This window comes from Gossypium arboreum, chromosome 5 (assembly GCF_025698485.1).
Source record: "Gossypium arboreum isolate Shixiya-1 chromosome 5, ASM2569848v2, whole genome shotgun sequence".
In the NCBI taxonomy this organism is placed as follows: domain Eukaryota; kingdom Viridiplantae; phylum Streptophyta; class Magnoliopsida; order Malvales; family Malvaceae; genus Gossypium; species Gossypium arboreum.
The window spans coordinates 29,466,693-29,538,781 of NC_069074.1; the positions used below are offsets into that span (position 1 = coordinate 29,466,693).

At 32.9% G+C, this 72,089-nt stretch overlaps 5 protein-coding genes and 1 long non-coding RNA gene across 12 annotated transcripts; 2 read left to right on the plus strand and 4 right to left on the minus strand.

Moving 5' to 3' along the window:
* Nucleotides 1-14,112: 14,112 nt before the first annotated feature.
* On the plus strand, nucleotides 14,113-17,368 carry LOC108453465 (pentatricopeptide repeat-containing protein At2g40720). Its single transcript, XM_017751580.2, has one exon. It carries the CDS (start codon nucleotides 14,220-14,222, stop codon nucleotides 16,779-16,781), a length of 2,562 nt encoding a protein of 853 aa, XP_017607069.2. The 5' UTR covers nucleotides 14,113-14,219; the 3' UTR covers nucleotides 16,782-17,368.
* A 346-nt stretch (nucleotides 17,369-17,714) lies between these two features.
* LOC108453466 (phosphoglucan phosphatase LSF2, chloroplastic) lies at nucleotides 17,715-21,374 on the minus strand. 4 transcript variants are annotated; one of them, XM_053028442.1, is made up of 4 exons: nucleotides 21,032-21,374; nucleotides 19,063-19,268; nucleotides 18,659-18,829; nucleotides 17,715-18,583 (listed from the first exon to the last, which is right to left on the minus strand). In XM_053028442.1, exons 1-4 carry the CDS (start codon nucleotides 21,318-21,320, stop codon nucleotides 18,548-18,550), a joined length of 702 nt encoding a protein of 233 aa, XP_052884402.1. In that variant the 5' UTR covers nucleotides 21,321-21,374; the 3' UTR covers nucleotides 17,715-18,547. The 4 variants fall into 4 exon arrangements, with proteins under 4 accessions (XP_052884402.1, XP_017607070.1, XP_052884404.1 ...); XM_017751581.2 differs by having other exon boundaries at nucleotides 17,715-18,374; nucleotides 21,032-21,372; XM_053028444.1 differs by having other exon boundaries at nucleotides 18,205-18,364.
* LOC128293091 (uncharacterized) lies at nucleotides 19,225-19,675 on the plus strand. Its single transcript, XR_008283139.1, has 2 exons — nucleotides 19,225-19,310; nucleotides 19,439-19,675. It is a non-coding gene; the product is annotated as an uncharacterized LOC128293091 (long non-coding RNA).
* Nucleotides 21,375-38,448: 17,074 nt separating the features above from the next.
* On the minus strand, nucleotides 38,449-41,384 carry LOC108453097 (CBL-interacting protein kinase 18-like). Of its 3 annotated transcripts, none has more exons than XM_017751010.2 (2): nucleotides 40,833-41,384; nucleotides 38,449-40,291 (listed from the first exon to the last, which is right to left on the minus strand). In XM_017751010.2, exon 2 carries the CDS (start codon nucleotides 39,964-39,966, stop codon nucleotides 38,641-38,643), a length of 1,326 nt encoding a protein of 441 aa, XP_017606499.1. In that variant the 5' UTR covers nucleotides 39,967-40,291; nucleotides 40,833-41,384; the 3' UTR covers nucleotides 38,449-38,640. The 3 variants fall into 3 exon arrangements, with proteins under 3 accessions (XP_017606499.1, XP_017606498.1, XP_017606500.1); XM_017751009.2 differs by having other exon boundaries at nucleotides 38,449-40,295; XM_017751011.2 differs by having other exon boundaries at nucleotides 38,449-40,295; nucleotides 40,754-40,834.
* Nucleotides 41,385-42,647: 1,263 nt separating this feature from the next.
* On the minus strand, nucleotides 42,648-46,768 carry LOC108453099 (uroporphyrinogen decarboxylase). Of its 2 annotated transcripts, none has more exons than XM_017751014.2 (6): nucleotides 46,499-46,768; nucleotides 45,399-45,514; nucleotides 44,580-44,690; nucleotides 44,262-44,450; nucleotides 43,674-43,799; nucleotides 42,648-43,540 (listed from the first exon to the last, which is right to left on the minus strand). In XM_017751014.2, the coding sequence occupies exons 1-6, from the start codon at nucleotides 46,599-46,601 to the stop codon at nucleotides 43,025-43,027; spliced, it is 1,161 nt and encodes a 386-aa protein (XP_017606503.1). In that variant the 5' UTR covers nucleotides 46,602-46,768; the 3' UTR covers nucleotides 42,648-43,024. The 2 variants fall into 2 exon arrangements, with proteins under 2 accessions (XP_017606503.1, XP_017606502.1); XM_017751013.2 differs by having other exon boundaries at nucleotides 46,496-46,766.
* A 3,650-nt stretch (nucleotides 46,769-50,418) lies between these two features.
* On the minus strand, nucleotides 50,419-55,522 carry LOC108449960 (5-amino-6-(5-phospho-D-ribitylamino)uracil phosphatase, chloroplastic). The gene is made up of 11 exons (XM_017747359.2): nucleotides 55,347-55,522; nucleotides 55,141-55,260; nucleotides 54,782-54,850; nucleotides 54,575-54,679; nucleotides 54,211-54,265; nucleotides 53,761-53,834; nucleotides 53,275-53,358; nucleotides 53,049-53,189; nucleotides 52,662-52,727; nucleotides 51,802-51,911; nucleotides 50,419-50,973 (listed from the first exon to the last, which is right to left on the minus strand). The coding sequence occupies exons 1-11, from the start codon at nucleotides 55,440-55,442 to the stop codon at nucleotides 50,805-50,807; spliced, it is 1,089 nt and encodes a 362-aa protein (XP_017602848.1). The 5' UTR covers nucleotides 55,443-55,522; the 3' UTR covers nucleotides 50,419-50,804.
* Between the last annotated feature and the right edge of the window lie 16,567 nt (nucleotides 55,523-72,089).

A 72,089-nucleotide genomic window follows, 5' to 3' on the forward strand; every position in this document is an offset into this window, starting at 1 on the left:
TGGCAAACTAGGTAATTCTTCTAGGAATAGATCAGGAAATCCACATACTACTGGCACTGATTGAATCTTTGACTCCGTTACTTTTGTATCCATCGCATACGCAAAATAAGCATCATACCCCTTTCTGACATATTTCTATGCTGATATTGCTGAAATCACATTAGGTAACCCATCCAGTTTATTAGATTTAACATGAAGCGATTCACCATTCTAACATTTCAATATAAAATATTTCTGCTTGCAATTAACCACGGCATCATAGTAGGTTAACCAATCCATTCCCAAGATCACATCAAATTCATCAAATGGCAATAACATCAAGTTAGCCGAAAAGAAATAACTTTTTACCATCAACGGATAGTTCTGACAAACTTTATCCACCATAACGTACTGGCCCAAGGGGTTTGAAACTTTAACCACAAATTCAGTGAACTCAACAGGTACATTTTTAACAGATACTAGGTTCGTGCATATATATGAATGTGTGGAACCAGAATCAATCAATGCAGTAATATCAGTATCAAGTAGAGAAAATGTACTAGTAATGACGTCTGGCGCAGAGGCATCTTCTCTAGCACAAATAGCATATGTCCTTGCAAGTGCTCGTGCCTCAGATCTAGTTGTCGTGTCCTTGGTACCTCGACTACCACTAATATTACCGGGGTGATGGGGTGGTCTACCTCTCGCAACAGGATTGCTCGGCTTTGGAGCTGGTTCTATCTCCTCTTCAACTCTTTCGGGACAATTCCTGAGAAAATGGTCAAGTGAACCGCATCTGAAAAAGCTCTATTTCTAGACCGACATTCCTCATGATGAAACTTGTTACAATGTTTACATTTTGATTTGGGATTACCGACACTACCCACAATAGTCACAGATAGAATTGAAAATCTCGAGTTAGATCGTTGAGAGCTTATTGCCTTTAGAATATCCCGTGGAAGTGGTCACACGATCATAATACTTTTTTAATTTCTTAGAACCAAATGATTTTGACTTACTCATAGCTCTTTTTCCAGAAATTTGAACCTCTCTTTCAACTTGTTTCTTTTCTTTACTCAATTCCTCAGCTTTGTGTGCTCGGTCGGCTAACGCCGCAAATTCTCTTATCTTAAAAATCCCAATAATAACTTGATATCTTCATTCAGGCCCCCTTCAAAACGTTTACACATTTCAGCCTCGATTAAAACTCATTCCCTGGCATACTCACTCAGTCAAACAAATTCTCGTTCATATTCAGATACAGTCATGCTTCCCTGCTTGAGTTCTAGAAATTCTTTCTTTTGTTGATCCATAAACCTCTGACTAACATATTTCTTTTTGAATTCAGTCTGGAAGAATTCTCATGTAATATTATCTCTCAGTACAACTGAAGTTATGGTATTCCACTAATGATAAGCCGTATCTTTCAGTAGGGATACTGCACATTTCAAGCACTTGGCAGGTGTGCAAGACAGTTCATCAAAAACCCGGATAATGTTTTCTAGCCAAAACTCGACCCTTTCCGGATCATCATCTGCAGTAGCCCTAAATTTTTTTGCCCTATGTTTGTAGATTTTATCTATCGGAGGCTTACCAATTCTAACAGATTTAGCACCCTGTGGTACCTCAGGAACCGGTTGAGGAGCAAATGGGGGAGGTCGTTGTACAATAGGGTTTGTTCTCAAGTATTGTGTAAACCATTCATTCATCATTTAAAAGAAGGGTTGTTTTGCCTCCTCGCTTCGGCACTTAGACATAGGCCTTTCACTACCAAACGCAGAGGCGACTTTTTATACTGAAGCTAAAGCAATGCTCTCAGCTTCCTCGGATTCAGCTCTAGCTCGATTGGATGACATTACTATATAAAAAACACATTTAAAATGATCAGGAGTCATCACACTATCACAATTTATATAATAGCATGTATAGCTAAACTCGTGTCTACTACGTCAAATTCGAAAATTGACTAAACTGTAGTTCTGATACCACTAAATATAATACCCCTATCCCACATTCGTCGTCAGAATAGGGTTTTGGGGCATTACTAGACTTACATCACAAGCAATCATGCAATTTCGGGTTATAAATTTGCTTTCAAATTAAAACCATTTGCATTTAATCATAAAGTCCCAGATATGAGCCTACGAGGCCCAAAATGTGCATTGGAAGTGGTTCGGGACTAAACCAAGAACTTTAGAAAATTTTACAAAACTTAGAAAATTTTTCCACTAAATAGGGGTCACACGCTCTTGTGGACATGGGACACACCAGTGTAGGCAGGCTGTGTGGTCACATACGCCTGTGTCCCAACCCCGTGTAACTCTCTGACTTGTAGTTCATGAACAAATTGAGATCACACGGCCAAGTCACATGTCCGTGTGCTAGGCCTTGTGGTTAATTAATTTAATTCGAATTAGGTGTAGGTTTCACACGGTCAAAACACACACCCGTGTTCTAGGCCATGTGCCATACACGGCTGAGACACAAGCCTGTGTCTCTGCCCGTGTGCTCAATTCTGAGTATTCTGTTTCTCAAAATTAGGGTGCAGAGGACATACGGCCAATCCACATACCCATGTTACCAGGCCATGTGTCACACACAGTCTAGACACACACCAATATGTCTGCCCATATGGACAAAATAAAGCCATTTCCTAGCTTCATTTCTCACCCAAATTCAACCAAAAACCTGCACATAAAACACTCAACCAATTCTAGCCATTTCAAGCATTCCAATTGAACAAATTCATCATTCATCAAGGCATACCATTTCATGCATACATGGTTACAAACTCACCTTAGCTTAACTTAGGCATTAGCAACATTTGATCACATGACCTTAGCATAGCACATGTGGATATATATATATCATAATAGCTTACTAAATCATACCCAAAATGAACCATCACTAGCCCTTCCAATGGCTATGTAATGTCCTAAATTCAAGGTTATCGGAACAGTGGTTTCGTAACCACAAATCCGATTTAAAGAGAAATTTATTTCAATATTTTTGCATGAAAATTGATATGATAGGAAAATCGTATGAAAATATTGATAGAAAAATTTTACCGATTTAGTGGTTAGTTAGAAAAAGAAATTATTGAAGAAATTGGGTAAAAACAAGGTATCGAGACCTCCATCTCGTAAAACCAAGTCGAAAATAATTTTATAAATATTTATGAAATGTTAGTACTATGGTATTAAAATTTCGTTAGGAAATTTTAATGCTTGGATAGTTAATTAAATGAAAAGGACTAAATTGTAAAAGGTGTATAAGTGGATGGGGTTATTAAATAGCTTAAGTGTCTAATGAGAGAGGATTTAAAAGGAAATTAGACCCAAAATTTATTTGGGCTGGACGGCGAGGGTGAAATCAGCAGGAAAATTGATGAATTAAGGGCAAAATTGGAATATTGCAAAATTAACTAAATAAAGCTAGGACTAAATAGGAAATATCTAGATTTCTCTTCATTTTTCTTCATTCTTATCAGCTAAAACGCCATAGGTGGGGTTCTCTAAGCTGTAATTCCATACTTTTTGCACCAAGTGAGTTAATCCTTGCCTTTTTCTTGTAATTTTTGTGTTTCTAAGACTTTTACAACTAGGTCCTACTATTAAATTCATTAGTTTTTGATTTCATGGATGAAATTGAAAGTCACCATGGTTGAGTGCTGTAGGTTTATGATGAAATAGAATGAAATTAAAGCTTTAATTTGTTTATGAGAAATGATTTTTTTAGGTAATTTCAATGGAAATTGATTTTTAGGACCTAATTGTGAAAATGTTTGGAACTAAAGTCTAGTGCTGAAATTATGATTTCCAAAGGTTGTAAACTAGTTTAAGGTGATATAATAAAGTGTTAATTGAGAAAAATCAGCTCCATTGAGAGGCTAATTGAGTAGGGACGAAATTATTATTTATTAAAAGCTTAGGGGAAAAATGGTAATAAACAGCTTGCTCTAAAACAATTTGGACATCAGCAGTAGGCTAAATTTGAAAAATCACCATAAATTTTATGAATCGAATTACAAGATGAAAAAAATATGAAATTAAAGCTTATTGAGTCTAGTTTCTCATAAAAGAAACGGTGTAAGTAATGGATCTGTAAATCATGAGATGTAATGAATTTTGTGAGATAAGGTCAGAATGAATTCGAGTTCCCCTCTTCTAACTTTGAAAATTCATGAAAAATTGAATAAAAATAATTAGGGGCTTAAATTTATATGTATAGAATTATGAATGAGTCTATTTTTAATATAAATAAACTATAACATCATTTGAATCCTTTATGAAGAGATAATTAATTTTTAGTGAAGAAGGGTCAGAACTATCAGACAGCAGAACATGGGTGACTTTAAAGAATAAAATGTACTTATTGGCTAAACCAAAAATTTTTAAAATTTTATGGTAAGAATATATTTGAGTCTAGTTTCAAGTAAAATTAGTGGATCCTAATTTTGAGTTCTGTAGCTTAAGATAAAAATAATTTAGTGACTATGACTCAAGTAGACAGCTTTGAATGAACTATAAATAATAATGAAATTATAGAGAATGTTGCATATGAACATGAAATGTATTAAATTGATAATTAAATTTATTTATTTAGATCCAAAAGATTCAAATACGAAGCTAGATCGAGGAAAGGAAAAAGTTCGGGATTAATAGATTTTTGTACACGAACAAGTATCAAGGTAAGTTAATGTAACTTGAATTATATTCTTAAATGCTTGAAATAGATGCTTTTGATATGAATATGATTTGAATGTTCATTATATGAAATTTTATGAAACATGGACATATTTGATAAAAGAGGAAGAAATCCCGGTTGAATGAAAAGAAAATTCGATGGATCTCTGAAAAGGAATTGACGGTAAAAAGGATCTAGCCCGGACGGGTGATCCTATCCTGATATAGCCCTCCGAAGAATATGTGTAAAATGGATTTAGCCGGACGGGTAATCCAAATTAAGGCTGAATTTAGCTTTGGGTCGTAATTCAGATCCAAGCTCATTAGAGTAATTGTCGTTGCAGAGATTTAGCCTCGATGGTAATCCCGACAATACTCTATGAGTTTATATTACTGATTTAGCTTGACCGGTAATCCCACCGTAAGGATGAGGTTCGCAGTGTGCTCTCTGAAATGGAAATGTCTTTATGAATATGATTTGACGGACCTGAATTGTACACTAAAAGTGTACCTCTGAAAAATCCATCCAAATTCGATAAATTCAACGGGATAAATGTGGAAAAATAACAAGGAAATGGAAATCATGGTATTGATGAACACATCAATCATCATATATATATATATATATATATTATTGATACATGGAAATTATTGTACTAACTTGAATGTTGAGTTTGTGCATGTTAGGGTAATAATGCATTGAATAGATATAAAAAATGTTTATTGTATTGTACTGAAAATATTAGGTAAGTATAATTCTTGTTACATAAGCTTACTAAGCACAAAGTGCTTACCCTGTTTCCTTTTCCCCTATTTTGTAGTGTTAAGAGCTCGGAGGTCGGATTTCCAACCTTCACGAGCTTTCGAGCACTATAAAACAGGGGAGAAATAAAAAGAGTAAGCATTATATGCTTAGTAAGTTCGTGTAACAGAAACTAAACTTACCAATCTTGTTTATTTAATCCTAGACATACAACATTATGTTTCCATCCATTTGGCTAAATGGCATAATCACACACATTCCATCAAACAATGTTAGTCACCAAAATATTCATATAAATTAAGTAACATAGACGAGCTCATCAAGAAATATTCATCTAGTCATTACTACTACTTCATCTCAAAGTTTTCATGCCAAGTCAAGAGTTATATGTCCTTTGAATCATTGAATTCTAATGAATGCTCAAGTGGTACACTCGAAGTGTATGATTCAACAATTCATTAACTTCTTATTCAAGGGTACCCATTATCCAAGAAACACTCTCTCAAGCCACATATCGTTTAACAGGATTACCAGTCCAGGCTAAATCCTTTTTATGACATATGCTCAGGGGAGCTCGATTAGGATTATCAGTCCAGGCTAAACCCTAATCATAACGTATACTCGAGAGGTATTATGTCGGGATTACCCGTCCGGGCTAAATACTTTTTATAACAAGGTCAAAGGGGACTACTCGTCCAAGAAAAATCCTGTCCATAACAAATGCAGGACCTTATCCGTTTTGGGAAAGTGCATTTAATCATCAGAATTCAACATTCAATCAGGATTAACCATTTATCATCATTTCAAGCACGTATAAAATTTCCATCATAACATACATATAAGGCACATTATATAAATCACATTACATACAATATAACATTCAATTAACATAATTGCATATCCAATTAAGTTACACGAACTTACCTCGACACTTATTCACGAAAAAGTCTACTAATCCGAAATCTTTTCTTTTTCTTGATCAAGCCTCGAGTTTGTGTTTTCCAGGTCTATATAAATAAATTTAATCATCAATTTCATACATTTCATACTTAAACGGACTCAATTTACGCCCTAGGAAAAATTACCATTTTGCCCCTAACTTTTCCAAAAATTTTGATTTTGTCCTTAGGCCTGGAAAATGAAACTTATACAAATTACTCTCTATTCCAAGCCTAACCAAAGCCCCTTTACAAATTTTCCAGCACATGTATTCATAAAATTTTAGAATTTTTCATCAAATTTTACAACTTTTCATTTTAGTCCCTAAATCTTGTTTTCATAAAAAGTTACTTTGTAAAAGTTGTTTATCTATCAATAATATTTCATTTTCTACCATAAATTTCTAATTTCCAGCATAATACACCCATGACCTATTTTCATACCTTGATAACTTTTCAAATTAATCCCTCAAATAGAGAGATTAAGCTATCTCGGTTTCAAAAATACCAAAATTACTAAAAACGAGACAAAGAAACTTACCCAATTAGGCCTTGAAAGCTTCTTTTCTCTCTCCTAAGGTTTCCATGTATTTTTAAGGTTGAAGATGACAAAATAAGATGATATAATTCTTTTCATCTTTTAATTAATTAATATTTTGCTATTTCCAATTTAGTCATTACCCTTTTTCTATAATTCCATAGATGAGTCACTATAAAAATCAACATACTTTTATTAATGGTCTAATTACCATATAAAAACCTTAATTTTTGAATTCCATAGCTATTTGATCCTTATAGCTACTAGAATTCAACTTTCGCATTTTATGCGATTTAATATCTTATCGTAATGAAACACTTAATAGATAAAATTTTCATATCAAAATTTTCACACATCATTCCTAACATATTACGGGCCATATAATAAAGAAAATAAAATATAGTTTGGGTCAGATTTCTGGTCCCGAAACCATTGTTCCGATTTCACAAAAAAATGGGTGGTTACAGAAGCTCTTTATGCGACTAAGTCTCTAGCTAACCGTTTAATATTGAAACAACATCTATTTACGTTTCGCATGAATGAAGGTGAGCTTCTTAGAGATCACATTAGTCAATTTATTACTATTTTTAATGATTTAAATAATGTTGAGGTTAAGATTGACGATGGAGATCATGCTATACTATTTTGTGCACTTTACCCTCTTTATACAAGTCTTTTAGAAAGACCCTAATTTATGGCAGAGACAATCTCTCGTTCAGGGATGTGAAGGGTCATTTGTTGAGTAAAGATAAACTCAATAATGAGTTTAGTTCGGATAGCAAAACAAATAGGCAAGCTTTTGTTTTGATAGCATCAAAGAAGCGAAAAAAAAGGTGTCGCTTTTGTAAGAAGTTAGGTCACGTCAAAGCAGATTGTTATAAACTGCGAAATAAAATGGCTGCTGAGAGTAACAAAGAAAATGTAGCTGGTGCTAATTTGGCCAGTGAAAATGGTGATTATTTTTTGTTAGTGTCAACGATCGATAGCTCCGACCTTACATCCGAGTGAATCCTAGATTTAGGATGTTCTCTCCACATGTGTCCCAACAGAGAATGGTTCTCCACATACAGTTCGGTTGAAAGTGGAGTTGTGCGCATGAGAAATGATTCATCCAGTAAGGTAATTGGTATTGGTACTATTAAAATTAGGATGCACGATGAGATGATTAGGACACTCTCAAATGTCAGGTATGTACCTGATTTACAAAAGAATCTCATCTCATTGAGTATTTTAGGCTCAAAAGGTTATAGAATCAACATTGAATCGAACGGCATTAAGGTGTCTTGTGGGGATCTCATTTTGTTAAAAGGTAAAAGGACCAAGAACCTTTATATTCTAGAAGGTTTTACCGTGATCAGTGAAACAGGGCGTCCCTCATCCATTACGGAGTCGAAGTCAACTCGTTTGGAGCGGAGGCAACTTACTCATAGGAAGGAAAAATGTATGACCATTTGATTGAAGAGAGATTCTCTTTTAAATGCGAGTTTTGAAAGTTAGGGCACTGTATTCGTGAAAGTCAGACCTGAGTTAGTTTTGATTTGGCAATGCACAAGTTGAAGGCTAGAGTCTTCTAGCTTCTAAGCATAGATTCAACTCAATTAATTTCCTACATAGTTCAAGATAGGCTTATGATGGGTTTTGCAAAGATGGTGTTGTGAAAATACAAGTCAATGTAGAGCTTTGTTAAGTATGCCTTATATTTTAGTCAAATTTGAGAAATAATCTCCCAATTAAACTCTGTTTATTTATTTCAATCGAACTCTGATTAGTCTAGATTATTTTATTATTTTTGACCTACAAATTTAGCTTATAAATAGACTCTTTTACAACATTAGAAAATACACTCATTAAAGATTAGAACTCATAACACTTTTCGAGAATTTTGTGTTCACATTTTGAAGGTTTTTTGTGTAACACCCCAAACTCGGCCTGGAAGTTTGGCTCGATTCTGGCGTGTCACATTGAAGTGTTTTTTGAAAACCATGTTTCCATTAAAAACCCTTCTCAATAATTAAAAACTTATACCCTTTTTAAACCTTGTTAGAAAACCTTAGCTGAATAACATTCTTAACAACTTTGTAGAAATCTTGGCAGTTGCGGAAGCTTGATTTAAAAACAATTGCGGATACGTAATGTTTTGAACAACAGTAGTTGCTTTGGAAAACCATGTTCTAATACTAGCAATTATAAGAACAATAAGTAAAATTCAAAATTTGAAATCCAGAAAATTAAAACGGCTTTACTACAACCCACATAAAAACATTAAAAATTAATAATCAAAATCGTAACATTAATAGTGTGTGTGGCTTCCTCCGAGCCCCTCGCATTCCGATCCGTCTAAAATGAAAATTACGAAAGGTTAATAAACGGGTGAGTTTACGAAAACTCAATGTGAAATCCCTACTATAAAAAGGAACAATCGGTCATATAAAAGAATTAAAAGTCGCCCCACCTTACTTACGATTTGGTACCAATTGGGCCTTAGCCCATTATAACAGACAAGATCGGATGGGCTTTAACCCATTACGAATAAGAAACATTATCGAACTAGATTCGAATCGAATCAAAATCGAATTAGGTGACGAATCGAACCAAGATGTCGTAATGTAATCAAAATCGAATCGATGTCGTAATGTAATCAACATCGAATCGAAATCGAATGTGAATGCAATCCCAACCCAAATTTATAACCAACCATTACACTCCACCGTGCATTCCCTACACTCCATGTGGGAATAGCTCAACCCACCCAAATTTCACACTTCACATTAAAAGATTGTCGCTCGGATATCGATAAGTTAAGGTAAAGCCTCCAAGACGTGGATAAGCCACTTTCAAGATTTCCTCCATCAAGATAACCCATAACCCATGCAATGATATAAATGTCATGGCATACAACATACGAATCGAATATCATGCCCATATTTGAATCAAACAGTCACACTCAAGTCATTCATATCACCAACATATATTCACAATCAAATTCGTCAACCACATAGTCCAAGTCAGTCACTTGCCCACAAGGGCAAACAATCATTTAACACCCTAGGGGTAAAATGGTAATTTTACCCCACGAGGGTTTCTCGATAATTCTACCCTACAGGGGTATTTCAGTATTCCTACCCTACAAGGGTATTTCGGTAATTCTACCCTACAGGGGTATTTCGGTAATTCTACCCTACAGGGGTATTTCGATAATTCTACCCCACAGGGGTATTTCGATAATTCTACCCTACAGGGGTATTTCAATAATTCTACCCTACAGGGGTATTTCGGTAATTCTACCTTATAGGGGTATTTCGGTAATTTTATCCTACAGGGGTATTTCAGTAATTCTACCATATAGGGGTATTTCAGTAATTCTACCTTGGGGTATTTCAATAATTTTACCCTACAGGGGTATTTCAATAATTCTACCTTACAGGGGTATTTCAGTAATTCTACACTACAGGGGTATTTGGTAATTCTACCTTGCAAGGGTATTTTAGTAATTCTACCCTACAAGGGTATTTTGGTAATTTTACCTTACAGGGGTATTTTAGTAATTGTACCTTATAGGGGTATTTCGGTAATTCTACCTTACAGGAGTTTTCAGTAATTCTACTCTACAGGGGTATTTCGGTAATTTTACCTTACAGGGGTATTTCAGTAATTCTACCTTACAGGGGTATTTCGATAATTTTACAAATCGAAGATATTTGGGTAATTTTATAAACCGGGGGTACTTTGGTAATTTTACAACTGGGGGTATTTCAATAATTTGGTAAACTAAAGTATTCTAAACAGGGATAACAATACGAATGAGCCTAAAGCCTATTCTCGGCCCAAATGGGCCCACACGCTCGTGTGGCCCTTTTAGCCCAAATCTAGCCACAGATATGAGATTCACGTAGCCTAGTCTAATATTTACTACACAATCAAACAACTTATCCAATTGGGCCCGTAAGCCCATTGGGCCCACATGGCTCCTTTCGGCCCATCGCGGCCCGAAGTAGTTATCCTACAGCTAGAGTAGTGAGAAATACACATCTGATTGGAGACTGGAGTTAATCCACGCTCCGAGCACTCTTAGCCGACGCCCAACTCAAACGAGCACGTCATAAAGCGAAAGGGATCAGCCAAGAAAGGTATCTTTACTCTCCTCATGGTTCTCTCTATTTAAAGCCGACAGATCCACTCTTATGTTAGCTTCCGATGTGGGATCCTCCAACATCGAGTTTAAATTCAACACCAACTCTAGCCACTCATTTAGCAAAATAAATGCTCTTTGCTTGCCATGGGATTCGAACCCATGCCTCCCCTTAAATGCTCCACACGCTACTTACCACTAAGCACAAGGCTTTTTGTGTCACAATTTCTCCAACAATATTCTTAAGGTCTACCTACTACACCCAGGGTTTGATTCATCTTAAACTAGAATTTTTGCTAGAGTCCAGATTTGAACCCAGGACTTCTCCAACACTTCTCAGCACACTTAACCACTAAAACAAGCCTTTATTAACGAAATTTACACGCACAACAAAATATTATAAGCTGCCTTCAACTGCTCCCATGCTCAAGGCCCAAAACTTCTAGGCCCAAATTCAGGGTGTTACATTTTGTTTTTGGGTTTGAGGTTTAGTTTTTATTTCTATCTTTTGTAGTATTTGCTCTTTTGCTATTATAGTAAAATTATCTTTACCCATGGTTTTTTATCCTTTTTGGAGGGGTTTTTTCACGTTAAATTTGTGTTTAATTTCTCAATTTCTTCTGTTATTTTTTTACTTGTTCGCTGCTTAATTGTGTCGATCAACAACAATTTAAAATTTTTATATTTTGAATATTTCTATAAATTTTAAATTGTTTTTTAATGTGTCATATAAGCCAAATAGTGTCATGTTAACATGAAATACACGTAGATTACAGGCAGGCTATCACGCCAACATTGTTAAAAAGTGTTGTAGTTAGCATTTTTGTTGAAATGGGCATAATGACTTATTTGACCTTCTAACTTAAAAAAAAGAGAGAGGTTATTTTAGCTTTCCATTTAATTTTTTACTTTTTTTCAACTTTTCAACTTGTGTTATTTGTCAAATCATCCTAAAATGGATAGAAAAGTTAACGTTTGTTAACTTTCTGAACGTGACATACACGTGGATTTCCATGGTGAGACCATGTAAACAATTAATTAATTTTTAAAGTTTAAAAAATAAAAAATATTTTAAAATTTATAAAGTATTAAAAAGTATATATTTTTAATTTTTTAATTTTAAAAAAATTAATTAATTACTAACATGGCATACACGTGGCAATGCCAACAAAATTAAGAAACACTAACTTTTGTCAATTTTAGGTTGATTTGACAAATAATACAAGTTTAAAAAAATTAAACGCAGAGCTAAAATAACTTTTTTATAACTTTATACAAAAAAGTTATTATGCAAAAAATAAATAAATAATTTGAATCTTTTAAAAACTATTTGCTAGAATAAGTTGAAAAAAATAAAAGTCAAATTAAAAGAAAATAAAATACTAAATACTAAATTTATCATTATGCCAAAATAATTAAACCTAATGCACACAATACATCACAACTTCATAAGAGCACATGACGAAAAGCACAAACACAAAATATACTGTCAAATAAACAACATAATTAAGTAAATATTAATGATTAAATTTAACATGATCCTTAAATTATTTTATAAAAAATCATAATTAATCATTTTCTTTTTTTTTTTCACTTTTGACCAAACAAATATTGTAAAATTATTTTGAAATTTTTTATGGTATTATTTGATAAAATTTCAAATTCTTTTTTCATAAATATTTATAAATAGTAATTTTTCAAATAAATAAAAATAATCAATAACTTTTATATATATTTTTAAAAATATTTTCATATAGAATTGTTAATTTATTTACTATTTCATAATTTATTTATTTTTACCTCATAAAAATAAAATTAATACAAATAAAATTAAATTAAAATTTGGTTCTATTTACCATAATTTTTTAACCTGAATTCTAAAACCATCAAAATACTATTCAATTAGATTTTGATATCTTGATTTTTTTCTTAACCCTAGTTATTTTTTAAAAATAAATTCTAACTTGATTTGACATAATAAAGTATTAATTTGAACTTGAAATAATTAAAATTTGAAATTATTCAGACTTAAAATATTTAAATAAAATAACTTGAAATGATATAAACTTAAATTATATACAATGTTTTTAAAATAAAATTTGTAAAATCAATACATATAAAATTGCTTTAATTTGTAAATTGCAAATTATATTAATGATTTTTTTAATTCATTTCATATAAATGTAGCATCATAATTTTAGTCTTTGTTTTTTTTTATTATAATACCTAAAACTACTCATAACCCGTTCTCAACTTTTAACAAGAGAATAATGAGTTTCAGCGCACTCAAATCTACATCCTCTTGTACTGGTACCAATGCCAATGCCAACTAAGTTAAGACCCAATCGACAATTATATTAATGATTTTGAATTGCAATGGAGTATGCAAATACAACTTGACATGTATATTGACTTAAATCATAAAATGGTATTTAAATTATATATATATATATTTTATGTTGGTATGTATTTTCCTTTTACCTAAATTACCCCAAAAGTTAAATATCTTAAAAAAATTCCACCAATCACAACTTGTTAATTACCTATTTGATTTGTTTTACAAAATACTTTTTAATTTTAGGAAAAACTATTATATAATTTGTAAAAATGGGAAAATAATAAATGGGTAAAATAAAAAATTGTTATTTTCACTTCATCTTCATCTCTCCTACATTCGATAAAAATGAGAAATAAAATACACCTCATTTTATAATAACACCCAATAAATAATAAAACAAATAAAATATATAAAATGTTATTGTGAATGCTTATTTTTCTATTCTTTTAAGATAGAATGAGAAAACATTCTTAAAAATATAATTTACTTTGTAATTTGTAAAGTTAGAGTATTTTTATATATTTTCAATTGAATTCGTATTTAATTAACTTGTAATATCAGGTTAAAGAATAAATTTTATAATAAGTATAGATATATAAACATAAGCGGAGCTAAAGAGGTTGGTAGGACTATCTTTTAATTTTTTATAATTTCTAAAATTTTAAATTAATATATAATAAAATTACATTTTTAACCTTTAAGAAAAGATAAAAATTTAATTTAACTATCTAAAAATGATAAAATAAAGGTTATTAATGTTAGATAGAATAGATTCGCAAATCGAAGTGGTTGCTATCTAACCGCCGTTGTTCATCCCTCGCTGTGGCAGCTGCTTGAAACAATGCAGAAATGCTTCAAACCGTACGCCTTTCACGCCAGCTTTCACACTATGAAACCTTCCATCTTAACCCAGCGTTATTCAATTCCAACATCAATGCCTTTATTCAACATGGCCAATTCACTAAAGCCTTACAGCTATTCTCTGTTTCTCCACTTTCAATCACCAATTTCACTTTTCCCTCTCTTCTTAAAGCTTCCACTTTCCTCTCTAACCTCAACTATGGAAAAACCCTCCATTCCACAATCATCCAAGTGGGTCTCCACTCCGACCCTTATATCACAACTTCGCTCATAAACATGTACACCAAATGTGGGTCATTTTCTTCTGCAGTTAATGTGTTCGAAGAAATGGTTACAAGAGAAGGCTTTGTTGAAGATGTCACTTTATGGAACTCTTTGCTTGATGGGTATCTCAAATTTGGTCAAATAAACGAGGGTTTGGCTCATTTTAACAAAATGCAGGCGCTTGGGGTACTTCCTGATGCTTACTCACTTTCTATTCTTCTTGGTGCTTTGGGGTTGAAGGAAGGAAAGCAAATTCATGGCTACATTGTTAGGCATATCTTTAAGAGTGATCCCTTTTTGGAAACTGCATTGATTGGTATGTATTCGAGTTGTAGTCGAATAATGGAGGCCTGGTTTGTATTTGACCATTTGGAAGATAAGAGCAATGTGGTTGTTTGGAATGTAATGATTGGTGGTTTTCTCGAGAATGGAGGATGGGAATGGAGCTTAAAGTTGTATTCTTTAATGAAAGCTGAGAATGTTAAGTTTGTATCAGAATCGATTAGTAGTTCCTTGAGTGCCTGTGTGTATGGCGATGTTATGGATTTTGGGAGGCAAGTTCATTGTGATTTGATCAAAATGGGATTTGAAAATAACCCTTTCGTTTATACTTCTTTATTGAGCATGTATGGAAAATGCCAATTTGTTGAAGATGCTGAAAATGTTTTCCGTCAGGTATTGGATAAAGGAATTGAGTTATGGAATGCTATGATATCAACTTTTGTTTGGAATAAATATTCTTTTGCCTCTTTTGAGGTTTACAACAAGATGAGATATAATGCAATAACCCCTGATTCTTTCACAATATCTAATGTTTTATCATGTAGCAGTATGATTGGAATATATAATGTTGGGCGGTCAGTTCATGCAGAATTAGTGAAGAGACCTATAGAGAATAGTACTGCAGTTCAGAGTGCATTGTTGACCATGTACTGTAAATGTGGCAGTGTTGGTGATGCTAATTTCATTCTTAGCACAATGAGGGAAAAGGACGTGGTTGCTTGGGGTTCGATGATATCAGGTTTTTGTCAAAATAGGAAGTTCAGAGAAGCTTTAGATTATTTTAGAAAAATGAAGGCAGATGGAGGAGTAAGACCAGATTCTGATATTATGTCAAGTGTCATCAACGCATGTACAGGATTGGAGAATGTAGATTCAGGGTGCATGATCCATGGATATGTTATCAAAAGTGGTTTGCACCATGATGTTTATGTTGCTACTTCCCTTGTTGATATGTATTCGAAATGTGGTTTCCTGGGTATGGCTGAACGTTTATTCTCAGATATGCATGAGAAAAATCTTGTTGCTTGGAATTCCATGATATCAAGCTATTGTCGAAATGGTCTGCCTGACCAGTCTATACAGCTTTTCTCTAAGATAATTCAGCATGGTTTTTATCCAGACTCTGTATCCATTACAAGCGTTCTCACTGCAGTTTCATCCACAGCAGCTTTACTAAATGGAAAGATTATCCATGGATATGTTGTTAGGCTAGAGATTGAATCTGATATTCATCTGGAGAATGCATTGATGGATATGTATATTAAGTGTGGATTCTTAAAATATGCTGAGTATATATTTCAGAACATGTCTCAGAAAGATTTAGTTACATGGAATTGCATGATTTCTGGCTATGGATCTCATGGCGATTGCATTGAAGCATTGTCATTATTTAATGAGATGAAGAACAGTGGAATCAAACCTGATGATGTTACTTTTCTTTCCCTGATTTCATCTTGCAATCATGCTGGTTTAGTTGATGAAGGCCACAAGATATTTCAATCCATGAGAGCGGAGCATGGGGTTGAACCTAAAATGGAGCACTATGTGAACATTGTTGATCTGTTTGGCCGTGCTGGACGTTTAGATGATGCTTATAATTTTGTAAAATCCATGACCATTGAACCTGATAGGAGTGTTTGGTTGAGTCTGTTGTGTGCCTCCCGAACCCATTTAAATGTGGAGCTTGGTGAACTGGCAGCTCACTACTTACTGAAACTGGAACCAGACAGGGGCAGCAATTATGTTCAATTGTTACATTTGTATGGAGACGCTGAATTATGGGAGAAAGCTGCAAACATCCGAGCAACAATGAAAGAAAAGGGATTGAAGAAAACCCCTGGATGTAGTTGGATTGAACTGAGGGATAGAGTTGATGTTTTCTTCCCAGGAGATTCATCTTCCATGAGAACAGTGGAGATTTATGAGATATTACATAGCATTGGGAAGCATATGGAGAAGGAAGGAGGTGATTCTGAAATTATGGAGACAATTTCAGACCTGTAAGTATGAAAAATTAATTTTGAAATTTGGAAGTGTATAAACAAAATTAAAAAGTCTGAAAGATGTGAATTTGTCTTTATGATCAAAATGAGTAAAAATGGAATGACTCCTTTGTTCTCTCTATTTATTGCATTTTATAGAATTTGAGAAATATGCAACTGTGAGGTGGGTTTTCTTACCTAAACAGTATAAAAGCTACCGCACAGTTTGACATCTTCATTTGCTGTAAGAGGTTTCCATTTTTGTGCACTATATGCTGCTAATCTATGACTGCTTGCATGTTATTTACTTTTCCTTGGATGCATGCAGTAGCTTTCTTCTTCATTCATCAATAACCTTCTTTCCTAGTTTTAGCAAAATCTTATGGCCCAAAAGGTTACCTCGTTCATCTTAGGATGAGATTCCAGCAACGTTAGTTACCCTTTTTTATTTTTCCCCTTTTCTTTAAGAAAAAGAGAGATACTTGTACTTCCAGTTGGTGTTGAAAGTTGCCAAGAATTTGTCTACAATATGCTTGTATATATCGTTCAGTGTACCATATTTTTGTGTAATAAAATATTTGTACAACTTGGTGTTGAAGTTGGCAAGAATGTCTACAATATGCTTACATATATTGTTCAGTGTACCATATTTTTGTGCATTCGAAATGCAATTGTTGAGATCCAGTTTTAAGGATTTGTTTTACAAGATGTTTACATATAAATTACTCAAACAAGACTCGAGAGAAAAAAAACTCAAATTTAATTAGGTCATTGTCAACAAGCCAAACTTGTGTTCAAGTTTTTTTTATATCTAGCTTCTAAGATCTAGCTTGAGTAGCTTACGAGTCAAACTAAGTTTTTCTATTTTTATTTAGCATTCAACAAAAAAATCTCTATTCAAACTTGAACTTACGTTCAAGATTAAGCATAAAACCAAGTATAAAGTCGAACATGATAATCAAACTCTTGTTTTATTAAGTAGATGAACCTAATCAAATAGAGTTTAAGTCAAATCGAGATCTTCAAAAATGAACTCGATCGAGCTTGCATCCTGTTAACCACAATCTGAATATATCTGATAATGGTACAATATATGTAACATGAATCACCAGAGAGATCATTCAAGTTACGAACCTAAAAATTTTTAGCTTCAATAGCATATAAACCATGCTTTGAACATGGAATATTCCGTGTTTTCTGTACTTCTCTATGTTTTATTTATGGTTTATGACAAATAGTTTCTATAAAAATCAGATCATATTTATGATTTGACCAAGTAATTTGCTATTCAGTCAGGAAAATAGTCCCTGGAGAGATCAGCTTCAACATCCCACAAGCAATGCCTAAGATTTTGCGGATTTGTCTGCCATGCGCTTGTGAACCGGCTTTAAGAGAATGCTAACCGAGATACTCAGGTTCCACGGAGGGAACGAACACGGTCTTGAATCAACTTCCTCTCCCAATCTGCTACACCCTCAAAAGCATGTTCAGGAAGATTTTCAAAGGGCTCCTTCCATGGATCATTCTTAGCCAGATCATAGGTGGCTCCTCGTATTGCTCTTTTATTGGGTCCACAAGGTCGTTTTGAGGTCAGTGCTTCGAATGCTGTATTTAGCTGACAGTTTTAACAGATACCAAGCACTGAAACTTCATAAGCTAAAGACGATTATGTTATAGAATCTATTTTATTTGGACTCAGGTAGAAGAGTTGGATATGAGTATGTGGCGAACATAGAATATTTTTCTATGTATTTTGAGGGTTCTTGCCTCCTTGGAGGATCATATCTCTTATACCCTTGTCCGGAAACGCATCAAATATGAGTACTTCAAAAAAAAAAAAGAGTTGGAGCAACGTAGGTAGAATTAGAGGAAGTGGATGATGCAATGTAGAATACTTACATTCATGCCGCAGAACCAGAACATATATGCAATAGCCACTGCTGGAGCTCTACCTAAACCAGCTGTGCAGTGCACATATACTCTTCCTTTTCCCTCAGCAATGGCCCATTCCAATGAAGAAACAGCTTTAGGTAATATATTTCTCAAGGAATCTGGATCAAAGTCTCTTGCCTACCAATGCATAAGATAGCAGGATCAATTCAAGCATCCAAAAACATTAAACTTACTTACAAGTTATCATTTGATTCACTTGTTTATGATATCCAAACAGGACCGATAATTTTCTTTAATGAAGCCTACATTTCCTAGAAGTCGTTCAAACTTCATTTAAGGAGTGTTGTTGATCTGATTCATTTTTTCCTGAATGAATAAATTATTATAAAGTATGAGAAAATTTTACTTACAGGTGTTCTCATATGACGAATTCCAAGTTGTCGACATCTTTTGATTATAGGCTGCAAGTCGATTCCCCAATACTCGATGTCATTGTCCTGCTGCAGGTTCAGTATATAGGCCACCTTCTCTTCTTGTTTCAGATGATCTATGTCTTCGGGTTTCTGGGGCTGAGAGCCGACAATCAAATTGTCAGTTATCAGTGTGTAGTTCATGCCTGAAAAACAAGACATGGATCATCAGAATAATTGATCAACATGTATGACTACCTTGATATTCAGTTTTTGTATTGGAAATTATAATGCAAGTACTTGCAACCATGATCACTAACACAAGGGTACTCACACAGCAAACACACTTTTTGTCTTGTAATATTAACTATCACAGATCAAGAAGAGGTGGCATTGTCTTGAAAGATGAAGTGCTGAAATGTAGAAGTGGACAACTAGGAATACAAATGTTTGCAAAATGCAGTACCAGACCAGGTCTATAAACTTGTTCTCTTGATGATACTATGTTTAGGGATAAATGAACATATGGAGCATAGTTCCTAGCTTGAGAATAATGGCAAAGATTGCTGTAATATATATACACATTATAGAATGTTTTGGGGAAATTTTCAAATGCTCTATTAGATAGATGTCACTTTGTAGATTAAGGTAGTAGAGATCCTAACTAATCTTTTTTTTGCCTAAGTTATTCAAAACTCTGCTTGACTTTTGAACACAAGTACGACTTAAACACGGGTTTAACTATGCTTTTCCATGTATTTGGAGGATCCTAGAAAAATCATATTCCCATACTTATGTCTAAATACATGTTAAACACAAGTATTAAAAAAAAACAACAAAACAAAATGAAGAAGCATAGCAACAGAGATTTTTGCTAAATCTTCTTTTCATCAGACTGTACACACTCCTTGGTTTGCCATCTATCAAACTTGGAAATCTAGTTGATAAGCTGGGAAGCAACGGACATATTGAAGAGAGTGGATTACTATCATAAATCAGTTCAGTTACGGCAAGCTTCCCGTGTTGCTAAACTCATCATTTTTATTGAACTATTTGTGTCCAGCAACGATGTTCGACACCTATCCAAATATATAAAGATGGAACCTTTCAAGGATCTCCCAGGTACATAGAGAACTTAAAAAACATTGATCATACTCATGTCAGAAATATATCATATCCAAAAGTAACACTCGGTCTGAGTTATGCTGCAACATTCAATAATATAGAAAGCAAAAAAACCCACCCGCCTTGGGGGGGGGGGGGTGTTCAGAGTCTCATTAGCAAAATGCAAACTTAAACAGGAGATTTCCAAAGTCAATTTTAATAAAGTTGAGCTCTAGGGTTTCTGATTATCTTATAGAATGAGGAGACAAATCAAAAGTTATGAACAGAAGATGGATCAGATGTCATACCAGAAATAAGGAAAAGTTCCTTACTTCCATTAAATATTTTAATCAACACCCCTTGTTTGTAATAAGCATGATTCTATTTTAAAAAGTTACAAAAAGTCACATGATACAACACAATCCAAAGTCAAAAAGTGCTTTATGGATCTAGATCCATATTCCTAATTAATATATAATTTCATCACTAACTCAAAGTATAATCAATTTGGTTCATACAATCACTTTTATGGTAATGGCTACTAATATAGGTTTAGAATTCAATTCCCAGCATCTATAACCGTTTCCCCATTCTCATGCTAAGGCATTACCGAGTTGGTTGATACATCTACCTTTTATGGATAGCTACTCCCATAAAGTAGCAGCAACTTTTTATGTACTTAAGAAAAACAACCCAAACTAGAATAAGAAGAAAAAAAATACTTTACACATCCAGATTCTAGCACACAAATGTCTCTTTTAGGGTTAAAATAAGAAAGTTTATCCAAATAACATAATCTACCAATTTGATTAACCAAAACTACCGAAACCCAAAAAGAAATGAGCTTTATAGAGAAAAAGCTAACCAAGGTCATGATGATACTCATATGGATTCCTCATCATTTTCTTCATGGCAGTGTTATACTCTTCCAGCCTGCTCTTGGACCTCACAGAAACCTTACTGTTTCTGGGATTATCATCAATCCCAGTCTCGGTTTCAGCTAAGTTACAGAAAATTCTAGGAGCACCCATTTTAGATTGCTTCTTGGGGAGCATGAAATTGAACCTACATTTGAAATTTGCAGGAAAAAGTTCAGTTTGTGACGGGTTTAGGAAGACTGAAGAGAAACAAGCGGTGCTGTTTATGGTACTCATTTGTGCTGTTTCTTGTTGCTTTGATATTGTTGGGTTTGGGTATGTCAGATTTTATAGTTTAGATTTTAGTGAATGGACTTGACTATGTTGCCCCTTTCATGATTTTCGTCGCATCTGTGTCCTCAAACTCAAGCTTACCGTCCATTTTTTTGGGCCCCAACTTGTTCGAATCTAGAATTCCCATAAATTCATTATCAACCATAAATTCTAATATGCAAGGGAACAAAATTAATTACTTTTTCCTCATTTTTATTTTAACTTTTTTGATTAAATTATAATATTTAATTAATTAGAATATGTGATTAATAATGTTTCTTAAATTAATTTTTATTTGAAATGGTGATAATAAATCAATTCAAATCCTTTTCTTTTTAGCCAAAATATAAAACCCAACATTTTAAAATTTTCTGTCACCTCGATCACATCATCATTTCAAATAGAAAAATTATAAAAAAATCATTTCATAATAGCTTAATACATATTTTTTCACTTTATTTATTAAACTTTTTTTTTATCTTAAATAAGTACTTAAACTATTATTATGTTATCTGATTCAATTTTGTTTTGTAAAGGTGTTAGAAAAATTGGATTGGATACCACGTTGTACCAATTAAAATGTGCCATGTGAGACCTTTCAACCAATCAAAGTATGTCATATGACATTTAAGGTTATTTAAAATAAAAAATTCACCCACCATTGATTAAATGCAGGTCGACATTGACTATCGTTAATCACCATTGATTGGTGTTCACCAAATTAACCATCCAAGTGCACATCACCTTTCTTTTTATTTCTTAGTATTATAATATTATTTAAAAATTTAAAAGTTTAAAATATAATATATAAATATTTAATTGTTTTAAAAGTTTAAAACTTCTAAAATTCTAAAATATATAGTTATAAATTAAAAAAACAATATATTATATCAAATTGAAAACTTGTCATAAATGTTTTTTTCAAAAACTCTAAACTCTAAAAATTCAAAAGAAATATCTAAATTTCTAAATTTCCAAAATAAACAAAGTTGATAAAAAATATATAAAGTTTTAAATTTTATAAATTTAGATATATATTTTTTGAAATTGTAGAATGTAGAGTTTTTAAAAAATAATATTTGATAAGTTTTCAATTTCTATATAAAGTTTTGATTTTTTAATTTATATTTATATATTTTAGAATTTTAAACTTTTAAAAATTTTGAATTATTATTATTATATTATATATGAATTTTACATTTTAAAACAATATATTATATAATATTAAAAAAAAGAAGGGTGATGTGGTGCATTCTAATAGCGCCACGTGGATGGTCAACTTGGTTAATAATTGCTTAAGGATCAATCAACATTGACCAACGCTGGTCAATGTCGATCAATGTCTAGACAATATTTTTATTTTAAGTAACATTAAGTGCCACATGTCACATTTTGATTGCCACCACGTGATAATCGAATTTTTTAACTCCACTACAAGAAAAAGGTTGAACCAAATAATGGAATGATAGTTTAAGCACCAATTTGGATGAAAAGAAGTTAAAAGTACCAAAATGAAAAAGCGGACATAGTTCGGGGGCCAAATTGAGCATTAAGCTTTCATAATTTTAAAAAAAAAATACTATTTAAGAGTTTTTTAGTCTTTTCATTTTGACAAAAATGAATAAAAATATGTATATGAAGAGATTTAAACCCACGTCAATTAGATTAGTAAAATTTTAAATATATCACTCAACCAAAACTTCGTTATAATATTTTTATATGTTTTTATTTTAGTATGCACAATTTAGTAGTTTTATTTTGATGATAACACAATGATAAATGATTGTAGTGCATTTAGTATTGTTAATATGATGTATTTATGTGTTTAAATTTTGTTTTACTCATAATTTATTTTAATTTTTATTTTATTATGTAATTATGATTAATTAATTTTAAATTATAGATTTCCTTTTATTTTATACTATTATTAAACACACACATGTGTTTTAAATCCATGGTTACCACATGCATACACTTGCAATAAAATTTCTAATAAACATTTAAGCATGCTTCATGAAAATTAATTGGAATGCAAATTAATAAGATTTTTCATTTACTCAAAATATAATATAATACGTTTTTTTTTTTATGCAGAAGTTGGGATGGGTAACATGGTTTGAATCTATGCTAGTATGACAAGAACTTAAATCATCGCTCCATACAAATAAAGACACGTTGTAATATTTGTTATATAATCATTACTTATTATTGAAACCTTTTTTTTGAAATTAACTTTTATTTTAAAAGCTAAAGTGAAGTCGCCACCAATCTTTTTTAATTAAGTGTGATTGGATCACCTCAAAATTTATTTTAATAAAACATTAGATTTATTAAAACGATACTTTTCTGCCTACAAAAATCCATGAAATGAGTTTGGGAGTCAATTTCGTATGAGGAAGGGTTAGCACCCTCATAACGCCAAAAATTGGTACCTAGTTGATTACTTAATATCTTGATGTTGAAAATTGAAAATTCAAAAAGAATCCATTACAGATAAAGTACAATCCCTCATTACATGACATTATTTTATTAAAATATCGCCAACTAAGTTAAATTTTGTGAAAAAGCTTTATTTCAAATTAATTGAGAAGAAAAGATCACGTCCCGTAAGTTAGGGCATGCTGTCTCAAATCCTCGACAATAAGAATAATCGCTATTTGATTATGACTTAAATCCCATGTGTTTCTACTTTAAATAGGATATTCAATTACTTAAATTAACGGAGAAAGTCAGACTCTGTAAGTTGGAAGCACAACCTCTCGGATCCCTAAAATAAAAAAAATATTGCGTCAGTTTTAAATTATTTGTTATGCGTTTGTGCAAAGGAACAGATGAACATATGTAGCAAATATTGACAATATTTGAGGATGGCAAAATTATCACATTTACTAAATAAATAACATAAATATCAAAATGAATTGACAATAATATAATGAATGCAAATAAAAAGTAATGAAATAAATAAGAAAATATTCTATTGATAATATTCATAATGATAATAATACTACTAGTGAAGTAATATAAAATGTATGAAAATAATATAATTATATTCATAAAATATTAATTCTTTGATTGAATTTTAAAAAATTAATATTAATTAACAATAATGATTATCTAATAATATTAATAATATTAATAATATCAATAATTAAAAATAAAATGTAAAGCCTAGTCGGAATAGTGCTTTTAGGACCACAAATTCGACGTAAGAAAATTTATTTTTATTATATTTTTATGGTCTACGATTTCAAAAAATCATTTCGTGAAAATTTTGTTAGAAAATTTTAACGTTTGGCCACTCAATTTAGTCAAAATGACTAAATTGTAAAAAGTACAAAAGTTGAGATCTACATGCTAGAGGTGTCCAATTGTTATGAAATTTTAAATTGGAGGTCCTTAAATGGTAATTAGACCATTGGATAATTCTTTGGACAAAAATAGACATGAAATAGGTGAAATAGAATATTTTTAAGTTAGGGGCATTTTGGTCATTTAGTAATTAAAAGAATTAAAAAGCCAAAATCAAAGCAAAATTGTGTCCATCTTCAAGCTATGGCTGAATTTCACAAGGGGAAACCATGGCTAGGGTTTTTCAAGCTTCCAAGCTTGATTGTAAGTCCGTTCTAGCCCCATTTTTAATGTTCTTTACATTTTTAAGATCCTCGTAGCTCGGTTTAGCTATTTCCACCATTATTTTGAGCTAGGGTTTGTGTTTAAAAATTTACCCATGGATGACATGCATTTTTTTTTATGTTTAATGGTGGAATATGAATGCTCAGTGTGTAATAAACTACTTTTACTAAGTGATTTTCGGTGAAATTGTAAAAAAGGACAAGTTTGTAAAAAGTTGTACAATGTGTGTAAGTGTGTGAATAAATGGAAATTGTGGACTTCTATAGTTATAAAAATGGTTCAGCTAGGCTTAAAATACAAGGAAATTGAATAAAAATCATTTTACTAGCCCAGGGGAAAAAAGTGTAAATATGACAGTTTAGGGGTAAAAATATAAATTTTGTCAATGTGAATTTAGGCTAATTTGAGTAGCAGGATGAATAAATGAGTTAAATGTGTTGTTATAGATCAATGAAAACGAGATTCGAACTTAGAATGGGAGGAAAATAAAGAATATGATGAATAAGTCCTTTTCTCCGATTGTGATACCGGGGTAAGTTTGTATGTAAATAATATATCATTTTTACTTATGTTATAATATTTTGTTATTATATGAGAGGTGGTTGCATATTGACTGATCACTTGATGTAAATTATGAATTGAAATTGATTATGGATGAATTGGTAAAATGTTCAAAAGTGAGGAATTTCCCGGTTGGACCTTCGGAATAGGAAAGATACGAATGATCCGTTGTGAGAACAAATGTGTAGTACTATGTGCAGGCTACTATGTGTTTAAAATGGTTTTAGGTCACGTGTGTAGTACCAAGTGCAGGCTACTACGTGTACCAAATGGTTAGGTCGCATGTGTAGTACTAAGTGCAGGCTACTATGCGTACCCGATAGCTTCGATCACATGTGTGGTACTAAGTGCAGGCCACTATGTGTAAAAGATAGCTTTGGTCACAAGTGCGGTACTATGTGAAGGCCACTTTGTGAAGAAGGTAGCTTTGACTACAAGGGTGGTACTATGTGCAGGCCACCGGGCATCCGTTATTATTCCGATGTGTTCAACGGGAAATGACAAGGTGTAATTGAATATGACTATGTGATGAATAAGTGAAGGTTCGTGTGTGTAAACTTATGAGCAACGTGCTCGACATGTGATCGAACTTTGGTAAGATTGATATGGATTAAGTGTTACAATGAAAGTCACTACAAAGAAAATATGAAAGAGTGAAATTTAGTAATAAAACAGTTTTGGACAGCAGTAGTTGTGTGACTTTGAACCAAAAATGGTGGAAATCGAATTAGAAGTTGAATAAGATATGAAATAAAAGCTTACTGAGTCTATTTTCATATAAAAGAAACGGTGTAAGAAAATAATTTCATATTATGAGATATTTGAATTTTTGTGAGATACAGTCAGAATGATTTTGGAATCCCCTGTTTTGATTTGGGAAAATCATTAAAAATTGTAAAAAAATAATTATGGTTTATAATTTATATGATTAAAATCCTTAATGATTCTATTTTCGAAAGAAACAAATAGGAACATTATCCAAATCTTGTACGAAGAGATAATTAATTTTTAGTTCAGAGAGGTCAGAACTATTGGACAGCAAAACAGGGGTGACTTTAAAGAATAAACTGTACTTATTTGCTAAATCAAAAATTCTTGAAATTTTATGGTAAGAAGATATATGAGCCTAGTTTCAGGGAAAATTAGCAAATCTTAGTTTGGAGTTTCGTAGCTCAAGATATAAATAATTTAGTGACTGTGACTCGAGTAGACAGCTTGAGATAAACATGAATAAATAGTGGAACTATGTGCAACTATGATTGTATTATCTTGAGAACATATTGTGAAGATTTATAAAAGCATGTTAATAGATTACTTATCATTTACATACCTACTTACTAACCGATAATGCTTACCCCCCTTCCTTTCCTTGTAATACCCCGAAAATTTTTACTGTAAGATATTATCCTTGATATAGTAAAATAAGAAAATAAAGTGACAAAAAGGAAAATTTTGAGTTGTGTCAACCTTGGGAAGTATATTATGATATATTAATTCAAGAAAGGACTAAATTGTAAAGATGAGAAAAGTTTTGTTGCACAAGAGTAAATACTTAAAATTTGAGGGTTAGAGTGTAAATATGAAAAATTTGAAGGACAAATAGTGAAAATATTTTAAGGGTGGAATGATCTAGAAACTAAGGAAAATAGATGAATTAGGACCAAATTGAATAGATGAAAAATTATGAGGGACTAAATGGCAATTTTACCAAATTAAGTATGACTCAAGGATGAAATTCTAAAAGATCATGAAGGGCAAAATGGTCACTTAGTAAGAGAGAGAATTCTAGAATGTAATGATTATGTTGATGATATTTTAAATTAATTAAATAGATAAATATTATTTTATTAATATTTTAATGACATATTTATTATTATTTTTTTATTATTTATTTAGTATATAAGGAAGGAAAGATGATGAATTCTCATCATCTTTCCATGCATGCAAACGTTAGAAGAGAAGAAAAGAAAGAAAGTTTTCTTTTCTTTACAATTTGGTCCTTCCACCAAAAAATTCACCATTTTCACCTAGAAATCAAAAGAATTTCCATAGCTACCAACAGAAAAAAATGTTAAGGAGGCTATGGGGAGTTAGAATATCAAATTGGATTCAAGGAATAGAAGCTGGAGGAGAGAGAAAATCAAATTAAAGATTGGAATCAATAGAACAAGGTAAGTACATCAAGATTTTAATATATTTTTAAGTTTGTTATTATTGAGAAAGCATGGAAATAATATTATAGTAGAGTCTTCTTACATAAGGTTCTATGTTCTTGATGAGTTAGTGAAGGGAAATAGGAGAAAGTGATGGGAAATATTGTAGAGAAAGGGAATAAGAGTGTTATAAACTTGGTAAACAACCTTTTTCACTAAAACAGTTTTGGACAGCAATATTAGTCTAAATTTGAAAAATCACCAAAAATTGTATAAATCGAATTAGAGGATTAATAAAATATTAAATTAAATATTATTGAGTCAAGTTTCTTATGGAATAAACATTGTAAGCAATGGGATTGTAAATCATGAGATATAGTAAATTTTGTGAGACAATGTCAGAATGATTTTGGGTTTCCCTGTTCAAACTTTGGAAAATCATAAAAAATTGAAGAAAAATAATTATGGACTTAAATTTATATTTTTAAAATCCTGAATGAGTCTATTTTCAAGATAAATAGACAGAAACATCATTCAAATTTTGTACGAGGAGATAATTAATTTTTAGCGAAAAAGGGTTAGAACTGTTAGACAGCAAAATAGGAGTAATTTTAATGAATAAACTGTGTTTATTGGCTAAACCAAAAATTCTGAAAATTTTATGGTAAGAAGATATGTGAGTCTAGTTTCATTACAAATTATCAGATCCTAATTTGGAATTTTTTACCTCAACATATAAATAATTTAGTGACTATGACTCAAGTAGACGGCTTGATGTGAACATATAAGTAAATAGTGGAATTATGTATAAATTAAGGATGTGGAATGGAGAGGAAGAGGAGGAAAATATATGAATATTCAGTTAGTATGGGTTTATTTTAAAAATGGCTAATTTGCATGTTTTAGGTTCATGGACTAAATTGAATAAGAGTAAAATTTTAGGGGTAATTTTGTAAAAATATCAAAAAAGACCAAATTGAAGAAAATGAATTGTTTTAGCGTTTAAATTAATAAATTGAATGAAATTATTAATTTAGATCATGATCAGGTGAAAAATAGAAAAAAATAAAAAATTACCAAAATGCCCCTGAATCTTGATATTTCTGTAATTTAGCCATGCAAGCTCATATAATTTAATTAAGTATGAAAATGTATTGATTTGATTATTGACTTGTGAGAATTATGATATGTAAATGACATGAATATGTAGCATGAAAATGTTAACATATGATATATGTGATTGATAAAAAGGGTACAAGAACCCGTTCGAATATTAAATTCCGATTGGACAGGTGATTACCCTTATAAATGAGGTCTTGCAAGTGTTGCAGTACAGGTTATTCCGAAAAGAGTAATCTTATGATCTCATTATGAAAAGGAATTTCACCCGAAAGGGTGACACTTGAAAAAGATACATGTACCTAAATGGTACAACTGGAAAAGGAAATGTACACTGTGTGTGTACAACTTGAAAAGGAAACGTACACTTTGTGTGTACACTTGAAAAGGAAATGTACGCCTTGTGTGTACAATGTGAAAAGTGGTAGATTCGGCTACCTAATTAGTGAAAAGTGGTAGCTCCGGCTACCTGATTAGTGAAAAGTGGTAGCTCCAGCTACCTGATCAGTGAAAAGTGATAGCTCCAGCTACCTGATCAGTGAATATTGGTATCTTCGGCTACAAGTGACAAGTGATAAGTGGTAGCTTTAGCTACACTTATCTGATCAGTGACAAGTGAAAAGTGTGAAAGTGCAAGTCCATAGTTGAACTATGGCAAAGCGATAAAGTGTGCCAATCATGGCAAAGTGATATAGTGTGCCAAACATGGCAAAGTGTTCAGTGATCAGTGATGAATTGATGGATAAGACCATAGTTGGACCATGGCAAAGTGTTCAGTGATCAGTGATGAATTGACGGATAAGACCATGGTTGATCCATGGCAAAGTGTGAAACGTAGATATGGTATTTCCATACAGAGCTCTGAAACGTAGGTATGGTGTTTCCATACTGAGTTGTGAATCGTGGTATTGAGCAAATGACGGACTCAAATCCACAAGACGTTCTCTAATTTGACAAAGATTGGTAAGTGACATATGAAAGTAGTATTGGAAGACTTATGGTTATTATTAATATTGATCTAAAATAAGTGTACCATTGATATTTAAATGATTCAATGGGTAAAGTTCTGATATGAGATAACATGAGTTTGAAATGAATTATCACAGGTATATACCTGAAATATATGGAAATGATGGTGCGTGAAATATTGATATAATGAAATGAATGATATATGTTTATAAAGAAACAGCAAAAGAATGATAAGTATCATGACATGTAAAAATGTGATTATCTTTGATATGTTGCTACAAGGAAATTATGTATGTTGAGATGAGCAATAAACTCAAGTGTAATATGATGAGAAAATAAGTTTACCTATGTTGAATTTATATGAATATGTTCAAGTATGCTAACAAGTGTTACTGTTGATGCTTAGACAAGTGCCAAGCTATTGGTTAAATGGTAATATGTTTATTTATATGATGTGTTGAAAGGGCAAGTGCTCAAATGAAAATATACTTGTGATCGTGAGAGAGTGGCAAGTTTTAAGTTACGCAATATCTTATGAAATGGCTTATCATATGATTAATTGAAAAGGGTTATGTTCAACTGCACTAGCTTGTGGTTATAATGGTATAGTATGCTTATGACCGGTGTGTTATACATAATGAATAAGTGTGGAAAGTAAAGAGATACATATGAAAATAAAGAAACTAGGAAGAGTTAAAATTATTTAAAATCTTACTAAGCTAGAGATGATATGCATAAGTGATGATGTGGATTCATTCACCTTGTAAATTGATGAATATAGCTTCATGAGTATTGTCTGAACCACACGACTTGGCCACACAGCCTGTAACCCCTGCAGTGTTGAAAAATTTTAAATATTTTCAAAAAAAATTTCGAGTTCTCGATTAAGTCCCGATATATATTTAAACCTCGATGGCTCACATAAGGGACACTATGATTAAATTTGATTAATTACAGGCATGAATGTTATGTGAAGCGAAATTTCTGTTAAATGATCTGTAAATTTTGGTAATGCTCTGAAATCCTGTTACGGCGATGAATACGGGTTGAGGGTGTTACATTCCTTTTTTTTTCCTACAATGTCACAGATGCTAGCTCAAGTTGGAGGTCATTGGAGATTCTATCACACTAACAAGTTATTGATTGGTATAGTATTAATGATCTTCAACTATTTTTAAGTCTATGGCACGTATAGGGACTTGATTATGTGTATATGTTATTATGAGTTGGCCTATAATATTTGATAGTTCATTTTGTATAAGGCCATTGAGGATGGCTAATATTAGTTAAGTTATATGTTTATGATGTTGTATTTTGTGGATGTGCAAGCTTGCATGACTTGGTTGAATGAGTGTGTGATGATTAATTATAGAAAGTGAAGCATGTGAATGGTTGAATGAAGAACACGGCCTTGAACACGGGCGTATACCCCTATTTTCAAGAAATTTTCTAATGTTTTTCAAAGTTCACGATTTAGTCCCGGATAACTTTCAAAGTATGTATTGGGCCTCGTAGGCCCTTATAAGGGACGATATGCATGTGTATGAATGATTTTAAATTGAATGAAATTTTATGACTCAGTTTAGTACGTTTACAAGCGTATGTGTTCCAGTAATGCCTCGTACCCTATTCCGGCGTCGAATACGGGCAAGGGGTGTTACATAAAAGACTAAAATAAAATAATCGATAAATTCAAGAGTAAAAATGTAAATTGTATAACTTAAAAGGCGAAATATAAATAATAGAGTTAATGTGCTGGAAACTAAATAATAGTAATTAAAAGGTCAGAATTTAAGAAAGGTAAATGACTAAATTAAGTTTTTAAAAAAAATAAAAAAAGCGATTCGAATTGTAAAAAAAAATAAATGAAGGACTAAAATATAATCTGCGAAAAATAACAAGGGCCAAATAGGTAATTATTCCAAGCACTTGGGAGTTGGGACATGCGTCATTCCCTAGAGGGTCAACAAACTGAGGACTAAATTAAAAACGAACAAAAGTTAAATGGTATAATCTAAAAGGAAAAAAAATGAAATTAGAACAGGATTAAAATAACTCAAAAGGCGGAAGGACTAAAGCTGAAAATATCCCCCTCCTACAAAACACGCGGATCTTGGGGGTGATTCGGGTCGGGCAATTTGTTTCTACTGAAACGACATTGTTTTAGGTACCCATTTCCTAAAATAGCCCCTGGACCAAAATGAAAATAAAATAAAATAAAATGGTAAAATAGAAAAAAGTAAAAAAGGACTACATCAAGATGTGCTCAAAAGCGGGAGGACCAGGACTGCAAATAAACCATTCTGTAAAAACACGCGGACCCTGCTAAGTAATCGGGTCGAGTTGGCAGATCATAACTAAAACAACGTCGTTTTGGGGTTTATAGAACCAGGCCAAAACGAAGTTGTTCCCCTATCCTATTTAAGTTAAAAATATCCGAAAAAATCATTTTCCCCTTTGTTTTTTTTAAAAAATATCCCTTCTCTCTTTTTTTTCTTTAAAATGTTCTTCAGGCCGACCACGGGAGCCACCATTGCTCTGCCGAGACCACCGGTCGACGGCGACAACAACTGCAGTCCCCGATGGCCGGACTTCATGAAAAAAGCCTATTTTGGCCATTTTGTTTCCCTCAACCCAAATTTGAGGCCAAAACCTCCGAAAACCAAAAAAATACCAAAAACCTCTTGGTTTTTCTGCGTTTCAAAGGGTGCCCAACACCTTCTTTCCTGACGAGGCCTCCGAAAAACCAAAAGGTGATTCGGAGATCTCATGCCAGAAGAACCGTCCTTCATCTTTTTATTCTATTTTTTTGATTGCTTTCTCTGTAAAAAAAAAAAACAATACATGATAGTTATGGCTTTTATAGCCGAATATTACATTAGATTATTGTTTTTTTTCTATTGTTTCTATTGTTTCTGCCATTGTTTGTTTCTTTCTCTTTGCAGGTGACGGTCCGTGGTCAACGGCTACGGTTGGAAGCTCACCTTTTCCATTTTGGTGCAATGGTGGCAGGGACACGTCAGGCCTCGGATGGTGAGCATGCTGACGTGAGCGGAGGAGCAGCGCCAGAAACCCTAGGGTTTTTGGCTTTCTAAAAAGTTCAGGTTTTTGGGCCACTAGACCTTTAGGGTTTTTTTTTATTCGGGCCATTTGGGCTTGCAATGGGTAATGTATTGGGCCTGATATTTTTTTGTATTTCGGCCGTTTTTTGTAATTGGACTTGGACTTTTTATTTGAATTTTTATTTTATTTATTTATTTTTTGATTTCTTATTTGGGCTGGACAAAACTGAGCCTTTACGATTATAATATTTAGAAAACTGCAATAATCCGTCAAAACAAAAAGAGATAACTATGATAACTTTTCATAATAAAAATTTGTTTATATCATGGTTAATGTTACCTAAGTGCTACAATAGAACAGTGCCAACTGAACCATTTATAACCAGAAACAAGATAATAACATGTTGGGAAAATTTCAAGATCAATAGAGCTCGTTAAACTTGTAACTTTCACTATCACTTTATTTCTTCTATTTGATAGTGAATTTTCGGTTCTTAATTTTGATAAATGAAAATTAGATTGCAGTTTATGGAGAACTTGAAGACTCAAATTCAATGAAAGCATGCAACCTTCTCAGTCTATCAAGTTTAATCTGAACTTTTATTTGGCCAAAAATCTTGAATGCTTCGTAAAGTTGTTCAGATTTTGAACCAATGGCTAAATTACTAGATGTTCCATTAACATTCTTCGACTCTTGAGTGCTATTCCAACGGATTTATTTTAAGTTCCACTTTTGTACTCTTGAAGTGCTATTCGGATAGGTTTAATTGCTGGCAACTTGAACAAAGCATTGTTTTCATCCAAAGCATGCTCCATGTATAGAAAACACTTCTTAGAAAGAACATTGGTTAGCATATCATGTTGTTTCCTACTCGAAACAATAGCCGGAAAGTCTTCAATAGAAAAAATTGGTTCATCATGTTGCGTTGAATCTGAAACAGATGATAGACCTTCATTGATACCAACAGTTTCCACTTCATTCTGTGTTGAGCTCAGAACAGGCACATCTTCGATATAAATAGGTGGAACATCATGCTGTTTCGGACTCGAAACATGTAATATCCCGAATTAGGGCCTAAATGGAATAGTGGTTTTGTGACCACAAATCCGAGATAGAAATAACTATTTTATAATTATTTTGATGTTTATGATATGATTTCATGATTGTGTGAAAATTTCGTGATGAAATCCTATGCCTAAAGTGCTAAATTGAAATTAGGGACTAAATCGAATAATTTGCAAAACTTGCATTCTAGGAGTTTTTAGTATGAAATTGCTTTGGAATATTAATGAGGAGGTCTTAAATAGCAATTTTACCAATTTCTAAGTCTATGGACAAAAATTGGACATGGATGGAATTTTTGAAAAGTTTAGTAGTAAGGGCATTTTGGTCATTTAGTTATTAAAATGAATTAAAAACAAAATTAAAAGCCAATTTTTGTCCATCTTCTTCATTAGGCCGAAATTTCAAGGGTTCTCCATAGCTAGGGTTTGTTTCAAGCTTCCAAGCTCCATAAGTAAGTGATTCCAAGCCCCGTTTTTAATGTTCTTTACGTTTTTAGAATCCCGGTAGCTCGATTAAGCTTATGCTAGCAATAATTCAACCTAGGGTTCATATTTGGAAAAATACCCATAGGTGAAATTTGTGTATTTTGGTGATTTATGATAGAATATGAGGTTTTAAATTATGTTAGACAACTTGTACTACTCGGTTTTAAGTGAAAACGAGTAAAAGGGCTTAATCGGTAAAAATACCTAATAGTCATAAGTACATGTTAGAGTGTGAATTTGATGTTTCCATAGAAGGGAAAAATGATCAGCATGTCATAAAATATAAGAATAAGGGATGAAGTTTAATTCCCGAACCTAGGGGCAAAAGTGTAATTATGCAAAAGTTTAGGGGCAAAAATGTAATTTTGCCAAAGTTCGTATTAAATTCTGTTTTGATGAATGTATGTATTAGATAAGATTAATTTGGTATTATAGATCAAGAGAAACGAGACTCAAGTCGCGATCGAGGGAAAAACAAAGTTTACGAAGAATAGGCTCGATTGCTAATAATTTTGTATCGAGGTAAGTTCATGTGTAAATGTAGTAACATAATTGTCATTTTAAGCAATTTAATGTTTTTTATATGATATGATGCTTATTATTATCATGAAATGTTATGTTTTGTGGTTATTGTTGAATAATATGTAATTATGTGAATTACTTGATGAGTATGAACTATCACTGAGTATCAGTTCCGATATTCCGTGGAAGACGGCAAAGATGTGTAATCGAGGAAAAAGCTCGTTTGAACCTTGGGAATAGATTAGAATACAAGTGACATGTCAGTGGAATATTTGAGTTCCGAACTCGTTGAGTTGAGTCCGAGTTCACTTATGGATGCGAACGCCCGAGCTCGTTGAGTTGAGTCCGAGTTCACTTATGGGTGGGTTACATGGTAGCTTGGCTACATAAGTTCCGCAGGCTATTGAGTTTGTCTAGTTGCGGGTATGGCACTTACGTTCATGAAATCCGCGTATTCGAATTATATTCCGATGTGTTCAACGAGTGAATCTTAAGTGAATGAGAAGAATGCCTAAAACGAAGGTGATATATTGGTAAGTGTGGTGAATGAGAAAATTTGACAAGTATGTGCTTAAATCCTCAGGTTGAGAACTTGGTATGATGAAATCGTAGAAAGATATTAAATGCAAACGAAACACGAATGTCTTGATGTTGTTTATGCAAATGATGTTTTATGTGGAATTGCATGATTATGTTATTTGCTATTTGCATGTGAACTTACTAAGCATCTATGCTTACCCCCTTCTTTTCATTCATTGTAGTTGTTGACAAGCCGGCTTGAGAATCAGGATAGGTCGAAGATTCGTCCACACTATCCGAAGGCCTAAATTGGTAAAATGGCTTGTGTGTTTTGAATGTGGCATGTATGGCAAAATACTCACTTTGTGTAAATGATCTTATGATATGGCTATGGTTTGACAAGAAAAGGGTTTGTAAATGATTAGCCATTGGAATGGCCAATCTAAGTTATATTTGTTGTTATGTATGTTTAAAATGCTATTTAATCCATGAAAATCTATAATAAAGTAAAATTTGCCATAAAACAGAATCTGACAGCAGCAGTGATGTAAATTTGAAAAATCACTAAAAATAGTAAAAATGGAATTAAATGATTAGTAAGTTATGAAATTGAAGCTTGATGAGTCTATTTTCATATGGATGGAACAAAACAGGTATATGAGTTATATTTGGTGAGATATTTAAGTTTTGGTGGAACAGGGTCAGAGTGATCTCTGTATCCCCTGTTCTGACTTTAAAAATTCACTATAAATTGTACAAAAACAATTAGGAGTTCTATCTTACATGTATGAAATTCTTATTGAGTCTAGTTTTATAAGAAACAAACGGAATAGTCATTGAAACTCGGTACAGGGAGATATCTGATTCGTAATACACAGGGGTCAGAGTAGTCGAACCCTGAAAAAGGGGAGACTTTAACTAATAAACTGTACTAATTGGCTCAACCAAAAATTCTATAAAAAAATTAGTAAATAGATATATGAGTCTAGTTTCAGGAAAAATTTACAGAATTGGATTTTAAATTTCGGAACTCGAGATATGAATTTTTAAGCGACTGTGATGCAGTTGGCTAGCTTGTCTAGAAATTTTAAAAATAAATTGTTTGAGCTGTTAAATTGATGAATTAAGTTTAGTAACACCTCAGGCTTGACTCTGGCGACGGTCTCGGGCGTGAGGGCATTACAAAACAGCAATGGGAACATCAGCATTTGGAACATCTTCGTTATGAAGAGTTGACATGTCACATTGTGTCGAATTCGAAATAGAATTTGGAACATTTTCTATTTGAAAAGTTGGCACATCATATTGTACCGGAGTCGAAACAGTAATTGGAACATATTCTATTGGGGATTGACCCGTATAAGCAAAGAAAAAAAAAGGGTAGAAAAAATTAAACACAAATTTTATTTTATGTGGAAAACTCTTCTAAAGAGAATAAAAACAACAGGTTAAGGAGACTTCATTTTTTCACTAAATGAATAAACAAACGAGAGTATACTATAGAGAAAATAAACCTAAATGTACTAAAGGTACAAATTCAAACCTCGAAAATAAAACCTCAATTCTCATAGAGTTCTCTTAAAACGGGTACAAAATTATCTTCATAGTTACCATGAAAACTCTTACTAAAATTCATCTGCGACTACATCTTGTCACCTCCAAAAGAAAAGCCTTGCAGTATTACATCTTTAATTGTCTTCTAGAAACAAGGATACGAGACACCTTTAAATAGGCTAAGTAAACGACTAAAATATTCCTAAAGTAATCAGAGTTCAACCAAGAAAAGATAGTAGAGTTTAACTAGAAGAAAAAACCCAGTTTTTGTGGGAAACACGTCGCCACGCCATAACGTCCCCATTCGCGTCATAGCGACATCGCAACATCGGGAAGCTTCTCGTCATGGCGTTGCCAATTGACTTTGGTGTTGCGATACTGAAGTCCTTGTGTCACGATACGGGCTGTGTTAAGTACCTGCAAACTGTTCGATAAATACGAGACACAGCTCACATATTCGGTAAGAAGGATTGAGACACCATTTTGAATCGAACTTGAAACAGCGGTTAGGACGCCTTTGACAGAGAGTGATTGAAGAACTTTTTATAGGATCAGTTATCGAACTAGAAACAACAGTTGGAAAATCTTTGATAAGAAGAGCACTTACCATTTCATTCTCATCAAGAAATTTGAAAATATCATTGGAGATGAAATAACTATTGATTGTTTCCATCTGTGTAAAGATGAAAGGCTGATTGAACTTGATAATCGTTTCGTTCTTTATAGTAAAAGTGCTTTTAACACAACAAAAACACTACCATCTGTAATAAACTGTGAATCGCAAGAAAAAATATCATATTGCTTACGATCCAAATAAGACAAAACATGTTTCTTGATTTCTTCTATGGTGGTAAAGCTGATCATGGCACCATCAAGTTCCAACTGGCTAATCATGCCGCAATCATGATAAATTTGTAAATTTCTTTTGGAGAATCACTGAGGAGGAGATAGTATCAGTTCAGTTGCGACTACTTGTGGGGTCAAAAGAGAAATTTGGCTTTGCATTAGCTATGAATTACCATCAGAGAAGAAATTATTCGTAAATCTCTTTTGGAGAATTCGGGAAGAAAAGATGGCATCAGTTCACAAATGCAATAACCACCTTTTCTAGAGAATTACAGAAAAAGAGATAGTATCAATTTACGAATGCAGTAATCCTATGAGGATAAAAGAAAATTTTACCTTTGCCTTTGAGTTTGAAATCGGATTTGAGGTTTTGAATTTCTGAGTTTTTTTATTTATTTATGTTTAACCATTATAATAATATATTTTAAAAAAAATAAAATTATTTATATTTATTTTTAAACCCTTCAATATTTTTTGTTTTACGCAAATGATGATATATCATCATATTAATAACTAAGAGTGCATGAGATTTATGTACGCATGATGCATCAATAGACTGAAAAAATTAAAAAAAGAAAGAAGCAAAAAAACAGTAAAGCTGGATTGTTGTTTTCACGCATTAACTGCACAACACAACTGAACTTAGATATCATTCACAAACATTAATAAAATGGTTACTAAACAACACCCAAATGCCAGAATCACACAATGAAATCCTACTTGAATTGCCTAACAATGATTCAACAAAGAGAAACATTAAAAACATTATGCAAATAATACTTGAATCGAAGACGGCTAGGATGAGCGAAGCGGCTCACCTTGCCAAGCCCAAACAATGTCCTTCAGTGCTGGTCTAACATCCTGTTGAAACATATTTCGAAACTCCAATGTATCACCACTGGATTTCCTCAGCTCCACTAAGTGGAAAGATGGGGTAAACTCAAATATCTCGGCATCAATAGCCAATGCGCCTTTTCGACCTCCGTTGGATCCTTCCATTTTCATTAGCCCTCCATGCTTCTTAACTTTCAACTTCAAGTTTTGAGCAATGTCCTCTAGTTTAGATGTTATGGCAGAGAACGTATGTGTCGACGTAAATTGCACTTCCTTCTTCTCGTCATTTTCCACAAATAGTCCGGACAAATCGAATCCGCTCGATAAAGAAATGATGTCGAAGGCATTCAAATTAGTGACCTTAGCCATGTCTTTCTTTGCTTCAAATGCATTGGACTTAGTCTCAGAACTAAAAGCTGCATCGACATCGGCTGGAACCAACACTTTTTCAACTTTACTCTGAATTGGTTTCGAGTTAAACCCTTTTCTGAACCACGGATTTGTCATTAATTTTGCGATTGAAATCCTAGCTTTCGGATTCGGATTGAGGATTCTTGACAGCAGCTTGGTCACTTCAGGTGAAAACCAATTAGGAAATTTGTACTCTGCCTTGCTTATTTTCCTATAGATTGCTATTAGATTCGAATCATGAAATGGCAGATAACCAGCAAGCATAACATAGAGGATCACCCCACAAGACCAGATATCGGCTTTGGCTCCATCATAACCCTTTCGGTTTATAAGTTCAGGCGCTACATAAGCAGGGGTTCCACAACTTGTGTGGAGTAACCCGTCTTGATGCTTAGACTCTGCAAGCGCACTCAAACCGAAATCCGACACTTTAAGAATTCCATTTTCATCCAGGAGTAAGTTTTCCGGCTTCAAATCCCGATGATAAACGCCTCTGCTGTGGCAAAAATCAACTGCACTGATCAGTTGTTGAAAATACTTCCTTGCCATGTCCTCTCTCAACTTCCCTTTAGATACCTTCTTGAAGAGCTCACCACCTTTGGCATATTCCATAACAAAGTAAATCTTGTTCTTGCTAGCCATCACCTCATAAAGCTCCAAGATATTCGGGTGTTTAACCAGGCTCATAACCGATATCTCCCTCTTGGTTTGGTCCATCATCCCCACTTTCAAAACTTTCTCCTTGTCGATGACCTTAACCGCCACACTCTGACTGGTTTTGATATTCCTTGCATAGTAAACCTTGGCAAAGTTTCCTTGTCCTAACAATCTTCCGAATTCATACTTATGCATCAACACCTTCCCTTTATTTTCCATTCTAAAGTTCAAATCTTAACACCCTTAGATAATTTTTTATCTCCTGCAGTAACTATATATATGTATAACATCTAAAGAACAGGAGTGGCTATAACCGGAGTGCTCAACCGTCTTCAACGAGGTCACCCTTCAACATGGCAGAGATTTTACTTTCAACTCTATTTACAATATGGATACAGGGAATGAATTTACTGTCTGTTGAGCGTCCAACATCATCGGGAATGAATGCGGGTAATTCAGAACCGGATACAACTTTATGTGCTTCAGATAAAAAGTTCACAGCATGCAAGCACATCTTTCTGCATTCCCTGGACCTGTCTGGAAGCTGTCTATATCACACAAAGAGACAAGTCAAGGATGATTTAATCAACAGTAATGCATCATATATATGCGTTCCAAATTCATGCTTCAAAGTACAGAATGAATAGAAAAATCAGTCTAAATATTAGAACAAAACCAAGATGGACAAAAATTAAGATATGGAAACAAACTCTTAAAGCTAACACAATATTTCATCAACATAATCAAAGGACTGAAAATATTAAGATAAAGAAATAACAGGTATGGATGGACGACATATACAATGGATCCTAGAGCTAAATCTTGAAGAGAAAAAGAACATTCTAAGCAAATAAAAGGTAGATGAGATATGACCAAAAGGCAAAGCAAAAACATATAAAAGAATAGAACATTGTTTTTGGATCACATTTAAAGGTGTGAGCATAGTTTTGCAGTTTAAATTCATGTTAGCTTAGATTTTTAGAAGGCAAAAAAAAAAAAAAAGTACCAAGAGATGAACATGATTCAACAAAGAAACTCAGCCAAAAAATAGAGAAGTAAAGAAAGAAGGAAGAACTCAAACTTACCTATGAAGGAAAAAGAAGGGCTAAACTGAGGAGGATGGACTTTGAGGAAGTGGTGGAGGGATGGAGATGAATGACACAATTGTTGCAAGTACAATGAATATATTATGAGATGTAATAATTGATGTTCCTGGTTTTGAGCTATATAAAGAAAGGCTTATGTTATATAAAGTGTGGGTTAAGACAATAGCCTGTCTTTTCTACTGCAGTCAAAACTGACATTCAAAGCAATGGTGATAAAATATCATAAGGCTATTTTGGGGATTCAGTGTCCATTTTTGTTAGAATAAACTTCAAAATCTTTCTGCTTTTGCTTCAAACAAATCATGCTTAATACAAAAGGAAAGGAAACAACTTAACCCCATTTAATTTTTTTCTAAGAACGAAAACAAAAGGCCACCCTAAAAGGGAGGGGAGAAATGGCAGGTTCTCCTTTTTTCTTTCAAAAACCAAACCCTCTTTTTCTTTTTTCTTAGTTTTTCAACAAGGTTTAAGGCATTAATTGAAGAAAATTGGAACACCATTATTGAACCTACAAAATAGACTCTTGGGGTGTTGGCTCCAAAACTGGTTTGCCATTTAAGGCCACTAGTTCACAGATGACATCATGAGACATGAGTTGGTGGACAAAATGAAACCCTTGGATTGGAGTCATTAAATATTTGATTGGTGTCAGGTCTCGACAGGGTTGAATGTTTCCATAAAATTTGCCTGGACCCCACATCTTAAATTTTGAAAACGTTTGTACAGCACTTTTGTGTGGTTGGTAGTCCTCCTTGTAGGCCTCAAGGGCTGAACCATCATGATTGCATTTTCCTTTGCATTTCTTCTTTTATCCTTTTCAAAAATGTCAAAGGAGATAAATAACAAGGCTTGGCATCAACTATTTTTTAACAAGGTTTTAAAAGAACAATTTTACCAAAATCCTTTTTAAAAGACTTAAAATTCCCCTAGATGTGCACAATTGGTACAGGTAGACCTCACCAATCATGTATATAACTATTCACATAATGTGTATATAGAAATGATCATTGAGGTGGCATTAGCATATTTGCTGAGCAGAATTTGATGATTGGAAGGTCTGGAAATAAATTATTTTTGGCTGGAAGTTGAGTGAAAGTTGCCAACCATTTTTAACTATATTCTGATATGATATCAGCATGCCTTGAAAGCTTAAAAATTATAATTAGGACACTTCATTACTAGCAAACAAAACCAGTAGGTAAGCAACTTATAATTTTTTTAAGCCAAAACCCTAATCATAAACCAGCGATCAGATTCTATTTATGTTACATGTTTTGACTTTTTTATAATCCAAGCTGAATCTGGAATCTAAAACTCTTTTTGGCCTCCATTTTCGCTTGCCAAGCTTATTTCAACATTTCTCTCAAATGACTTTTGATTTCATCATCATTTTAAGCTGTAAAAAAAGACCAAAGTTGTTGTAAATTTGACGGGCAAATTTGGTTTGTTTTTAGCATTCTGTGATGGGATGGGATCAAAGATTGTGATCCCCTGCTACATATTTATATCTTATCTTATTATTATCATAGTCCATTATATACAAAGCTGAACATGAAAGGAATATTTCACTCAAAGTCTAAAGTTTCACGAGGCACATGATTGCTTACGCTCCCATCAGTCCCCTGTTTTTTTTTTTTTTAACAGGACTGATAATGATTCAATTTAGATTTTAGATGCATTTGTATAAAAAAATTGTCAGTTATTTTGTTGTATTTTATTTTTTAAAAAAAATTGAAACTTAATTGAATCAAATATAAAAGATAACTAAACTACCCTGAAATAGCAACTCATCAGTTATTATTATTATTATTATTTTTTATAAAAAAAACTTTTCATATATAGGTTCAGACCTACTTTCTAAACAGGAACTGAGAAGGCCCCAGCAATGCCTCAAATGAGAATGCTTCCAAATTTAGAGTTTCTTGTTAGCTCAAGCACATAAACAAATACAAACTGAAAAAAAGACCAAACGGAACTTTCTAAATTCCAACAAGTTTATGTTCCTACGGCTCCATTTTTCTTGAAGCACCGTATCCGAGAATGTGTACCGAGAAAGAACTCTCAAAGGGCTCTCTAGATAAATACAAATGAAGAATCAAGGGCTGAAAAAAAAATAACCTGAAGATGCATAAGCTTTACTCGGTCCGAAAACAGTTAATCTGGTATTGCTTTTAGTACCTGATTGCTTTAGCAACCTCAAAGAAATGGGCAACATTTTCTTCAGGTGTACCTACTTTAATCCCATGACCGAGATTCAATATATGTTTCCCTTTACCAGCTTTTGTCACAGTATCATGTATCCGATTGGTGATGAAGTCCTTTGAACCGAATAGAACTCCAGGATCAACGTTTCCCTGGACAGCAATATCGTGTCCAAGTCGTTTTCTACCTTCAGCCATGTCAACAGTCCAATCTAAGCTAACTACATCTACACCTGTTAAAGCTAGCCTTTCAAGCAAGCCCCCAGATCCACTTGCATAAAGGATTAGAGGAAGATCCGGATGGGTTTGTTTTACAGCATCTACAATTTGCTTCAAATACGGCAGGCTGAACTCCTCAAAATCCACCGGACTTAGCTCCGTTGCCCAAGAGTCAAATATTTGAACAGATTGGGCTCCATTGTCAGCTTGATACCGAATATACTTTGTCATGGAGGTCGCAAATTTCTGAAGCAAAGAATGAAGTACCTGTAGGAGGAAAAGGAGGTCACTTTCGCCCCAGTTAATAACATTGTTCACTGGCAAACAGAAAACACTTATGTCGCTATTTAAGACAAGGACTGGTTCCAAAAGCAAAAAAACAAACATAAACCTTAACTACCTTGGGTTGAGAGAAGGCCAATTTTTTTATTTTTGTGAAGTTCTTCGATGAACCACCTTCAACCACATATGATGCTAGAGTGAATGGAGCGCCAACAAAACCCAAAACTGCAGCTTTGTTATCTACCTGGCAAAAAGAAGAAACGGGGTGAGTCTACACTAGCTTTTGAATTCACTGAAACGCAACATTAACTTGGCAACAGCATTATCAATCAAGTTCTAAAAGAATTATGCTAGTTCCTTGTATAAAATGGTAGAACAAAACAATGGTAAAATTCAGATAATAGATAGGGGGTGATGCAAGGGACTGGGAAAGCACTAGGGGATAAATATTTTGTATTCAATCAATTATCATTGAAGCAAAATACTGCTTCAGAGACACCTAAGGGCAAACCTTTCTGTTTGGGAACATTAATGTTAACCACCTTCTCTAATTAATCCTATTATTTGTTTGCCTTCCGTATCTAAGAACATTCTGAATCTTCAACTTAGGATGTCAATGTTTTACTAAAGAAAACCAAGCCCTAAAATAATGGGAAATATAAGAAATTCAATTTAGGATGATACTATAAGAAATGTCAATATAGACCTCTTTCTTCAAGATTGTCAATGCTTCACCAACATATGGAACTGACCCCTCGGGACTAAATTCTCTCACTTGATCAACATCAGCAGCAGTGGCTATAGGGTCAAAGATAACTGGACCTTTACCCTTGATAATGTCAAAAGGTATGTTCATCCCTGAGAGAGGAGTGAGAATATCGGAAAATAAAATGACCTGTCACAATATACAATGATTTTATCAAATATAACTTGCATACGCAAAGAGCAACAGGCATATGAGGAGGGCAGAGGGTGGCTCTCTTGATACTCCAAAAAAAAAGGATTACAAAATAAAATTTCTTACCCCATCTGGCTTGAAAACATTCCATGGCTGCAGGGAAATCTCAACAACAAGATCAACATTTTCCGATCTTTCACGAAAGGAAGGATATTTTTCGCATATTATTTGATAGCTCTACAATATGAAACATTCGAAGTAAGACAAAATTGAAAAGGAAATGGAACATGAAACAAACAGAAATGACCTGCTCACTTCTTTGAGATGCAAAAAGGAGATACAAACATTGAAATTAGAATAAGAAAAGGACAAAGAAAAAATATCTGCATGCATATAAATCAAAAGTGAAATAAAAGATGGTATCAAAGCATAAGCTTGTAAAGAAACAAAAAGTACAACACACAGACACACACACACAAAAAAAAGCACAAATATCAGAAAATACAACATTTCATTTATGCTTAATCTCAGAGAAGCATAAAAGGCATGATTTTCAGATAACTTACAAACACGTGGCAGGTTCTTTAGGAAATTTTCTTTCCAAATTATCATGTAATCTACTCTCGTTTCTTTTCTTCTCTTTCTTTAATGACTGGATTTTGAATGTATGAGGCTCCTTAAAAGAACACTACGGCTAGAAATTATGATATACTTTGTGCACCTTAGAATTCTCATTTTGTATATCATATAGCCTACTTTGATCCTTCTATTAGATTATCAAAGGAAAACATAAATGAATTTTTCTTTTTTCTTTTTCTTCAAAAAAGGGTTTGATAGCAGAAACATGAAGCAGACATATTACAGTTTGAGGTATCCAATCTCCAAAGTAAATGCAGATCATTAAAAAAAAAATGCTTTTAAAACCACATTGATTTAAAAACCTGCCTTCATGTACCTCCCTGCTTGCCTCATAAGCCAAACTGGTGGTCTTTCAACATCTTGCCCTCGAACAGCATTGAGCAACAGGGGTTCTGCTAAAGCTTTTGGTTCTACTACAGCCCCTAAATGAGAATTTCACAAATAAAACTATTAAATCAGCCATTTTCAGCAAAACATAGATAGGGCTCAATAATGCAGTCAGGCCTGATCAAAGAGATTAGTTGAAGAATAAGAATGGTGGAGAATCAAGGGTGTGAATGATTCAGTGGAGAATCAAGGGTGTGAATGATTCAGCTAAGTGAAATATGCTATGCTTGCATACAAGGGGATGCAAATGTATGGAAACTATATATCATGCTGAAATCAGACAGAACCAAGGTAATTTCAATCAGATTAATACTGTTTATACTTTTCAATCAATCATCAACACAAACATGCTACAATAGAACTAAATTGCATGATCATGATCATGCATTGGTATCAAGCACGCTATTGTTATATAACCAGTAAAAATTATGAATAATGACAGACACGAAGATAGAAGAAAATCAATTCCAGTTTTTCCTTTGATTTTTCCCAAGAAAACAAAAAAGGAAGAGAAAAGAAAAGCCCCCAATGCCTTTCAATGCTATGGTTGTTCTCATTTGCAAGCAGGCCATTGTCCAATGTCTCATCAAAGCATAGCTAACATAATTTCAATTTTCACCTATAATTAACCATTCCCACCACTTCATCAGAAAATTATACATAATTAACTAATCACCATTCACCATCATATCTAACAATGGCTGCTAATTTTCACATCTGATATTATCTCATCGATAATTTCAAGCAACTTTTCACATAGAAACCCAGACTAGAAATGGGCTTCATTCACTTAAAAACATAATTGCATCTCAACTAGCCTCATAAACTCATAACTACAACACATTAAACAACCGAACCCGGCTAGAGGTTTTCATGCTTGAGCTCCTAATTTTATAACGTTCCAAAATTTTGACTTGCCAGAAAAACCAGGAAATCCAAATCAAATAACAAAGTGGTAATCTTAAGATTGAAAATAAAGTTGAAAAATTAAAAGGAAAAAGAAAACAGAAGAGTACCACCAAGAGAACATTGGATGAATCTGCGCTTATGATTGGAAAAAGATGAACTTTTTGAAGGGACAAAGAGAGAAGCAGTAAAAGAAGAAACTGAGGTACAAGACATTGTTTTTGGTTCCAATTAGAACCGCCTGACAAAGTTTCAGTGTTAGAGTTTGATTTTGAAGATGGGTCTCAACTCTCAACTCATCTATTAAGAGCTTGTTTCATTGCTGCTGGGTCTTTGACAGGGAATTAGAGTTTAGATAGAAAAAAAGATAAGGAAATGGTAAAATGTAATCTTTTAAAGAAATGTCCCAAAGTCGTGTCGTCTCCTTTTGCCACCTCAACTTTACTGTTGGCCAATGCCAAGCCCATTATTTTATTATTATTTTGACCCTTTTTTATAAATAAAAAAATTGTCATTTTAATTTTTACACTAAAAGGAAAAAAACAATCAATCCCGAAACCCAAATCTCTCGAAACAACTTGCTGAGTTCTGTCTGTGCCTTGGCCATTTTCAGACAACCTGCAAAGTTCAAGTTTTTTGTTCAAACAATTTTCAAGACCCTTCCCGAAGATCTTTTCCTACAAAAATGAAACGTAAGAAATGGTCAGAGCTTGAAGAACAAACCCTTTTGTCCAAATACTCTGATCTTCTCAATTCAGGAACTTTATCCAAGCTCAAAACCAGAGAGAAAAAGTTCAAGCCCATAGCTGATCATGTTAACTCGGTTCATCATCTTCAAGATCCCATTACTTTTCCTTTCAAATGGTCTTGGCGTGATGTGTCTATTAAGGTTCAAAACATGAGGCACCAGTATTTAGGGGTGAAGCAGAAGATTAGGATTTCAAAGGATGAGTTTAATTGGAAAGATGGTGAGAACCATTGGGAAAACTTTTTGAAGTACAAAGAGGTTTTCGGTGATGTGGAACTTGAAGTAAAAGGGAAGAAAGGCATTGAAAGTAATGGTAATGGGAGTGATTTGTTTGAGGATTGTTGTGACTTGGGGTTTGCAATTGATAGTGAGGATTTCGAGGAGGAAGAGGAAGATGATGGTGTTGATGGCGATGGAGACGGGGATGATGGTGGCGATGAGAAGCTGGGGCCTGAGAGTGAGTTTGGAGGGGAGAGGGAATTTGGTGATATTGGTATTTCTCGTGTTAGAAAATCAAGGAAAGGTGTAGGAGGAAGCAAGGGTTTTGGATTGCTTGGAACACAAGTATTGGAGTTGAGAGATGGGGTGGTGAGGAGGGAAGAGAAAAGGAAGGAAAGAGAGTTTGCAAGAGAGAAAATTGAGATGGAGAGGGAGCATAAGAGGAGGGAAATGGAGTTTGGGAAAGAAAAGTTATGGAGTGAGAGGGAGGAGAGGATGGAGGATTGGGAAATGGAGTTGGAGGAAAGGGAGCTATTTTGGGCTAGGAAGGAAGGTGAAAGAAGATTGAGGTTAGAGAAGGAATTGGATGAGGAGAGGAGGAAGAGGAGGGAAATGGAGGAAAAGCTCGAAGAGGAGGCGATGGAGTGGAGGGAGAGGTTGTTGGGATTGCAAATTGAACATGAGAAAGCAATGATGCAAATGCATATGGAAGCATGCCAGAACCAAATGCAGATTCTCGGGGTTATGGCTAGGCTTTTTTGTCAGTTTTATGGTTCAGCAAATGATGGTTTAGCAGCTGGTTTAGGAGGTTTGCCTCCTCAAGTTTTACAAAATTTGCAGCATCCCGGAGGATTAGGTGATAATGGGAAGCCTGATTCCAGTTCTCCATCTGAGTTCATCTAGAGTATGATTTAATCACTTCTTGTGAATAGGAATGTTGTTGAAGCCCTAATAAAGTGTAAAGTTAATTGAGTTTTATTAGCATATTGAATGCTTGTATGATAGCTTGATTGAATGCGATGTTACTGTCAACTTCAGTTTCCTTGATTCTTTTTTTTATGGTACAAAATCATGCAAATTTTTGTTTTAAGGGTGATGTTAACTTAGTTTGATGTTTCTTTGGAGTTTGATGTTCTTTTACTCTCGTGATGTTTCTGTTTGTACTCTTTTTGACATTTTTAACTTGAGGTCACTTCCAATCCAAAACAAAATTGAGGTTATTTAATTGCTTTTACTTCTTGGTATTGATTGATGCATATGATCCATTATTTTTACTTTCCGTGAAAAGAAATCAAACCATGTTCATCTAAAATGAAGTTGTTTTGCTGTTTCCTCTGTTCACTGCCAAAGCAAAAATGAACCTGCTTTTGTTGTATTATACCATGCTGCTCTGACTCTTCATTTTTCTTAAAGTACTTGCATTTGATATCTGTTTCCGATGCATACACGGATGTCTGTATGAGATGGGGATATGCCCCTCCAAGTATCCTCCAAGTATATGGAAGAAAGAAAAAACTGAACATACCTGTAACTGACACTCACACCTGGGTCCAAGTAAAATAGATATTATTTTTCCACAAGGATGGAGTTTACTTTTTAGAGCTATATCGGTCAATTCTAGAGGAGATATTGTTAAGGCACCGAATAGAATAAAGTTTATTTTTTTACCAAGTTTCCTAGGAATGGGAACTACTAATTTTCCTTTGAAGGCATGCATAATTTGTACTTACTTGCTTCCCCATCTTTGCTTTATGCCTTGATCCTTTATTTATTGTGAGGACTCTTGCTTGAATCAGATATTTTCATGCTTCATGGTAGTAGCTTAATGTGAATGAGCCTGAAATGCTATAAATCTTTCGTACCTGAACTGCTAAGTTACCTGATGTGTAGTTATGGAAATTTAGCAAGAAATGTGCTGTTTATTCCATTTGCATGGTTTGGTTTTAACCCAAAATAACTTCTATGGCTATTAGTTTGTGTTTCTGTCACTGCTTTGAGTTACTGGAGTGCTATTTGAAACTATGAGAGAACTTGTCTCATTATAAGCATTCTTTACGTGGCATTTGTATCTTTATGTGTTCTGAAGTGGTCGGTCTAGTAGTTAAGAATGGTGAGATCAAATTTCTAAACCTGGCTCGGCTTTCGCACTTCAATTAACAGTTTTTGAGTTGTCTTGTTTACCAAACCAACTTGTTGATGTTTCTTTCAATACAGTACATTCTATATGCTACTTATTGCTTTTTCGGGTTTTCCTTGTGCATTTCATATTCTCTGATCATGTTTGTTGTTTTATTGTCTAAAACCACATTTGTTTGTGCGGGTACGTATGCATAGAGGATGATTTTCTCTAAAGAGTTCTAGTGTTATCAATTGATTACATGTTACATGATGGAGAAATTAGTTTATGGTTAGGAGAGAATTGTTGAGGAAACCAGACGAGAAGAATCAGGACTTACGGGTAAGTAAAATAGGACAGGCAGCTATGGTCCTCCAAATATATAGAAAAACTTGGAAAATTTTAGTATACCCATGGAGTCACTTTTATTCAACATTCAACTTCTGAGTCCAGTTAACGGGTAAAGGGGATAGAGTTTACGATGAGATTGGTGATTTAGCATGTGGCAAATGAGAAACCGAGCATTGATAGTTGTCTCCTCGAGCAAGTGCAGGTTCATTAAGTTTTCACTTGTCTTGCTTTGCAATTTAGTTTCAAATATGAATATTTGTTGGATATGAATACATGCATTTGAAAGCGCCTCATTTCTAGATATGTAACCAAAACAAATGTTTTCTTCTTTCATTTTGTTTATTAAGAAGCTTTTCTAAGTGCTAACATATGCAAGGAAAATATTGTTCTGCTGACATTAAATTCCTGAATGGGGTTAGTATTGCCCTATTTTCATATTTTTGTATTTGCTTAGGTAAGGCAAATGCAAAAATTAAGAACTTAGAACTTAGCCAACTCATATTAGCATCCTGGTCCTTGGCAAGCACGTAAAGGCGTTTTTATGGTTGTGGACCGTGATATAAGCATTATGAAATAGCAGACTAAAAAACAGAAATACCTTTGGCTAAAAGTAATGCAAAAAGGGTATCATTTTCACTGATTCTGCACAAAATTACAATGGCCATCCGGATTGTCCAGAGATTCGTCTGCTCCAACAGTTACTGTTTATTGTGAAGTTCACATGATGACAACTCAATCTACTGTACAATCAGTCGAATGATATATGGGACAACATTTTCCTAACTTAATCAAATTTTAAAGTAAACTGTGGACCTATGTTACTCGGACTCAGCCCCAGATACATGTATGTATCTCCATACCATGAAAATGAAGAGTAACATGGATCATACAACTATGTACTCATGGCTCATACAACTATCTCCTAAACTGCGCTCTCGCTTAAAATACAGGGACAACTTTGAAATGAAAGGAAGGTGAAAATGATTCAGAAGATGGTATCAACTGTAAGCTTCCTTTTCGGAGGAGTCTTCTCTATGATCTGCTTTTGCCGGTCCATGAAAGTAGAACCCTTGTTAGCAAATAATCTTCGAAGATTAATCACTGAAAGCTCATTAAAGCTACCAACTGCAAGATCAGCCTGCCCTAGATCGTACCTGCATGTTTTCATTTTTCATGTCAATCAATTTCTAATTTGCAGGTTTCAGATGACTTCCCAAAGATTAGAAAGGTGCACAAGCGTAAGAAAACAAGTTCCTTCATATCTAATCATGACATAAAAACCAAGCACAACAAATCAATACATTGCCCAAAATTGATCATACAATATGTTTGTTTGTTATGACATTTATCAAGGCTTAATTTTTACTTCACTAATATCTTCTGCCTGAGAAAGTTTTGAAATGAAGCATAATTGTTCACATGACCAATGTTACTCTGGTTCAAGTGTATCAAAATGGAGGTATACACCAAACATGCGTATGATCAATTTTTTCTAAGTTTTGCCAGTAGTTGGAGGGTCATATCCCTATACCTATACCTGGGACAAGTCAGACATGGATACTCAAGAAATGAAATGAAGAGACGGAGCAACATAGCACGTGATTTCTCTAGTAAAAGGACGATAAGAATACAACCCCCTATCGCTTTCTGCTAATCTGATTGCATTTCCAGTAAAGTATCTCTTAAACTTGCAACATTGATACGTTTGTCATATGCACGAACTATGCATATTCTAAACATAGATCTAAAAACCACTCTTAAAAGGGTCACTTTGAGGTTTATTCCCAAGTGTAAAAGACCAAGGGTTACATCCCTGTTTTATTATTTGCTTCCTATAAGCTATAGCAGAAGTATATCAGATAATTTATTATTGAACAGGGGTTCGGTTCTATATCATATTTCATAAATGGTTTCTATCAAATGCTGCAATTAAGTGTCCATGTAGGAATGATAGCATGTTTCTATGTTAATGAAACACATACGCAGGGTGGGAGCCAATCAATGCCACAGCCATCATTGTACAGTTATGAGCTGCAGTAATGCCACGTGGATCATCCTCAAACACGACGCACTTAGATGGTTTACGATCCAGCTGCAAGGGATTAATAGGAATTTATCAAAAAGAGAACAAATTAGCAACAAAAAGAAGCTTCTGTAATCAACTTCAATAGTTTCTTTCTATAAAGGCATCTATTATGGCTACAGGTTAAAAACTCAACCACCATTCTCAATAATCAAGAAATTAAATGCATTCAAGTGCAGGTGCTTCATATATACTTTAGAAAAAACTAAAATAACAGTGATAGAAAGTATCTTTAACCTAATTGGCATAGATAGAAATTATCTCAACCACCATTTTAACTCTTGCAATTGTCATCTGTTACAAAGAATATAGCATTTAGCAAGTGCTTCAAATTGATTGACATATTGGAAAGCTTTCAAGCCTAAAATCGGTAATAAACACACACTCAAGCTTCATTAAGAACTCTCAGTCATGCCAGTGGCAGCTGGTATTGTGGAGTGAGCAGACACAACACTCAGCTGCAGGTTAACATAGCAAAGATTGAAGACAACTCTTTTGCATAACCATAAGACAGTAAATTTCTCCTTGTTACTTAAAGAAAACTGAGAATAATGAAATTTGCCAAATATTGGAGCAAACATCTTAAGAAATAAAATAAATTTCACCCAGAAAAAATATATCGCAATACTATCTAAAAATTTCTCATGGCAATATGACAAACTCAAATGTAGGTCCCAAACCATATTGATAATTAAGAGAATAAATACTCTAACAATGATAGGTGAGATGCATGAAGCCTTGATCTTAAATGGAAAATACCTTCACAGCTGCTGACAAAAATCTATGAGCTATTGACTCCATACCATCTTCCTCAGAAATTATTGCCTGTGAACAATTAAAGAAATTTACCAGATTAGAACCTTACTACCTCTGAATTTCATTGACTATATATGGTCTTGAGACCATCATTGGAGAATGGAACATAAAGAACAGATTTTCCATACTATACAATGCATAAGATCATCCATATATTATTCAATTTCCCCTAAATGAACAGTCTTCTACAGTAACAAAGGAAAGATTAGAAAAGGTCTTCATGTAGAAAAGTTTTATAAAAAAATGGCATCTCTAGACAGCAAAAGAACTGCAACGATATTGGTTGCCACCATACAAGAGAAACATAAAATACTTAGAAATACAAAGAACCTGGAAATATTTCTTGAGGCCAATTCGTTCTAAAGCATCAACCATGTTCCTTCGATCAAGACTTGAAACCACAGCACAAGGGATGTGAGCTGTAGATACAGCATCAAGCCATTCTTCTAGACCTTCCATTGGTTTTCTTAGCTGAATGAAGATGAAAGCAGCAATATTGTTTGTTAACTTGGAAGACAAATTTAAAACCCATTATATCAATTAAACAAGCACTCACCTTTGCAAGATTATCATAATAAATCTGTGAGAGCCTCGACTTCAATCTATCTACTTCACTTTCTATGGTTTCCCAGCGCAAAATCTAAAAATGTTGGGAAACTCATAAGAGACATAAAAAAGAGAGCATAATATGACTGCATATGGGATTAATCAAGAAAGCTGAACTTAAGGGGAAATCAAGAAACCCTCATCTAATACACCTTTCGTTCCTATTTATTTGTTATAACTGAGATTAAATTTTACGATAAGAAAAAAGAAAGATATACTATCTAGTGAAGACACCAAATACAATCATAATTAAGAACCAATAATTTTATGACAATAATTGTTGCAACTTTCTGGCTTTTCACAACACATCACAGTGACAAGCTACATCCCCTCTCAAATCCCCAATTACTAAAAGAGCGTCGAGCACTAAGTTGCTTAAATAGCTGAACATCCAAAAACGTAATCCAAATTATTAAAGCATCAAAAATACCCGAACCTTATGCAATACATGATCAGCACTTGCATAAAGCATCAACTTTTGAGCATCAGCCTCAGGAGGAATTTCCTTTCCTGCACAAGATTCAGTAAAAAAACCATTAGGATTTTTATATGGCAGAAAATTTTCTAAATCAATAGTTGGTTTCAAGCTCAATTAGCAAAAGGAATCAATTCCATTTTCAAGTTAGGGTTTCAAACTCGCTAAGATACTTCTCCATTAATACAAGAAGGAAAATCAAAGCTCCTTTAAGCTTACAACTGATTTCAATGTTGATAAATCTAAAACCCTCTTTAACTATTATAAAGGATGATTTATTGGAATCTATTAAAGACTCTCATCATCTACACAAGGTTATGAAGAAAAAAATACATGATAACATACATAACTTATCCGACTTTCCTCTATTCCTAGCATTTATACTGAAGCCACAAAGGTGCATGTACATACCCTCTTCCAAGGCAAGTTGTTTCCAAGCATTTAACTTGAGAGCTCCAGTATTTGCCTGCATGCCAAAAATGAAAACAGTATAAATTAACATTCAATTTAAATTTTCAAGGTACTCCCATCTAACGCCACATAGCATAAGAAGTTTCAAGCATAAAGCCAAGCTGATTAACAGTAAAAGTAAAGATAGAAAATTTTACATTATAAAAATTTACCTTTTAGTTGGTTATGACTACTATATCACAAGCTTAATTTATAGTATTTAATTCCAAATCAACAAGCCAAGCAAATATGCATAAAAGGTCAATCAGAAGTATAAATCAATCAACATATGACTTATTTGTATAGGGAAAATATTGAGACTTACCACCACATCATCCCAAGAGAAAATGAGACCATATGCTTCATCCGGTTTCATGGCATAGCGAATTCGCTTAAGAAAACCCTCTTGTAATCTATCATTTAAGAAATCCTATTCGAACCAAAAGAAATCCGTAAGATAATAACATGGCCAAACTTGTAGAAAACCAGATAAACCAATCGAATGGATAAAGAGTAACTTAAAATTCCTTACCACATCAACCTTTAAAGGCCCGTCCAACCTGAAAGTCTCAAAACCTTCTCCATACTCGGCTCCAATAGCCTAAAGGGCATAAAACATGAACAAAACCATCAAAATTTATCGACACATAAAATTTAAAGAAAAAACAAAACTAAACCCAAAACAACTCCTCTACTAAATTCACAGAATTTACCAAGAACTATCTTCTTTCACAGGGAATGTACCATAAACTCAGATATTAACGAAAAGCTACCTTCTTTCCATGAGAAAAATCACACAAAAAAATACCCAGTAATAAAAAATTGCTACTTTAAAACAATTCAAACAATTTCCAAGAACCACCTACTCCAAGATACAAGAGAAAAGGGTACCTCTTGCATGAAAAGCTTGTTGGGTTTAACAGAAAAGCCATCAAAAGAACAATCTTCATCAAACCCAGACGAATTTTTTATCACTAACCGATGCTGAACAAAGTTCAACCGCTTTGATTTCTGTCAAAAAGAACAAGCGATTAATATCAATAAACCACTTAAAATGAATATGATAATAAAAAGACGAAAAGAAAAAATAAACAAACCCATAATCTCAGCTTTGCAGAAGAGACTGAAGGAGAAAAACAAAAAGAAGATCTCAGCTGTAGTAAAGAAGAAGAGGTTCTGAAATTAGTATCCATTTTCTTTCGCCTGGAAAACAAAGGTACACAAGACAAGAGATAAAGAAATAAGCTTTGTAATGTACCAAAAACAATATAATGACAAAGCTTTGGGGTTTTTTTTTTTTTTTTTTGGATTTTTTTATTTTAATTGAAATGCACGTGTAAGGTTCACCTGGATATCACGTGACTATCAAGATTGTGAAGCTCTGCTTGCTCGTTCCACAAAAATTAGAAAAGATAGAAAGGGAGAAAAATCGATAATTTCTTTGGTTTTGGATTTATACAAAAGTAATAATTTCCTTCTTCCTGGATTTATTAATTTAAATTTTCGACTGTTTTTCTTATTTAATATCCTAAATTTTAATCAAGGAATTAGCTTTTGGATGAAATGAAGTTACACCATAGTTTTATATTCTTTAAGAAAATTATTTGTCCTAAGGATTGATATTAGATTTGGTATGGTTGGTTTCTGGTTGAGTAAATTATAGTTTTATATATTTTTTATTATTTTGAGAAAATTTTGAATTTAGATTATGTTAAAAAAGATAATTAAAATTTATATTAATCTCGTAAATATTAAATAATTATATTTACTGGACTCGAACATCGAAATGGGGTTCAAATCTCATTTCGACACCACTTGTAATGACCTCATTTTCAGTTGTGTTGAAAAATGTGGTTTCAGAACCCCATTTTTTATATTTGAATCCGTAAATATTGTTATTTAATATTTACGAGATTAGTATGAAGTTTAATCGGAGTTTGATCCTTTAATTTGTTAAATGGATAGTTAACTAAAGTACAAACTTAGTGACCCTAAAATCAGTGATGTTGGAAAATAAGATATCGAAATCTCGTTTCCATACATTGAGTCCATACATATTTTATTAAATATTTAAAGAGTTATTATATAGGTAAATTGAATTACGAATATGTAATTTTGTTGAATTAGTGACTAATTAAAGTATAATGACTAAATTAGAAAAATAATAAAATTAATCGTTATAGATTTTTAATTGCTGAAGGACTTAAATAATAATTGAAACAAGGTCTAAGTAGTAATTTAACCTCTTAAATTGGTGGTGGACGGTTTGGTAAGTTTGATTGATTAAAATATGTTAAATTTTGTAATTTTATGATTAAAATTAAAAGCAAAATAATAATAAAAATAAAAACAAATAGCTAAAGGTGCAAGGAAAGAGAAAAACATTGTTTCACCTTCCTCCTTCCATCAAAAATCACCATCGAAGAGAGCTTTGGAGAGCTTGAATTTTGACTCTTGTATGGTAAGGTATACAAAGCCCGTTCTTCATAAATTTTATGTTTTTTGTTATTGTTGAAGCTCGATTTAACTAATTCGAGTATTAGTTTTCAAAACTATTAAAGTTTGGAAATGATACCATTAATGACTTTTAAAATTTTTGGTGTTAAAATGTTAGCTTTTAAACTTAGAAATGAAAAAAGATTAGTTTATAAAATTTAAATGTTTGATTTTGAATATAGGGATTAAAGTGTGAAAATTGATGTTAAGTTTATGAAATTATTGATATTAGAGTTTTTAGAAGGATGAAATTGAGACTGATTTCAAAATCGATGCTTAAATATGAAAGTTATGACAATTTCGATTCTAGGGACTCAATTGAATAAAATATAAAAATTTAGGAAAATTTTGTAAATAAAATTTGTTCATATGCACATAATGGGATGATATAAAGTATTTTGAATCAATAAATTGACTGATCGAATAGTTTTGGTGTGAATTTGATTGATTATTGAAATAGAGAATTAAATTGAATAATTTGCAAAATATTTATGACCTTAGAATTGAATGTGATACGAATAGAATTTGATATTATACCATTACTAAATTATTATTCGTAGCATAAAAATGATGTAGGATTGTCGAAAGGGGAAGGAAATGCAAGAGTCGACGATGATTGAGACGAGTTTCTGATTTGTATTTCTATAACTCAATTCATTTTAATTGTCGCATATTTCTGTTGTATTATATGGTAAGACATGGAGGTAAGTCGTAAGAGATTAATTGTATTGTATTAGTGTGAATATGTTGAGTATCGAGATAAAAAAATTAGATTGAATAGAATTGAAAATAGCGTAATTTGATGAAAGTATGAAATTAATTTGAGAATTTGTGCTGAATTATGTTATATTGCATGATGAATTGATGATGAATAGAGAACGATGATATATGAATTGTAATAGTACATAACTAGAGCATGCACTTAAAGAAGTTTTATGTTTATATTATCCTAAGTTGATGGATGATTTGGTATTTTTGTATAGATTGGGTGTATGTAATGCTATTTGATAATGGTGTGAGTCATGTGTATATAATTGTGTTGTGATATGCTTCAAGTATGAAATGAGTATGAAATAATATGGTAGGTAGCTAAAGGACATTGGGTGATGTTGGTAGTGGAATTGTTGGATAAGGTATGAATGAAATTGTTGTTAGGTATGTGAAATGGATATACAAATAGTATACTAATAATGTCATGAATTGGTAAGCAAAATGTTATGGAAATGTGTTAGATATGGACTAGTCATGAGTGGATGAATTGAGTATGCATTTCTATATGATTTTGATGCTTGGTGTAGGAATGTACAATTGTAGTGGATCATGCTTTGATGTTGAATAAGTAAGTTAGTAAGCATCCCAATTTTCAATGATGTTTGGAAGTGAATTGATATGGTTGCATGATACTTGAATGGTTTAATGTGTTCTTGAATGAAAAATTGGTATATGAATGATAAAATGTATGTTTTGCAGTGGTTTTGTATAGGTCATATGAGTGCCGAAGGCATCATTCGATATACTTTAGGTTTGGGCATGAAGTAGGTACTTTAAAGAAATTTTTTTACCATTTTAGCAAATAAGTATTGATACTATGGCATAGGTATCAATACTTTACCATTTGAATTGATTTAATAGACAAACAAAATGTCAAAACGATATTGATACTTAAATGGGTGTTGATACTTTTTCAATAGGTATTGATACTACATTACAGGTATTGATACCTATGACTTAAATAAAGTGTTTTTCAAACTTTGAAGCTAAATTTTCTATCAGTACTCTTCATAGGTATTAGTTCTTGTTTTCAAGAATTTGAAATTGTGCAATTAAGCCCTATTTTATGTTCGGGTTAATAATTACATTTTTGGATAAATTGGATGAATATAGATTAAAAATGAGTAAATGTTACGAAACTTTACTGCAGGTGTATAAATATGATAGTTAATTAGTAATGACTTACAAACCAGTTAAATGAGCCTGAGAGCTAATACAAAAGATAATGATTGGTTGATTTGAATTAGTAGTGTAATGTGATGTGATGAAATGCAACATAATTGAATAAATGTTAATACTTACAGATGATAATAGATAGAAACTAAATTTCTTTTGAATTGAATACTACATGGTAAGTTGGTACATATGTACATATATTGAATATTGGAACTTGTATGAATGTAGGCATATTATGTTGTATAGGACAGTTTTAGAATAAAAAAATTTGATAATGAGATTTAATATGAACTGCAATTGTGAAAGACTACGTATAGTGGGTTATGATCCGGAAAATTTGGATGAATCAATCGACTCGATTTGGAATGTACTATGCTAATGTGGAATACTCTTGAACTAGGCTATGAAACTTGTTTAAATGGACATAAGCGGTATAAATGATGTACTTAGTAGGATGCCTTCATAGGTGTAATTATTAAGTATTTTTCAATAACTTACTCGCATTAATATTGAATTGTAGGAATACCAGGAATACCACTAAGTTAATTACTCAACGTACAATTTGTTTTCCATGTATAGGCTAGGTTATATTTGAGATCCTAAATTTCGACTTCAGCATCCAGAGAAGATCCTAGACTTAGCAATGTTGGTGTATTTATGTTTTTGAATATTTTTACATGTACCTATCTAGTTGAGACACTTTTGGTATATCATATGTTATATGAATTTGAGTATCTAATTACTAAATTGTGAATTTAGTTGATAATGTTATTACATGCTCATAAGTAAAATATAGAATTGTGCTATACATTCGTATCTAAATAAATTGTAATTGTTTCAGCAATGAATGTGGCACACCGTAGCTCAGACTTGGTGATCTGGTCGGGTATAGGGTGTTTCACCACTAAAAGATAAACTACTACGAATATTCTCCAGAATAGAGGCCATGCCGCCAATGTAGTAGTGGCTGCTTCCTTTTGCTTGGGGGTTGTAAGCCTAGGATCAAATGGCATAGGTGGAGGTTCCTTCATGCTAATTAGAGAAGATAATGGGAAAACACAAGTATTTGACATAAGAGAAACAACTCCAATGAAAGCCTTTCAGTTGAACAACAAATTGATTGACATTTCCATATGTTGAAAATCTATTTGTTATTTGTTTGTTTTTTCTTCATTAATCACTCCATTTTTCTCATATCTAGAACATGTATGCAGGCAATGCTAATCTAAAAGCCACTGGTGGTCTCTATATCAAAGTGTTAGGGCAACTTGCAGGCCTTCAGAATGCTTGGAAACAACATGGAAAACTTCCATGGAAAAGATTGCCCGGTTGAGAATCTTGCTTGAAAAGGGTTCAAAATTTCTCTATATATCGAAATGCGGATGGAAAGTTTGAAATCAACAATCATAGAAGATAAGGGGATTTGAAAAGTCTTCACATCAAATGGGAGCTTTTGAAAGTTGATGACATTTGTTACAACAAAAAGCTAACAAACTCTACGAAGGATTTCAATATAAAGGTATAAGCTTACTATAATGGATCCATCGAGTTTAATTTGGTAATAGATGTTTAAAAAGCTGGTAGGATACTCACATTAACTAACTTAAAGAAGTATGAAGTTAAAATGAGGGAACTCATCACAGATAATATAATAGATTCATTATGAACCTGGGCAACCATATGTCCAGATTCATTCTGAACATTTAACTTTTAAATAGTTTTTATTATTTTTTGAAAATTTTAACTTTTTTAATATTTTTATAAATTTTAATAATGTTTTTTACAAATTTATGAAAATTTTAAAAACATTTTTATAATTTTAAAAATTAAGTTTTAAAATGAATGAACCTAGACAATATTCCAAGTAAAATAAAAATATTTCTTTTAATTTTTTATTTTAAAAAAATTGATTTTTTTTGTTGACGTGGTAGCTAACATAACAATGCTACATTAGCAACTGTCATTGACATAGAGCTCCATGCCAGCGTTGTCAAAGGCCACGTCAGCATCATAACGATTAAAGATAGAAAACATTGCTCAAAAGGCTTAACTGATGCAATTTGAGAGTTTGAGGGCTTAATTGAGTGCATTTTTCACTGAGGAGATTAATTGATTTTTTCACAAAAATATACTCCTTTAGTCAAATAACAACAACAATTAGAAATAATATCATTCAACTATGGACTATTCTCCCTCTCTACCATTTGTTTATTCCTCTCCGAAGGTTGAATTAGCAAGAGTATTAGGAGAAAACAACACAACAACTTGAAACATCGAAGTTCATTGTAGTATATCAAAGCTTCATATTTAGGACCAATAGGATTGAGTATACCGAAGTTCATTGTACTATATCATAATTTGCTCAACATAACATTTGAAACATCGAGTGGCCTATGAGCCACTTGAATGTTGGGTATAGCGTCGTGTTGAGCCCATTTAAATTTACTTGCAACCTCAACTCTCATAGTATCTATAGCTTCCTCAATGCCTCTATTTTTCTTTTCCTTAGCCAAATTGACTTCAATATCTTTTTTTCCTTTTTGACAGCCTCAATTGTAACTTATAGAGATTTGAGTTAAACATCATTTTTCTGCAAGCTCTCTTTCATATCTTTTTTTATGGCATTAACGTCGCCTCATATTGATCCTTTAGTTGAACAACTTTGCCATCGTGGGATTTTTTTTTCAAAAAAAAAATTATTTGCATGTGAGCTCTTAACTCCACTTTGTCCTTCAAATTCTCATTTTCTTCTGCTAGCTTCGCAACCTCCTTTAATTTTGCATTTAACTCCTTAAAAGGATTAACTTTTTCTTTCAAAACAACTTCCTTTAAGGTAGCTTCAATAACCAATTTCTTCAAAACCTTTTTCTCAACATTTAAGTTTTGTAGTTGAACTTTTTGATACTTTAAAGATCTACCCAGTTGTTGGTGCACAAAATTCTTCTCGTATTCCAGATTGTTAATTTTTTTCCATAAATCCATAGGGCATATTATAGGTGGACCATTGATCTATTTTAAAGGAAACCATCTAGACATTTTCCCCGTTACTTTGACAGAATGAAAGAAGATACCTAATCCTTCAAGTCCTCGCCAAAGAACATAACGGGAATAAGGGTTTATGATACTTTTCATCGTTCCACCAAGGTAGATCCCAAATGAAGTATTCCTCAAAGAATGAGAACTTTGAAAAGTTCTACCAGATGTAGAAAGAACACCAACAGAAGAAGAGTTTATTGAAGTTCTTGAAACACCAATTGAAGGAGCAGACTCACTACATAAGCTCGAGGGAAGAGAAGGAATAGCAGGAGTAGTTTGACTAGAGCTACTTGAAAAGGCAGTAGAAGAGGCGTGATTCTATATGGTTGAACTCCTGGAGCTACTTTTCTTTTGAGAAATAGTCTTATGTTTTTTCTTTTATTACTATTAATTAGGAGGAATAAAAGGCATTTGATTTATTGGTTCACTTCTTAAAGCACTTAGACTTTGATTAATTGATTCTTTAAAGCCCAAGTATTAAGTGGCTAGGGTTGGCGAACTAGAAACAATTGAAGCAAGAGTAATTGAAGTAGAACCCATTGAGACAGGAAGAGAAATAAATGCTTAAGTTGTAGAAGAGGTAGAGACAGGTATAGTAGACACGATGGCAATAGTAGGGACTTCAGGGTTAGTGGAAGTACCCTCATTATTTCCTGTATAAGTCATCTATATGACAAACAAATACAAATAAGCAATAAAAGCAACACATGCTAGAACTACTACTAAAGGACCAACTAAAACTTTCACGAAGAACTTCATCAAGAATCTCACAACCCAATAAAATATTCAAGGAATGAATCTTGGCTCCAAATTCCTTACTATGATTATTAATCTCTAATGAGAATGTTTCACCTGGTTACAATATTTTGCTTTCCTAGAAAATACAAAAACATGCAAAAAAAAATGCAACAAATTAGAAAGTTCAAAGTAATACCTCAAATACTAGATTATGTATCAGAGCTTGCGTGAGACTTAGTATCCCTCACATCCCTGCTTAAAGTACCTTCACCAACAGAAGAAAGAGAATATGAATACAAATATTTTCTTCTCTTCGTGTGAACCACCAAATTAGGTCCTTTAGTCTCTTCAAATGGTTCTTGAGTAACATCAACAATTTTAACTCTTTGAATGTTTTGAATAGCTCACAGAGTTTCAGTCACTTTGCAACTTTCTTTCCCTTTGTAGCTTTTGGAACCCTCATAATAACACCATTGTTTTCTTTTTTCTGGCTTCAATATTCCCATCTACATTCGGGACAAAAGGCATGTAACAGCCTAATTTTCAGTGGTGTCGGAACAGTGATTCGAGATCACTAAATCCGAAAAATGAGTAGGAAATATTATTAATTTAGTGAGTATAAGTTAAATGTGAATTTAGGAAAAATTTTGAAATAGTGAATAGTGTACTAAAAATATATATATATTAAAATAATTAGAATCGAAAACGAGCTATCGAGACCTCGGGAATTTTAAATCGAGCAATAAATATTTTTATAATATTTATAGAGTGTTAATAAGTTAGTATTAAAGTTTCGTCAAGAAATTTTAAAGTACTGATAGCTAATTGAATAAAAAGGACTAAATTGTATCAAATGCAAAATTGTGGAAAATGATTAAATAGCTTAAATGATAAAAGAAAGAGGGTTTAAAAGGAAAATAGACCCAAGGTATATTTGGGCTGGACGGAAAGGGCATAAAATCAGCAAGAAAATAAGGGGAATTAAGGGAAAAATTGAAAAATTGCAAAATTTACTTAATAAAACTAGGACTAAAGTGGAATTATCTAGATTTCTCTTTATTTTTCTGCATTCTCATCAGCAAAAACACCATGGAAGAGTTCCCTTAAGCTGGTTTTTCATATTTTTACTGCAAGTAAGTTCAATTCTTGATTATTTCTTGAAATTTTTGTGTTTTTGTGGCTTTTACAACTAGGTCCACTTGTTGAATTCATTAGTTCTTGATTCTATGAAAGAAATTGAAAGTTTCTATGAATATGTGCTCGAAGTATATGATGATTTGGCATGGAATTAGAGCTTTAAATTGCCTATATGCTGATTTTATTAAAAGAATTGAATAGAAAGTAAATGTTTGGGACCTAAATTGTAAAAGAGTTTGAAATGTTTGGGACCTAAATTGTAAAAGAGTTTGAAGTTAGAGTTTTATGTGGAAATTCTGAATTTCAATAGTTATGAAATAACTTATAATGTCTAGGAAAAATATTATTGAGAAAATTAGCTTAATTGAGCGGTTAATTAAGTAAGGAATAAATTGTATGAACTGTGAAATTTGGGGCAAAATGAAAATCAACATTTTGCACTAAAACAATTTTGGATAGCAGCAATAGTCTAACTTTGAAAAATTACCAAAAATTGTAGAAATCGAATTAGAGGATGAATAAAATATGAAATTAAAGCTTATTGAGTCTAGTTTCTTATAGAAGAAACGGTGTAAGCAATGGAATTGTAAATCATGAGATATAGTACGTTTTGTGAGACAATGTCAGAATGATTTCGGGTTCCCCTGTTCTGACTTTGGAAAATCATAAAGAATTGGAAAAAAATAATTAAGGGATTAAATTTATATGTTTAAAATAATTAAAGAGTCTATTTTCAATATAAATAAGCAGGAACATCATCCGAATCCCGTACGATGAAATAATTAATTCTTAGTGAAGAAGGTTTGGAACTATCAGACAGTAGAACAGGGGTAACTTTAAAGAATAAACTGTACTTATTGGCTAAACCAAAAATTCTGAACATTTTATAGTAATAAGATATGTAAGTCTAGTTTCATGGAAAATTAGTGGATCTTAATTTCTAGTTCTGTATCTTAAGATATAAATAATTTAGTGACTATGACGCAAATGGACAGTTTTGAATATACATATAAGTAAATAGTGAAATTATTGATAATTTTACTTGTTGCATGTTATATAAATTAAGGATGTGTAATGGAGAGGAGGAGGAGGAAAATATGTATGAATATTCAGCTAGCATGGCTAATTTGCATGTTTTAGGCTCATGGACTAAATTGAATAAAAGTAAAATTTTATGGGCAATTTTGTAAAAAAATGTTAGAAATGACCAATTTGCATGAAATGGATTATTTTATTATTTAAAATTACAAAATTGAATGAAATTATTAATTTAGCTCAAGATCAGGGAAAAACATGTTTTAAGGATTAAATTGAAAAGTGTTGAAATTATGGAAAATTCTGATATTTTATAGAATTCATGGGTTGTTATCAATTTGTTTGAGAATAACGCCTGGAAATAAGGATTAAAATGCAAGAATTTTATTTTATTTTAACCTAAGGATGAAATCGTCATTAATTAAAAGTTTAGGGGTAAAATGGTAATTTTGTTTAGAGCATTAGTTGAATGTATTACAACATGAAATAAATGAAAACGACGATCAAATTTCTTTATAAAGATCTGAATGACTCGAATACGAGACTTGAACGTGGAAAAGAAAAGATATCCGATTAATGAAATATCTGATAAATAAATCGGTAACTCCGGTAATGCTCCGTAACTCTATTCCGGTGACGAATTCGGGTTAGGGGCGTTACAGATTATCTTTGATATGCTGATACAAGGAAATTATGTAAGTTGAGACTATTATTAAACTCAAATGCCATATGTCGAGAAAATAAATATATCAATGTTGAATTTATATGAGATATGTGCAAGTATACTAACAATGTTGCTGTTTGATGCTTATACAAGTGCCAAACTGTTGATTGAATGGTAATATATTTATTTATATGATGCATTGAATTGGTAAGTATTTAAAATTTTTTTAAGTGATCTGCAAATGGTAGTAATACTCCGAAACCCTGTTCTGGCAGTAGATACGGGTTAGGGGTGTTATAAGGCATGCTCAGCTAACCAATTTTTTTATTCTTCACATGATTTAAAAAGAATCTTTGTTGTTACACTGTTATCCTCATATGACCAAGCTTCATTACATGGCTTTACCCCATCAAGTTGATCCTTACTAAGGGTATTGAAGTTCGCATCATCCCAACTGTTAGGACCTTTTTTCCATTAAACATAATCACCATATGTTTCTCAAGCTGTGAACTTGTTCATATCTAATTGGCAAACTTGTCTGCAGCTTTTTCAATTGAGCCTTTCCTACTGCATTTAACGAGTGAGGATCCTAGGTGCTTCTTTTAGTGGAACGTTTAACCTATGCCAAAGGAAAAAATAATTCCTCATAAGTTTGCTTAATTTTAATATATTTATCCCTCGCCAAATGCAAGTTGTTGGTAGTGTTATTTACAACAGTTTTTCCTCCCTTTAAGTAGCAAACATTACAAACCTTTTTTGCTTATTCTCACTAGTAGAGGTTACAACGTATATTCTTCTAAACACGTTTACAGAAGCTTCTTCTCCATGTAGCTGACAATCAAATAAATACATCATTAAAGTCCACCATGAGGAACCCATTAATTGCAAAAGAGCCACTCCAAACGCATTTAAAAATTCTACAAAAAGAATATGCAAAAGTAGATGAAACCCTGCTTAAAAAACATATAAGGGAAAAAGAAACCAATGATTTTCTCTCTTAGAATTGTTCATATCACTCAATTGATGTTTTCCTTTCAAAATATCGAATTTGTATCTAAAATTATTAAAACACGTAATTCATCTATATTCCAATTATTTCTACATCTCCTCTACATACGTCGAACACTCAAATTCCTCACTTCTAGTAGGAATATTGAGCAATCTGGGGCCCATGTTTTGCTAACAATAAAAAGGAAAATTAAATAATAATAAAAGGAAATTAAAGTAATTGAAACCTACCAAACTAAACTGCACCTTGAACACAAACAAGAAAAGAATTAGAGAAATCCAAACACGTAGAAAACAAATGGTAATAAGACTAAAAAGCTTACCCCTATTTATAAATAGGATGAAACCCTTTGACTACTACGAAACTTCCTAGGTAAGTTATCACGCACACACGTGTGCACCATTACACATACGCAAAAAATTCCTCCAATCAATACACAACATGTGTATCTAAATATTAAAGATAATGATGGTTTCATTGGGATTGCAACTAACACGTCGTAACACATCGTACGTTTCACAAACTTCATCATTAAACTCAAATGAACATGCATATAAAATTATTTCTCCAGCCATAAATTTAATAAATTTAAAATTTTCAATTATTCAGAATTCAAATTACAAATTAAAAATATATATTTAGGCTTAAAATCAGAACACGTATACAATCTATAACACTTCATCATAAACTTCAAGACTCTTACATCACAGATACCTATGCTGAGAATTCTTCACCAGGCTCACGAAGGTCACTTTATAACCTTCAACTGCCTAGGAGGGGCAATTTTTATACCCCGTATTGCAGACCTTATAGCTTACCAATGGTTCGTTCGCAAACCTCACTTGGAAAACTATGCCTAGTCTTCGAACCTCAACTTGACAAATTATGCATATCTGCTAATGCTAAGGCTATATGAGGACTGTACAAGCCCAATTCTGCCTGGGCCCATAAGCAAACCAAACCAAACCCAACAAACCAAGCCCAACTAAACTAAACCTAACCTAAAACCTATCAGCCTTATTAAAACCCAAACAACCAACTAAACCCAACTAAGCCCAATCAAACCCTAGCCCAAATAGAAAAAAACAAAAGAATCAAAATTTTCAAACCCTAGATGTGGTACACCTAGGGCCTTCGAACTACTGCCGCCACCACTGCTGCCACCGTCCATTTGCACCACCACCTGTAAGAAATAAAGATAGAAGTGACAACAATAATAAATTAATCTTGTAAAATGGCTATATAAGCCAAGAAAAAAACGATTGTATCTTCTTCAGACAGTTTTTGAATAAAAAAGAATAGAGGAGATTGATTCAAATATTGAAGGTTATCATCTTTTTCATTTCTTTATATTTATTCTTCGAAATTACATACATATATTTATATTTTTTATATTTTCTTTTTTTTAACTGTTATATATATGTATAACAATAATATAAAAAAAGAAGAAAATTGCCATTTTTGAGCTTCGGTCATCGTGCACGACGGTCGACGGCGGCGAACGGCGCCGAAGAAGTCACCGGTGTTCATCCTGCCAGAGACGAGTTGAGAGAATTTTTTAGGGGTTTCAGTTTTTTTTTCTGTGAAATGAAAGAATGAAATCTTTGTAAAAAAATTTTGACTTTTATAGCTTCTCTAAACGACGACGTTTTGGTCGACATTCTTAAGCACCAAAACGACGTCATTTTGAGCCTTAACCAGCGAGCCGACCCGCCCCAGGCCTAGGATCAGCGTGTTTTCAATGGAAGGGCTAATTGCACTTTTAGCCCTTCTGCTTTTTTATAGTTTTGCAATTAAGTTTCTTTTATTTCTAATTTTTCCCTAGAATGTTGCTTTGATTTCATTTTAGCCTCGTGTAAAGTGCTGTGTTTTGGAGGGCGGGGATATTTTCCCCTTTAGTCTCTCCTTATGATTCGCACACTCGATTCGGTCCTTTTCACTTTTATTTACTTTTAGATTTGCCTCAAACTTTTGTTTTAAATTCAATTCAGTCCTTTTTTTGTTATTTCGGCTATTTTATTAAATTAATTAATTTTAACATTATTATTATTATTATTACTATTATTATTTATTATCATCATCATCATTATTATTATTATTATTATTATTATTATTATTATTAAAAACTGATTTAGTTAATATTTAATATTTGTTTGTTTGTTTATTTATTTATTTATTATTATTTTTATATATTGGTTTTATTTTTACTTTTACCCTTATTATTATCATTTTATTATCTGTTTATTTATATCTTTTATACTTTCAAATTTTTATTATTTATTTTTACTATTATTATTGTTATTAAAATTTTATGTCCATTTTAACCTAAATTTTATATTTGTTTATACTAATTTATTTATTTTTCATTCTTTCGTTTCTAAATACTTAAATTTAACTTTATATATATGCATTTCATTTATTTTCTAAAACCGAGATAATCAAATATCTTTCAAAAAAATAAATAATTTTCGGTGTTTATTCTCGTTTGGAAGATTTAAAATATTGTGTCATAGCTTACGGGACATAATTCTCTTCCTCGATTAACGTGAAATACGTCTTTTTTCTCAGAAAATTTTCAATTAAGTAGTAATTTAACGATGGATCGTATTTTTTCTTCAAAGTTCTCAAATTTTCGACACTAAGACACTAATTAATCAACTAGGTACCAATTTTGGGCGTTACGAAGGTGCTAATCCTTCCTTGTGCGTAACCGACTCCCGAATTCGTCTTTCTGGATTTTGTGGACCAAAAATTGTTGTTTAAATAAATAAAATAGTTTATTAAAAACAACCACTTTTACGAGGTAACCTGATCACACCTCATCAAAAAAGGATTGGTGGCGACTCCCGTTTTTATTAGTTTTCATTTTCAAAATCAAGTCGACTTCGTTTTTCAAAAAAATGGTTTCACAGCTTGGCGACTCTGCTGGGGAATCAAAATAAGAGAGTAAAGCCACGAGTTGATTATTTTTTGTCTTTTTGTCGAAAGTTGAAAATTTGGTTTAAATTTACGATCCTTTCGTTGTATTTTATTCGTTTTTGTTACGATCTTCATCATTTTCTTATGCTTTACTGGTTTGAGTTCTTGATATATTTCTGCACTTTTGCATCGCATAATCGATCAATTTTACCCTTTTAAGTGGGAGTGAAAAACTATTCCTTCGTGAGGTTTTTACCTCTGTGCAGGATAGTGGGTCACTTTCGGGATACATTCGTACCTATGTCTTCGTGAGATTTTCATCTCCGTGCAGCCATAGGGAAATGTATTCCCCTAAATTGAACTTGGTCTATATGAGCCTATAATGGGTAAGGATTGAGGAATCTACTGGTTTAGGTACCTTTACTTTAAAACCAAACTGCATATAGTGAGCCGTAGGAACCCACCTTAGGTAGAACCACTCCAAACCGTAGTGGTCACCCGAATAGGTGCTCTATTCTATTTTTTACTTGCTTGTTTTTGCTTTGTACTAACCTGTTTTGTTTTGGTTATGATTGCATTGCATTTTTATCATAGAAAAGAGGTGTTGATTCACGTTCAGTTACTAAAAAGAGAGCTTGCTATGGAAAATAGATTTCTTGATAGAGTGGAAGACAATGCGGTCGTCTGAACATGGTCCGAGAAAATGCAACAAGAGAAGGTTGATAATCTGACAGAGAAATACACGTCTTTGCTTCGTTGCCCAAGGATTCAAGCCGACAAAGCTTATTCGAGAGCTGTCAACGTCCCATCTTTCTTAAAGAAGTTAACAAGTATCACGATGATGAGTGAGCAATGGGTCACAACCTGGATCAAGCAAAAAGAAGCTAGTAGAGGCATCCATTGAAAAGTTCACAAGATTTGATCTTAACCTCCGGATATGAAGAAAGGGATCAATGCCTTTGTCGGCAGTATGAGGACAAGGCCGTATAAATATCTGTTTTATGTAAAGAGATTTATTTTCTAGAAAAGTTGTTCTAATAGAATTGAATCAGAATCAACGCCTTTTTTTTTTGCATTCATTTCATGCATTAGCAATGCATTGCATCATATGCATTAAAACTCACAAAAGGACCCTAAAATCTTGGCAGTTACCCTGAAATATCGATACACGAGGAAAAACTAAAGAAATGGACCAAAGGTTGGGGAGATTAGAGCAAATGCAAATACAGATGCAAGAGCAATTGACCAAAATTCAACAAGATATAATGGATAAAATGCTAGAATTCCAAAGAAATATGATGAGCTAGTTAACCCAGTTGCTGGCTAGAGGATTAGAAAAAGGAAAAAGCCCTATAGTTAATTCTGAGGACTATAACAAGGACCCTGCTTATCCTCCAGGCTTTACCCCAATAAACACCCAAGCACAACCAACGCGTATACACAAAGGGTATCCGTTAACATCAGACCCTAATACCAGACCGGTAACTGGACACCGGTGAACTTTTCGACAGGTTCAGGTTCTAACCCGGGGGATAATCTAACCAATCTTATTTTCCTTGACCTGGATGATCTAGCGGAAACAGAAAAGGCAAGAGTGGAGTTCCCAAAGTAATTTGAAGATCGTTGCAAACAGAAAAGGTGAAAGTGAAGTCCCCAAATCAATGCTTTAAAGGCCCCGAGGAAGAAGGAAAGTGAGGTGAATAATGCGAGTATGTCTAACAAGGGCTATTCAAAGCCGAACCGTAAGCCATCCAAGAATGACAACTACCAGCCATCAGATCCCTCCAAGACAAGAACCCAATCCAAGATTGAACTCAGAAAAACTCTGGTTCACGCCCATGCAAATCATGTATAGGGAGTTGTACCAAAGTTTGTTTGATGCACATATAGTATCCCCTTTCTACCTAAAACCTATGTTGCCTCCATGTAACAGCCTGATTTAGACCCTAATCGGAACGGGGGTTTCGGGACCATGAATCTGAGTCAGAAAAATATTTTAAAATTATTTTCTGTGTTTATTATGTGTGAATTTATTTTTGAGAAATTTTTGTGTTTTAATTTTATCGTTTGAGTGTCCGATTAAATAAAAGGACTTAATCGCGTAAGATGAAAATTTGATGGTTAATCATAAAAGGGCCAAGATGAATGTGTCTTTATAAGAGGAAGTGCTTATGTTGCAATTAAGCCATTTACATATAATATATGGTTTTATTATAAAACCATTAAGGTTAAATAAGTAAATTAAACATTAAGTTAATATATGTTATAATATAACATAAAACATACAAAAATAAAGCCATTTTGGTGTTCATATTGTTCTTGCCGAATAAAAAAGAAAAGAAAAAGAAAATAAGAGGGTTTTAGGGTTCGACTATTCTCCAACTTGATTCAAGGTGAGTTTTAGCTCGGTTTTTGATAATTTTTACATTTTTGAGATCGTTGCAAAGTTATCTACAAGACCCATACTTGAATTTTTTATTTTGATGAATATTTTGAGTTATGCCATTTTTGAAAGCTTATGATTTTTGTTGTTTGATGATGAAATATGAAAGATATGTTTTGGGTTAACATGTTTTATATTGGAGTTTTTGATGATTTTGAGTAATTAGGACTAAATTGTAAAAATAATAAATTGAGGGACTAAAATGTAAAATAAATGAAATATATGGACTTTTATGGACACTAGGAACATTCAACCTAACATAGGTGTGTTGAAATTTTGCATATTTTATGTTTTGTGTAATAGGGACTAAATTGTAAAAAATATGAAATGTCAGGGGAAAAAGTGTAATTTACCTCATTTATGTGTTTTTGGATGAATTTGATTGAATATTTGATTAAATAAGTTTAATTTATATT

What these genes read in the sequence shown, in the direction of transcription:
- LOC108449960 (XM_017747359.2), bottom strand. Translation starts at nt 55,442, where the DNA reads ATGGATACTAATTTCAGAACCTCTTCTTCTTTACTACAGCTGAGATCT. An exon ending in TTTTGTCAGCAGCTGTGAAG is followed by an intron (nt 51,912 to 52,661) that starts GTATTTTCCATT and finishes AATCCCTTGCAG; the next exon opens with CTGGATCGTAAACCATCTAA. An exon ending in TTGATTGGCTCCCACCCTGC is followed by an intron (nt 50,974 to 51,801) that starts GTATGTGTTTCA and finishes GAAAACATGCAG; the next exon opens with GTACGATCTAGGGCAGGCTG.
- LOC108453466 (XM_017751581.2), bottom strand. Translation starts at nt 21,320, where the DNA reads ATGAGTACCATAAACAGCACCGCTTGTTTCTCTTCAGTCTTCCTAAAC. An exon ending in TGAGTATCATCATGACCTTG is followed by an intron (nt 19,269 to 21,031) that starts GTTAGCTTTTTC and finishes CTTGTTTTTCAG; the next exon opens with GCATGAACTACACACTGATA. An exon ending in TTCGTCATATGAGAACACCT is followed by an intron (nt 18,830 to 19,062) that starts GTAAGTAAAATT and finishes ATGCATTGGTAG; the next exon opens with GCAAGAGACTTTGATCCAGA.
- LOC108453099 (XM_017751013.2), bottom strand. Translation starts at nt 46,601, where the DNA reads ATGTCTTGTACCTCAGTTTCTTCTTTTACTGCTTCTCTCTTTGTCCCT. An exon ending in TGACAATCTTGAAGAAAGAG is followed by an intron (nt 43,800 to 44,261) that starts GTCTATATTGAC and finishes TCTTTTTGCCAG; the next exon opens with GTAGATAACAAAGCTGCAGT. An exon ending in TGGCCTTCTCTCAACCCAAG is followed by an intron (nt 43,541 to 43,673) that starts GTAGTTAAGGTT and finishes TTCCTCCTACAG; the next exon opens with GTACTTCATTCTTTGCTTCA.
- LOC108453097 (XM_017751010.2), bottom strand. Translation starts at nt 39,966, where the DNA reads ATGGAAAATAAAGGGAAGGTGTTGATGCATAAGTATGAATTCGGAAGA.
- LOC108453465 (XM_017751580.2), top strand. Translation starts at nt 14,220, where the DNA reads ATGCTTCAAACCGTACGCCTTTCACGCCAGCTTTCACACTATGAAACC.